This window comes from Cantharellus anzutake (genome assembly GCF_015039405.1).
Source record: "Cantharellus anzutake strain C23 chromosome Unknown EI90scaffold_69, whole genome shotgun sequence".
NCBI lineage: Eukaryota > Fungi > Basidiomycota > Agaricomycetes > Cantharellales > Hydnaceae > Cantharellus > Cantharellus anzutake.
The window spans coordinates 84,362-155,666 of NW_024067019.1; the positions used below are offsets into that span (position 1 = coordinate 84,362).

The 71,305-nt window shown below is 48.8% G+C and overlaps 4 protein-coding genes across 4 annotated transcripts; 1 reads left to right on the forward strand and 3 right to left on the reverse strand.

The window, feature by feature from the left end:
- Positions 1-18,044: 18,044 nt before the first annotated feature.
- On the reverse strand, positions 18,045-20,154 carry EI90DRAFT_3130754 (uncharacterized protein; the record flags this gene model as incomplete). Its single annotated transcript, XM_039064338.1, has 6 exons — positions 18,045-18,383; positions 18,696-19,040; positions 19,097-19,172; positions 19,227-19,340; positions 19,398-19,582; positions 19,804-20,154. The coding sequence occupies 6 exons, from the start codon at positions 20,152-20,154 to the stop codon at positions 18,045-18,047; spliced, it is 1,410 nt and encodes a 469-aa protein (XP_038910994.1).
- A 4,000-nt stretch (positions 20,155-24,154) lies between these two features.
- On the reverse strand, positions 24,155-25,828 carry EI90DRAFT_3019997 (uncharacterized protein; the record flags this gene model as incomplete). The annotated part of the gene is made up of 6 exons (XM_039057448.1): positions 24,155-24,302; positions 24,406-24,599; positions 24,689-24,847; positions 24,906-25,394; positions 25,446-25,612; positions 25,675-25,828. The coding sequence occupies 6 exons, from the start codon at positions 25,826-25,828 to the stop codon at positions 24,155-24,157; spliced, it is 1,311 nt and encodes a 436-aa protein (XP_038910995.1).
- Positions 25,829-27,774: 1,946 nt separating this feature from the next.
- On the reverse strand, positions 27,775-28,294 carry EI90DRAFT_3077474 (uncharacterized protein). The gene has a single exon (XM_039061725.1). The coding sequence runs from the start codon at positions 28,169-28,171 to the stop codon at positions 27,800-27,802; it is 372 nt and encodes a 123-aa protein (XP_038910996.1). The 5' UTR covers positions 28,172-28,294; the 3' UTR covers positions 27,775-27,799.
- A 17,746-nt stretch (positions 28,295-46,040) lies between these two features.
- On the forward strand, positions 46,041-47,499 carry EI90DRAFT_3292460 (6,7-dimethyl-8-ribityllumazine synthase; the record flags this gene model as incomplete). The annotated part of the gene is made up of 4 exons (XM_039067337.1): positions 46,041-46,093; positions 46,297-46,545; positions 46,635-47,086; positions 47,145-47,499. The coding sequence occupies 3 exons, from the start codon at positions 46,041-46,043 to the stop codon at positions 47,050-47,052; spliced, it is 720 nt and encodes a 239-aa protein (XP_038910997.1). The 3' UTR covers positions 47,053-47,086; positions 47,145-47,499.
- Positions 47,500-71,305: the final 23,806 nt, after the last annotated feature.

A 71,305-nucleotide genomic window follows, 5' to 3' on the forward strand; every position in this document is an offset into this window, starting at 1 on the left:
TGAAGAAACTTCACTGGAGAAGCTTTCTTTCCTTTCCAAGACGTGAAACCAGTTAAGGTGCATGGGTGCAGGAAAATAGAGGTGTCCTCTCGGTGATTCAGGACTTTTATACCTCATATATGACCCGGGCTGATGTTTCCGTTCATGGTCCCTATAGTCCTGCTGCTTCCCTTGCCCGTTCACTTAACGAGTCAATTACTTTCGGCAAATCCTTTCCCTCTTTTATCAATTGTTTTCTGATGGTCCATCTATCCCACACTGTGTCCCAATATAATATTTCCTTATTTAACCGTGCCTGGCTTTCCTTGTAAGGTATTTCAAATGTTATTTCCACGAAACCGTCCCCATCGGGTTCATAGATTCATCACCTTCTCCAGACTCTCTGGATTTTCATCAGATAATCCTCCCAAGTCATCATCTCCTGAGTCATCCCCATTCTCGCTCTCTTCTGACGGGGTCCCATCAGCCTCCTCTCCTAACCACTGTTTCCTTTCCAAATTATGCCATTTCTCAATTGTTTTCCATTTTCCCTCTTGTTCAGGCTTCTGTTTGTGTATGATAGGCTCGTTGTTCTTGCGAAAATAAAACATTTTTACCCGTTGCGCTGCTATGGGCTTGGACAATACTGTTCCATCCAACTCTGCTAAGACATACGCCCAGACGGTCGGTTTTCTACCATGTAATACGGCCCGAACCATCTCAGCGCTCTTTTATTTCCTTGTTGATTATCTAGGAAATTCTTATATACTAATACCATAGTACCGGGTTTGATTGGATCTTTATATTGTGGTTTTCCATATTTGTCCCAAAATGCTTGTGCATTTTTCTGCCGTGGGCTTCTAGATCCTTTGATGCCTGGTCTATATTGTCATCCCTTTCCTTCAATTGAGCCATTCTTAGCACTAGTAGATCCATTGTAGATTCTACTTTATGCCAGTCCAATGTATGCCATGTTCTTTTGGAGATGTCAAAGGGGAATAGAGGTGCTTGTCCATATAGTAAATAATATGGTGAAAATCCTGTAGCTTTACGCGTCGTTACTCTATCCACCCACATAGCATAATAAAACCATTCGGACCATTTGTTTCTGTTTCCCTTGCAATTCTTCCAAATTGCATCTAGCCAATACCTATGTCCTACTTCTAGCATTCCATTTGCCCTTGGGTTCTCTGCGGAAGTGTGAATTACTGGAACATTATATTTCTTTACTAATGTTTGAACTGCATCCTTGAATTCCGATCCGTTGTCTGTAGTTATTTGTGGAATACAGCCAAATCGGCACATTATGTCCTCGAAAATAAACCTTGCTATTCTGATTGAGCTTTTGTCATACAGCATTCGCACTTCAAGCCAACCCGACAAGTCATCTCTGGCATCCACTATATAATTATACTTCCGGCTCTTTGGCATATGGACTGTGTCCAATGCAAATTTCTTCAAAATTGTTTTTACATATGTCGGTCTTATTGGAATTTTGGGCCTGTAATTAGATCTAACCTGGCATTCATGGCATGTTTGACAATAACATTCCACAAATGTGAACATTCGTGGCCACCAGACTTTATCCGCTAAATTCTTATAGGTTGGGAGCTTTCCCTGATGTCCGGTCTCATCATGCGCTTGCTTGCATAGATCCCAATGCTTCTCTAAGTCTTCTATTACCAAAAGTGGTGGTTGTACACTGTTTCTTTGCCAGAGTCTTGAATCTCCATAGTAGAATTTCTTGGCCCGCATCAGGACTCTCCTACGCTCCGTAGCTCCTTTTGGTAATTCCATAGTTGTCAGGTATTTCTTGATTGGATCAAAAAATCCGCCTCTTTCTTTAAATCCACAGGCTGTTCCCTTAGTGATTTGGGTTGTTTTTCCAGTTTAATTTGACCTTCCATGTATCCTACCCATCCTAGCCAGTTAAGAGGTTCCACACCGGTATTAGATATAACCATAGGGTTTTTCCATTGTACTTCCACTGGTAGACATTCCTCTTCTCCTGAGTCCATCTTTGCAATATGTTGTATTATCCATTTCTGTTCATTCTCCCAATCTAATTCTTCCTCATCGCTTGAATATTCCGGTTCCGAATCTGCCTCATATTCCTCTTCTGAGTTTTCTAAATCCATGTCATAGTCTTCTTCCTCTGAAAATTCCCCATCCTCTTCTTCCGAAGCTAAATCCTGTTCTTTGTAGTAATACCATCCCACATTAATATTCCTAGCATATTGAAATGCATCATCTTGATCCATTTCCCCATCGGACTCCTCGGAATCCTCTTCTGAAGGTCTTCTTCGTGACAGTCCATCCAGACCTTTGTGCTGGGTTGCCGGAACATGTTCCATTTCAAAATTAAACAAGTGTAGATAGGATACCCATCTTGTCATGGGCACATTTGGCAGGTCCGGATTATTTACCATCTGGATTACCGACCTTGCTGTCAGAGACCAGGTTGAGATGAAGGGGTGTCTCCGTGGCGGAGGGCTTCGGCCTCAGTGACTTATGCCAGGAGCGCTGTGCCAAGTAACACGTCCATGCCCTAACTTACTAAACTGGCAACCTGTCAGGGCCCGGCCCTCGTTCCGTGACGGGCCCAAGGGGGTCCTCCGAGTCGCTGGGGTATCTAGTCCCAGTCCAAGGTCTTCAAACTCACTGAGGGGGCTAGCCCCAGCCTTCACAGGAAATGAGTTGCTGCGCATTTAGGAAGTAGCTTAGTTACACTTGCCTTCACAGGAAATGAGTTGAGAAGAAGGGTAACCTTCTCAACCTCCTGTGAAGCCGCTACAAATGGGAGCCGGGAACTATACAGTTTTCGGCTCTTTGCTGACTTTCCATAATTGGCACCCCCCCGTGGGAAGATTCTGGGCGAGCTGCTCGCCCAGAAAGTTCCCACGGTTGTGGCTGTGATGGTTTCTGGGCGAGTAACTCGCCCAGAACGTTCCCACGGTCTGCATGCATGCGGGATTGTGGAACAGTGAAGGGAAAAATAGGAGAAAATGGGGGAAGGGTACCTGAGGGTGTGTGGGGTCAGGGGCTGTGCCCTGACATCACCCCCCCTCTATGCCGCTTCGCCTCGAAGTGGCTGTGGTTCTTGGTTGGCGGGGTTCTTTTGTCCTTGCCGGTTTGGGGGCTTCCGGGTGGGTCTGGTGGAATTCCTTTATGAGGTCTGGGGAGTTCTCCAGGTTTTCCCTTGGGAGCCATTCATTTTCCGAGTTTGGCCAGCCCGAAAATTTGACAAAGTACCAGAGCCGTCCATATCGGTACCTGGAGTCCATGATTTTCTCCACCTCATACTCCTCTTCCCCATCTACGATGTCCGGGCCCGGGGGTGGGTCTGTCTGGCGTTCGGCAATCCTGTCGGGGGTGTAGGGGCGGATGTTCGTGACCGAGACCACCGGGTGGATTCCCCTCTGCCGGGCTGTGAGCTGTAACTTTACCGCTGCCGGGGATACTACCTTAACGATCTGGAAGGGGCCAATCCACTTGTGGTCAAGTTTCTTGGTTGGCCGGTCTGTTGTGTAGTTCTGGGTGTTGAGCCAGACCTTGTCCCCGACTTGGTATGCTGGTGCTGCTCTCCGGTTCCTATCGTAATACCGTGCCATTTCATCCGCTGCATGCTCCAGTGCCGCTTTTGCCTCCTCCTGCATTTTCATCATCCGAGAGGCAAAGTCATTAGCCCCTTCAACTTCGGATGTGCGGGTTGGTTCGGTTCCCATGCGTGGATGTTGCCCGGAGTCAAGCTCAAAAGGGGTGCGACGGGTGGAGGAATGGATGCGATTGTTGTAGGCGAACTCAGCAAGTGGCAGCCAGTCAGCCCAGTCATCCTGTCTGTGGTTGACGAAGACCCGGAGGTAGGCTTCTATCTCCTGGTTGACTCGCTCGGTCTGGCCATCAGTTTGCGGGTGATAGGCTGTTGAGGGGGCGAGTTTGATTCCTAGGAGGGCTGCCAGCTCCCTGGAGAAGTGGGAGACGAATGCACTGCCTCGGTCGCTGAGCACCTCTTCTGGAAGGCCATGGTGTCTCCAGACGTGCTCGAGGAAGAGCCGGGCTATGCCTGCTGAATCTGCTGTGGTAACGGTAGGGATTGCGTGGATGCGCTTGGAGAGCCGGTCCACCACCACCAGGATTGCATTGTACCCCTTGGAGTCTGGGAGCTCGCCGATCGTGTCTACTGAGATCACTTGCCACCTGCGGGATGGGACTTTGTTTGGGATGAGCTTCCCGACCTTTCGGGAGGGGAATGTCTTCACCTGGTTACAGGTGTCGCATCCTGAGACGTACTGGGCTATGTATCGGGGCATCTTGGGCCACCAGTAGTTGCGGGAGACGAGCTCTAGGGTCTTCCAGCGCCCTGGGTGTCCCGTTGTTGCCGAGTCATGGTGGAGTCGGACCAGGTCATGGCGGAGTTTCGGGTCCCTTGGGACGTACACCCGTCCTCGGTAGAGGATCAACTCTCCCTCCTTTCCCCACTCGTCTGAGCGTAGGGTCTCCTTCTCTAGCTCCCTCAGTGCCTTCACCACCCCCTCGTCATGGTCCCTCCCTCTGCGTATTCTGTCAAGGATGTCTGCTTCCTCTCCCTCCACCGTAACCCCTTCTGTAGCTCTTACCTCGAACCAGTCCGGGCGCAGGAGGGTCATGTCCATATTGTCCTCCTTTCCCTTCGGGTGGTCTGGGCGGCGGGACAGTGCATCCGGCTTCCCCATGAGCCTTCCCGGTCTATGAACCAACAAGAAGTGGAAGCGGGAGAGGTAGAGGGACCACCGGGCCTGGCGTCGGTTCAACCTCTGGGCTGAGCGGAAGTAGGAGAGGTTCCTATGGTCAGTGAATATGTCAAAGGTCTCTGGGGTGCCTTCGAGGAAGTGGCGCCACTCCTCTAGGGCCCGGACTATGGCCAGCATCTCTTTGTCGTAAATCTCATAGTTTCTCTCTGCATCTGAGAAGCCTTTGGACATGAAGGCCACTGGGTGGAATTCTCCATCCTCTTGGAGCTGAGAGAGTACTGCTCCTGTGGCGAAGTTTGAGGCGTCACATTCTAGCCTGAAGCGGCCGGAGTCGGAGGGGAAGGTGAGGACTGGCGCTGAGGTGATGGCTTCCTTCAATCCATCAAACGCCCTTTGTTCCTCCCTGCCCCAGGTCCACTGCTTGGACTTCCTGGTGAGTGCATGGAGGGGTCGGGCTTTCTCAGAGAAGTCCCGGATGAACCGGCGATAGAAGTTTACGAACCCAAGGAAGGACTGGACTTCCTTGACCTTGGTGGGCGCTGGCCAATCAGTCACTCCTCGCACCTTCACTGGGTCCATGGCGACGTGGTTCTCCGAGATGACTAGCCCCAGATAGTTGATCTTCTGCTGTTCGAACTTGCACTTTTCCGGTTTGAGGAATAGTCTCCGGTTCCTCAGGGTGGTAAGGACCTCTCGGACGACCTTCCGGTGCTCTTCCAGGGTAGATGTGAACACTAGGATGTCATCCATGTAGCAGATGACAACCCCTCGGTCTATGAAGTCTCGGAGAATATCATTCATCATTGTTTGGAAGGTGAATCCCCATCTCAGATCGAGGGCTGAGAACCACTTGGCTGTGCGGAGTCGGGTGAGGATGTCGGAGACGAGGGGGAGGGGGTAGGAGTTCTTGACCGTAATTTCATTCAGTTTCCGGTAGTCCTGGACCAGCCTCAGGGAGCCATCCTTCTTTTTCACAAAGAACACCGGAGCCCCCATGGGGGACTTAGACGGGCGGATCCGTCCATTGGCCAGATTTTCCCTAAGGAAGTCATCGAGTTCTTTCTGCTCTGTGGGCGACAACGGGAACGTCTTTCCCCGTGGTAGCTTGGCCTCAGGGATAAGGTCAATGGCATGGTCCCAGGGTTTCCGAAGGGGTAGTTCGTCAAAGGCCTCCTTTGAGAACACATCCTCGAAGTCTTGGTAGTGTTGCGGTACCATCTCTTCGAAGGGTTGTTCCCCTGAGGTGGCATCCTGAGCCTCTTGGGCTAGCCGCTGCGATGGGGTGGTAGTCGCTCTCAGGTCATGCCCCCACCCGGGGGGGATTACCGCAGCGTACACCCCATCCCCAGGTTCCAGTGTGAGGTCTGGGTCCTTTGGGGTCACCGGCTGTGGCCTGAGGCCTCGGCAGGCAGGTGGGCATCGGGACATGGTGACTCTCTGCCGGGCCCAGTCCACTTCCGGGTTGTGGTGCAGGAGCCACGAGTGACCAATGATGACTGACTGGCGGCCTAGGTTGGTTACTGCAAATCGGGCCCGCTCTGTGTGCCGACCGAAGCTAAGGAGCGCTTCTACCTCTTCCGTGATGGACCCATTCTCGTTTAGGGTGCCATCCACATTGTGGACTGGGACCGGCTGGGGGAGGGGGATGGTCTCCAGGTTGTGTTTTCGGACAAAGTCGCGACTTATGAACATCCCTGTAGCTCCTGAGTCTAGCAGGGCAGAGGTGGTGACTGAGGCCAGGGACGTGGTGGCCGTCAGCTTCACCAGGAGGTTAAGGGATCGGGGGGGGCGCTTGGACAGTACGTAGATCGCAGGTGGGGGGACGGCCACTTCGGCTACTGCGTCTGGGGAGCTGTTCCTTGTGGGGTTAGTGGGTGTGGCTTTTCTTTTCTTAGCAATCACTCGGTGTAGCTTAGGTCGCGCAGTCGTTTTGGGATTACCATGGTATCTACATGCGGATACAGTGATGCTTGGGGGCGGCCGGGGCACATCCTTCACCGGTCGCCTTCTCAAAAATCCTCAGCTGGTTCCTCCCCCGTTTCCTCCACTTTTGCCTGATCCGGTCCTTGAGGGTGGTCCCTTAGTAGGTCCGCAATCGCCCGGAGGTCTTCCAGGGCCAGGCGAGCTCGCTGGGGTCTCGGTTTCGGGCAGTGTCGGGCCACATGCCCTGGTTGGTTGCAGTTGAAGCAGAGACCCGCTCGTCTCTGCTCCTCCCGGGGAGGGCGCATGCGGTCCAGGTCCATAGGCTGGGGACCTGGCTTTGGGGTCGGGGTCGGGATGGTGGCTGGGGTGGCGGGGCGCACGGGTGCTGGAGCAGGTTGGGAGTGGAAGGGGGATGGCTTGGTGGCCGGGAGGCGAGGTTGGGTGGCTTGGAATCGCCGCCATTGGTTGTCGAGAACTGAGGCCTCGCGCTTCCACTCAGCCCAGGTTGTGGGCATGGGCCGGAGGCGGTAGATGCTCTCACGGAGCCGGGGGTGGAGGGCGTGCTCGAAGCGGTCCACCAGGGCGACATCTCCCATCCGCGAAACAGGGCCGTACAGCTCAAACTGCTGGATCAGTTTGTCCACTGGTTCATTCCCCTGTCGGAGCGAGACGAGTTTCTGGCGGGCAGTGGCTTGGCGGTTGGGGTCGGCAAACATAGAGTCCAGCTCCGCAGCGAAGTCATCGAAGGTAGTGGCTGGGGCCCCTGGGGCCAGGAGGGTATTGATTTGTTGAGTAGCCCATGGCCCTGCTGTGCCTCCTTTCATGTAGGAGAGGACGAATAGGACTTGGCTGCGTTCGTCTGGGAACTCCGTGTGCCGCATGCTCATGTAGAGCCCGCACTCGGCCTTGAAACGGTCTAGGTCATCTTGGGACCCGGAGAATGGGGTGGGGGCGGCCACTTTAGGCGGTTTTGGGACTGGGGCATGATGGAGGGGTGGAGGGGCTATGGCTGCGGGTTGCCCTTGAGTGGTCAGCTGGGCCTGGAGGTCCCGGAGCTGGCGTGTCAGCTCTGCAATCTGTTCCTCTAATGACATCGGGGTGGGGGGTGCAACTAGGTTTAACCCTTCTTCTGCTGTCAGGGCCCGGCCCTCGTTCCGTGACGGGCCCAAGGGGGTCCTCCGAGTCGCTGGGGTATCTAGTCCCAGTCCAAGGTCTTCAAACTCACTGAGGGGGCTAGCCCCAGCCTTCACAGGAAATGAGTTGCTGCGCATTTAGGAAGTAGCTTAGTTACACTTGCCTTCACAGGAAATGAGTTGAGAAGAAGGGTAACCTTCTCAACCTCCTGTGAAGCCGCTACAAATGGGAGCCGGGAACTATACAGTTTTCGGCTCTTTGCCGACTTTCCATAATTGGCACCCCCCCGTGGGAAGATTCTGGGCGAGCAGCTCGCCCAGAAAGTTCCCACGGTTGTGGCTGTGATGGTTTCTGGGCGAGTTACTCGCCCAGAACGTTCCCACGGTCTGCATGCATGCGGGATTGTGGAACAGTGAAGGGAAAAATAGGAGAAAATGGGGGAAGGGTACCTGAGGGTGTGTGGGGTCAGGGGCTGTGCCCTGACACAACCAGAACTGAAGGGGGTAAACTCTAGTCGATTTTATTACTGAGGTGTAACCTATGTACAAGTGGAGTATATATATAGTTACAACGAGGGCGGGCCCGCAAATGGTGGAGCCGAGCAGAGCGGAGCTAACGGGGTTAGACATTAGCCGATTGAATATTACCGACAAGTCGGGTTACAGGGTTAACGGAATGGTAGGCAATAACCCAGAAATGGAAAGGAGGGATAGGCCTGAAGGTGGGCTTGCAGGGCAAGCGAGTGTATTGCCCAGCGGAGGCGGGAGTGCGCTAGCGGACGTCGGAGCTGTCCAGAGGCCTTCGGGGCTCCGTACTTAGGGAGGTGTAGGTAATAAATTGAAAAGAGGGGGTGGTGACCATCGAGGGGTACCAAGGTGATTGCGGAATACAGGAGCTCCGAGGTTAGTGAAGAAGGAGTGGAGGTAGACTGGAGTAATCGGAGGGAGTGGAAGTCGATGGCCGGGGATGGATATGACACTTGCATCCACCTTGATCCGAAAATGGTATCCCCACAGGTATCACCTGCATGCTTTGACTGCCCAAAATACTCCGTACAGTTCCAATTTGGGTTGAGAATAATGGGATTCTGTCAGGGCACACCCGCCTGACCCGGGCCCACCCGGGCCCACCCAGCCACACCACACCCGCTCCCCGCTGTCTATCCCCCTCCCCCCTCCTTCCTCCCTCTCCTCCCCCCTCTTTTCCCTTTTCTTTCCCCTTTCTTTATTTCATTCTTCTCATCTTCCTCTTCCTGTTTATTTCTTTCTATCTACACGGACCACCTTCCCTTGTATCGATGTACTATTGACCCGTCCGGCCCACACACCCCGGACGGCTTCCCGCTGTGCCCAGCACGTGCGCATGTAGTGGACGCTCTCGGGATCCCCCACGGGGACACCCGGATGCCTGCGGCTGCCTCCGAGGATGACGTGGCACCTGTCATGTGACTCAAGCCGCATGTACATAAATGTACCTGAAGTGGGAACCGAAGAAGTAACCTTCTTCTCACATTCTCCACTTCAGGTAAGTAGTATAGTTTTCCCCTTTAATAATAATAACACATTCTCCACTTCAGTCTGAGTGGCCAGGGACCACTGTCCCGGATCGGGCCCGCCAGTACGCACGCCCGCTCCACACCCCGCGACGGCCTCAGTGCCGGGCACTACCCCCGGGCCCTCTCGACCCCGGACGCGTCCCTGACAGATTCCCTTTCATTGAATGTTCTAGACCCAAATTCTATCGGATATTCTATTCTGTCCTCCAACCTTTGGAATAACACTCATCCTACACCACTCTGCATGCTATCTACTGCTAATGTGACTAGACCTTCGTCTGATTCTCTGTTTTCCTTACGTTCCACTTGTCTTGCTAATTCTAAACTTAATGGCCTTAAGGCTCCCACACCCAATGCTGCTTCCTTCAATATATCCATTGAGTCTTGTGCTTCGTCCATCCATTGGAAGTCCTCATCAGCTCCCTTCCTTGTGTACATAGTCAACGGTTTAGCTATTTTAGCAAAATCTTGGATCCATCAGCACACAACTCCAATGGTTCCTAGATATCCACTGTAGGAGAAATAACGGACACACTATGGAAACCCATTATGGAAATATGCCAGATAAATCACAAAACCCCATACGACAAGTAGATATGAGAAAATAGAAGGACCTGAACTTTAATGAATTTTAACAAATTTTTTTACGAATTATTACGATTATATGCGATAAATTGAAAGAAAAGAAAATTAGCAAAAATACTTCAAGCTTAGCATCAACAAGACGGAATTCTCGGGAGAATTTATAGCAAATATTAAACAAAGAATTAGGACAATCGACCAAGATTTGACTATAAAAACAATCAGAGAACCTCCACGGAAACTACTTTCCCACATCCGCACACGTAGCCAAGGATTGAAGTACCGCAGAACAAGGATTCCTCAGGAACTAATGCAAAATTCAAAGTCGTGTTTATAATAGGAAATGTAGATGTCCCCAAAACGGACCCAATGAAAGTAATTACAGGGAAAACTACCCATAAACGACGGAGATATGTGTCATATCCATCCCTGGCCATCGACTTCTGATCCCTCCATTCCACTTCCGCCCCCCCCTCACTAACCATGGAGCTCCCATATTCCGCAATCCCCTCGGTACCCCTCGATGGTCACCACCCCCTCCTTTCAATTTATTACCTACGCCTCCCTAAGTATGGAGCCCTGAAGGCTTCTGGACAGCTCTGACGTCCGCTAGCGCACTCGCTTGCCCTGCAAAGCCCACCTTCAGCGCTATCCCTCCTTTCCGTTTCTGGGTTATCGCCTGCCTTTCTGCTAACCCCATAACCCGACTCGTCGGTAATATTCAATCAGCTAATGTCTAACCCCGTTAGCTCCGCTCCGCTCAGCTCCGCCGTTTGCGGACCCACCCCCGCTGTAACTATATAGACTTAACTTGTACATAGGTTACACTCCAGTAATAAAATCGACTAGAGTTTACCCTCTTCAGTTCTGGTTGCCAGTTAGTAAGTTAGGGCACGGACATGTTTACTAGGCACAGCACTCCTGGCATAAGTCGCTGAGGCCGAAGCCCTCTGTCACGGAGACACTCCTTCGTCTCGACCCGGTCTCTGACAATATGACTAAAACTCCTGCAAAACAAGGACAACGTTTAAAAAGAAAGCGTGAAGACTAACCAGTAACGACCGAGACGAGCTTGATAGCCCATTAGAAAGGAAGGGATCTAATCTTAATCCACCCAAATTTTCATAATAAAAGGATCACACATTAATGAGATATCCAATAACGGGAATAGTGACATCAAAAGTCCGAGCTCAGGGAAAAGACAATGTTTACAAAGGATCCATAATTAAAACATACAACCAAATTCACACGGAAATTATGGAAAATAGGGAACTATAGTTATGCAAATTTTCAGCCCAAACGGTCCAGCCGTTGTGAGGTTATACCCATGACAGGAATATAGAAATCCGCATCATGTTTAGTGACACGTGAGGGTGGCGATGCGAAGGGAACCAGCCATCGGAACCGAGATCCGCACTTCGGCAGATCGCGAAGACCAATTTCCATCCAAATAAGGAAGAGCCCGGTCAAAACAAAGCACAGAAAGTGCAAAACAACCTTAGATCATGGGGAAAAATCTGAAATAAATCACAGGAGCCCATATGAAAGATATAAACACCCATGCATACCATAAATCCCGAACCATTAAACAGAAACAGCGCCTGCATACAAACGACTATGGGAACGATGCACATGATTACCGAATGTGCGTGCGACCTTTCCTAACTCGACGAATACCAGGAAATAGAACACAACTTTAGTACCATTGGAAAGGTGGGAATAAATGAAAATTTATGATACCAAGAACGTGAGAAACCATTCAGAAATGAATGAGATACAAGGACATGAAGTTAGAAACCTGAAAACGCATGGGAAGACAGCTTCAAGAGGTCCAGAGCCCTAAATAAAATACATAAAAATATGATATCATCGAGGACGACCTACTATAACAACGAACAATACATATGAAGGATTAGGATGTGATAATACAAAGGGGAATCAGGGAAGATGAACGAAATCCACGAAAAACCACTAAACTACAACGGACCATGGCAGGAATTTTAGGGAATGATATTCTAATGAAGTGGAGAGCTATAATACATTCGTTTGAGTAATTCTGGACTACTAGCAACTTTTTCTTTCAGTTTTAAACCTGAATAATTCACTCATTTACCATTTCAAGTCTCATTTTAACTAAATGTCGCTGAATAAAAATGGAATAAATTGGCTGAAGGTCTCAGCACAGCCGTACGCATAGTAATGCGAAGTTTGAATTCAGAATCACCGAGTCATAGCAAATTTTATGGTAAATATTAGGAATTTGAAATAGGGAACTGCGACAAATGCAGCGCAGTCAAGTTCTAATTAACCATTAAAAAAGCTTAGGTGAGTGTTAGAATAGGCGGAAACGGACGACTCCGGAGTGGAATCGGAGACTTAGCGTGGAGGGACCTTGGCCTCAGCGACTCAAGCGGAGCGCTGTGCCATTGCTGTTTGTCCATTTGGTCCTTAATTTCACAGTAGGTGAGCAGGAAGTCTCTTGGGGGCATTTCAGGTCGATTTCAGACTAAAACCAAAACGAGTATGTACAAGCGCCGATATATATAATGGAAGGGGCAAAAGCACAAAGAGAACAAAGGGTGACCGAATCGGAACGAAGACGTCCGAACGGGAACAAAGGGTAGAGGGGGCGGAGCGGTACCGAAGGTCATAGGGCAAGACCTGTGATACGTCCGAAAGGAGGTAGAGAGGGCGAGGCCCAGAGGGGCAGGAGGATGAGGGGAAGTGGGGATGATGACTAACTGGCTAGAATAGAAGGAAGCAGTAGTCCAAATAGGGATGAAGGGAAAATGCGAGAAATACATTACAGGCGGCGAGAGCGCCGAAGGCGGTCCGCGAAGCTCGGGGGTTGCGGAGCTTACGGAGGTTACGGAGGCGGGGTTGGAAGTCCGAGGAATATTGGCAATGGTGTTTACGTAGTATGAGGTCACCAATGCAATGGACTAAGGCCGAGGTGGAGTCAAAGTCCGAGGTGGGGACTATGACGGAGGCTCGGAGTAAGGTACGAGCGGTGTCCGAGTGCGAAGTACGGAACAGCGGTGGAAGGTCATAACTTGGCGGAAGGGTGGCGGAGGAGTAACGGAGGGAGGAGAGAGGGGACAGGTAAGGGGAGAAGGAGTGGCGGAAAGGAGAGTAGTCAGGTCCGAAGGTGAGTATCGGAGCAGACAGGGGAAGCGTAGGAGGATAACGGGAGGGTGGAGGTGTTGTGAAGGGGGAGCGGAGTAGTAGGAGGGTGGTGAGAGGTAAGGAGGAGGTGTGTTGCCAGGACCGAAGGTGAGTATCGGAACGGCAGCGGTAGGTTATGACTCCGGAGGTGAAGAGGGTGGAGGTCCGGAAGTTGGGTCGGGGTCGGGTATGCACGGATATGACAGTGAGGAAGGACAATAAGGATTCTAGGCACAGTCTGACCGCAGTAGAGCCGCAGTTCACTGCAGCAAAGCGCAGTAGAACTATAGCGTGAAATTTTCATTTTTTATTCAGTTTGAGAAAAATACACTGTAAATAAATCCTGTAAATACGAGGTAGAGCGTGAAAAAGGAAGGCAACCCAAGGAGTATAAAAGGGAGACCCTTTCTGCGACTTTTTTCCCCCCTTAGAGAAGTAAGAAAATAGAGTATTATTTTTCTCAAGCATTTCTGGTTGTCACTCCAGTGCGAAAAAGTGATATACAGTTAAGATTGCCACTGTAGTAAAAGGCAGCAATAAAGGAGAGAAATATTAAGTAGATATTTCAACAGGAGAGCTGGTTAACACTCCAGATTTCAAAGTGTAAACACAAAACAGTTATTTTGCTACTGTTAAAACGAGCAATAAAATAAGACAAAAAATAAAACAAACTCAAGGGACACTCCAGACACAATCCAAATCCATTAACTGAGTAGAATCTTTGAAACTTCACCAAGTAGAAGATTTAATTCAAGTTAAATTCCAAATTAAACAATGCTACACAGAATTACACCTAGACAAATTAAGAAATTTCAACAAAGAAACAGCTCCACAGGGCTCGGTTTATCTGTAAGTCAATTCCCAGAAACTTTAGACTAACCCATAAAAATAGAATTAGCCAAAACACTCAGATTGGTACTATATTTACAACAAATAATACTAGTACACTTCCCCATCCTAACTGAAGAACCAGGGAACAGCTTGGTGGTGGTCTCATTTGAACCTCCCAACTGACCTTCCTTCGTTCTCTCCTTCAGCATGGATGTTTGTATCCTTCATATGGGCTTCCATGATTTATTTCAGATTTTTCCCTCATGATCTAAGGTTGTTGTGCACTTTCCATGCTTTGTTTTGACCGGGCTCTTCCTTATTTGGACAGAAATTGGTCTTCGCGATCTGCCAAAGTGCAGATCTCAGTTCCGACGGCCGGTTCCCTTCGCATTGCCACCCTCACGTGTCTTTAAACATGATGCGGACTTCTGTCAGAGACCAGATCGAGACAAAGGAAGGTCTCCATGGTGGAGGGCTTCGGCCTCAGTGACTTATGCCAGGAGCGCTGTGCCAAGTAACATGTCCATGCCCTAACTTACTAACTGGCAACCAGAACTAAAAGGGGGTAAACTCTAGTCGATTTTATTACTGAGGTGTAACCTATTTACAAGTCAAGTATATATAGTTACAGTGGGGGCGGGCCCATAAACGACGGGGCCAAGCAGAGCAGAGCTAATGGGGTTAAACATTAGCCGATCGAATATTACCGACAAGTCGGGTTATGGGGTTAGCGGAATGGTAGGCGATAACCCAGAAACGGAAAGGAGGGATAGGCCCAAAGGTGGGCTTGCAGGGCAAGCAAGTGTATTGCCCAGCGGAGGTGGGAGTGCGCTAGCGGATGTTGGAGCTGTCCGGAAGCCTTCGGGGCTCCGTACTTAGGGAGGCATAGGTAATAAATTGAAAAGAGGGGGTGGTGACCATCAAAGAGAAGCGGAGGTGGTTGCAGAATATGGGAGCTCCAAGGTCAGTGAGGAAGGAGCGGAGGTAGTCCAGAGAGTTCGGAGGTAGTGGAAGTCGATGGCCGAGTATGGATATGACAACTTCTATATTCCCATCGTTGGTATAACTTCACAACGGCTGGACCATTTGGGCTGAAAATTTGATAACTATAGTTCCCTATTTTTCATAATTTCCGTGTAAATTTCGTTGTATGTTTTAATTATGGATCCTACATAAACATTGTCTTTTCCCTGAGCCTGGACTTTTGATGTCGCTATTCCTGTTATTGGATATCTCATTAATGCGTGATCCTTTTATTATGAAAATTTGGGTGGATTAAGATTAGATCCTTTCCTTTCTAATGGGCTATCAAGCTCATCTCGGTCGTTACAGCTTGTTCTTCGCGCTTGCCTTTTAAACGTTGTCCTCGTTTTCCGGGAGTTTTAGTCATATTTCCATCGTTTATGGGTAGTTTTCCCTGTAATTACTTTCATTGGGTCCGTTTTGGGGACATCTACATTTCCTATTATAAACACGACTTTGAATTTTGCATTAGTTCCTAAGGAATCCTTGTTCCGTGGTACTTTCATCCTCAGCTACGTGTGCGGACATGGGAAAGTAGTTTCCATGGAGGTTCTCTGATTGTTTTTATAGTCAAATCTTGGTCGATGGTCCTAATTCTTTGTTTAGTATTTGCTATAAATTCCCCCGAGAATTCCGTCTTGTTGATGCTAAGCTTGAAGTATTTTTGCTAATTTTCTTTCTTTCAATTTATCGCATGTAGTCGTAATAATTTGTAAAAATTCGTCAAAATTCGTCAAAATTCATTAAAATTCAGGTCCTTCTATTTTCTCATATCTACTTGTCATATGGGGTTTTGTGATTTATCTGGCATATTTCCATAATGGGTTTCCATAGTGTGACCATTATTTCTCCTACAATGGGAGAGGGGTTTCTGTCAGAACCGTGCGAATCTTCGCCGATGGTAGCCATAGGCGACCAAACGTTGCCCGCTAGTGGTAAAGGCATCCTACGCACGACCGAGCTTTAGTGAGGGATAAACCCCGCCGATCTCGAGGCCGAGGCTACTTAGGCAGGTGAGCCGGGATTTCGGCTTCAACGACTCGAGGAGGAGTGTTGCGCCTCGTTCTCGACGCGGTCCCGATACTTCAGAAGGTCGGAGGTCTTACGGGGACAGAGGTAAGCTTTAGGGGGTAATTCTAGTTGATTTCGAACTACAGTACAAGCATTAGTTACAAGCTGTATATAAGCGCTAGGGAACTGAATAGGGAATAAGTCGCCAGATCTCACGGAGATTGCGGGCGGAGAAAAGAAGGAGGAAAACAAACAAAGAGCACGTGTTCAAGACAGCGAAGGTCAAGTGTGACCTTCGCCACGAGGTAACAAGGTGCGGAGAAACATGGGACAACAGGTCGCGGCGCTCTGCGCCGCTAGGTCGTTCAACGACAATTAGGAGAGGGGTTGTGGAGAGGTGACGGGAAGTGGTTAGATGGCGACGGGCGGCGAGCAGAGTGTGCGGGGAGTGTTCGGGCATGGGAGAAGGTCAGGGAGGAGGTCGTCTGGCCCCGGGGAACGCCGGGTTGTGACAGTTTCTAAATTAGAGAAGCTGCAAAACTCAACTGGGTTTCTTGCCAGACGACTAGGACCAGGCTGTGAGGGTTCAGGGGACAGTGAGGCAGAGTTAGGGACTAATGTGTATAGTTGCAAACAAGTGCAAGGGACTTTGGGTGCCATACAAGATGTGTACTTGTCAGGGAGTGATAAAATACCGTTAGAGACCAGATCGAGACGAAGGGGTTGTCTCTGTGGCAGAGGGCTTCAGCCTCAGCGACTCAGACCAGGAGTGCTGTGCCAAGTTACACATCCATGCCCTAATTTACTTACTGGCAGTGAGAACTAAAGAGGGATTAACTCTAGTCGATTTTATCACTAGGGTGTAACCTATCTACAAGTTAAGTATATATAGTTACAGCAAGGGTGGGCCCGTGAATGGCGGGACCGAGCAGAGCGGAGCTAACGGAGTTAAACATTAGCCAACTGAATATTACCAACAAGTTGGGTTACGGGGTTAGCGGAATGGCAGGCTATAACCCAGAAACAGAAAGGAGGGATAGGCCTGAAGGTAAACTTGCAGGGCAAGCAAGTGAATTGCCCAGCAGGGGCGGGAGTGCGCTAGTGGACGTCAGAGCTGTCCGGAGGCCTTCAGGGCTCCATACTCAGGGAGGCGTAGGTAATATATTGAATTGAGGGGGTGGTGACCATCAAGGGAGTCGGAGGTGATTGTGGAATACGGGGGCTCCGAGGTTAGTGACGAAGGAGTGGAGGTAGTCTGGAAGGATCGGAGGTAGTGGAGGACGATGGCCATAGATGGATATGACAACATGGGTACCATGCCACTGGATGCACTGTGCACCTCTACTTGTAATTCTCTTCTTTAACACTCAGGATCACCCATGGAGCCACCCACGATAGCCTGGCTCCATCCAGGGGTGACATGGCATCCTCACATGACCAATTCCCACTTGTATATAAACTGAGCCAAAGCAGAACCGAAGAAGTAACCTTCTTCTCATTTTCTGCTTCAGGCAAGTACCCTAACTTAGTTTAGCCCTTCATTTTAATAACAATACATTTTCTGCTTCTGCTAGAACAGGCAGATTCGGACAACTCCGGAGTGGAATCGGAGACTTAGCATGGAAGGACCTCGGCCTCAGCGACTCAGGTGGAGCGCTGTGCCATTGCTGGTTGTCCTAGGGGTCCCTAATTTCGGATCTAGCAGAGGGGAAGTCTCTTGGGGGAATTCAAGTCGATTTCGGACTGAGGTTACAAGTTACTAGGTACATTGTATATAAGGAGGGGTCCGGAATCAAAAGGAACAAGGGTAGGACGAAAGGAGACAAAGGGAGATGGAAAGAGGAACAACACCAAGGGTCAAGGGTTTGACTCAATGGTGTTTCTCAAAGGAGGAATGAAGGGCCAAGGCCCAAGGAGGAAGGAAGGAGGATGGGAGTGGGGAATGGCCAGCTGACTGAATAGAAAGGAAGCAGCAGCCCAAATAGGAATGAGGGAGTATAGCGGAACTGAATGGAGCAATGCAATAGTTGCAAGGTCCGACGTAAGTCCGGAAAGTCCGAACTCGGAAGTTAAACTCCGGAATATTGGCAAACATAATTAAATGGAATGAGCTAACCACTACAATGGGTATAAGCGGAGGTGGGGTCAAAGTCCAAGGTCGGAGCTAAGACCGGAGGTTCCGGAGACAGAGACGCAACCGGGATTCCGGAGCAGAGGTCCGGAGTCGGGAGCATAGGTGTTGCATGCTTGTCTGGGAGGTGTTGAGGTTGAGGTTGGACCTGGAATGTTCCAGAGTCAGACCAAAGGTGGTGTCGGAGCCGGAGGTGGGATAACCTCTTGGGAGTCGGCAAGGGGAAGGTGACGGAAGGGAAGTAGGGCTCCGGAATCAGTTTCGGAGTTCCAGGAGCCCGGAGTGGAGGTCGGGATTGTATGGATATGACAGCTTCAGCCTAAGAAGCCACAGAGGGACGTGAGCCCAAGAGAGGGCTATCCACTACTGTGGTATAACAACCATAAGTTCAGTCGCATGTTGCATGAAGGTTTTGAACTGAACTAAAAATAGTGTTGTTGCATGTTGCAATGGAAATTTGAACTAATCTGCAACTATATTATGTAGGCATATCAAGAAAATTTTTGGCCAGCCAATGCCATTGTTACCACCCATCCCACCATCTATTTCGTGCCACTAAATCTACAGGTTCCCTCATCCTCTCCCCTTGGTGCACCGGCTCCAAAGGGATTGAATCCCTACTACAAGAAACCAAGCTGCCATTGTAGTCATCATCACTTGAACCATCACCAAGCAATGAATTAGAACCCATATCATTGGCATCCTCCTCAGGAAAGTTGTTATCCAGTTCATTTGCAAGCGTAGGTTGGGGCTGAATGGATTTCATGCCCAGCTGAAGCAGATGGCCCTCAGGAATCTCCCCAGTGAGAGTGTGGGCAAGTGCAGCACTGAAGGGGACATCGGATGGCTCATTATCGTCAGACAAAAATGGAGGTTCATCTGATTGTATGCCATCTGTATGTTGAGCGGTACTTTGGGGACTGAGCGTGGTTTGGAAAACTCCGAAAAGAGTGGTGGATTGTCGATATGGAGGGTCCTCAGGGGCATAACAATATTTTGCTGATGCCTTGTGCCCTCAATAATGTCACATACACATTGAACAGTGTTAGGCTTCCTGTCATGAACGTCTTTCCTTGAAGAGGATAGGTCGATCGCTATCCAGGCGACGCTGTCAGGTGGAGCTCAGTGTTCCAGGTTGTCTGATGGTGGGTCAGGGACAGACCAGAGGTGGGGTGGAGCTCCGAGGGTGATGGGGTGTTGAAGGGACTCAGCTTCAGTGACTCGGAATGGAGCACTGTGCCCAGTACGTTCTCGTTGTCCCCATTTGTCAGGGGAGCTGGCAATGGAGGAACCGAGGCCGCCAGCAGAAGGGGGCCAGAGGCCCCCCCCTCACTACTTAATGGAGGAGGCGTTAGCGAGGGTCAATCGTTCGTCATGCGATTCGTTGGGTGTTATACCAAGGCGTCTCTGGGAGTGCCTGTTACTCGGTTCTTGGGAGTGACAGACGAGTGGGATGCGATAGACGTCCTGGAAGAGGTTATTGGAGGGCTGAAGACTGTTTATATTATAACTGGGGAACTATTTAATAGAGGGGTATGCACGTACATATAGTGGAAACAGTTGGATCCGAAGGTAAACAAAGGTTACCAAGGGGAAGGGGAAGTAAATAGAAGAAGTCCACAAGACAAATAGGAATAGGTGAAAAGTCTGAATTATGTCTGAAGTTTTGTGGAGTGAGAGAAATAAAAGCCACCTGAATGGCAAGGTCTGGAAGCGTCTATGAACAAGCAGGGAACTACAGAGAAGAGGCGTCCGGAAAGGTCCGGAGCCTGGAAGTTGTAGTCCAGAAGATTGGGGTTGTAGAAAATATCAAATGATAAAACAATAAGATTATCAAGACCGGAGGTAAGATAGGAATGAGGAGGTACCGGAGGTAGGAAGGGGGATGGAATGACAAGTTGGGATTCATCAACAATGAGCAAGCCCATCTCCTTCGAACAAGGGGTCCAAGGAGGTGGGGGTATGATGGTAGAGGTCCAGAGGTGCTGTGGACGTAGGTGGGTGGCTGTCAGGGACCGACCCGGGGTCGAGAGTGTCCAGGTATATCGCCTGGGGCTGAGGGCCCGGTAGGGTGTGGTGCAGGCATGCATAACAACAGGCCCGAAGCAGACAAGGGTCCCTGGCCACTTAGGCTAAAGTGGGAAGTGTGTTATTATTATTATCAAGGGGAATGTAACCTACTTGCCTAAAGTGGGAAGTGTGAGAAGAAGGTTGCTTCTCAGTTCCCACTTAGGCTGTGTTTATATACATGTAGTTAAGGCCACATCCGTCCAGGTGTCTCCGCGAGAGATCCCAGGAGCGCCTGGTGTGTGAGAGGCCGCCCGGCAGGTCTGGGCATGTCGTACTGCAGCCGGGCCAATGGTACACTGATAGGAGGGAAGTCGTCTGTGTAATAAGTAAGGAAAGAAAGAAAAGAGAAAGGAGGGAGAAAGAGAGGAAGGGAAAAGGGGGGAGGAAGTAGGGAAGGAGTGGGTAGCGGGGAACCGGGTCAGCTGGGTGACAGGGGACCGGGTCAGCTGGGGCCGGGTCAGGTGGGTGTGCCCTGACAGTGGCAGAGCGGGAGAGAGTCGAAAGAGGAGGTAGTCCTAGGGTCGTTGGCATCGACCAGAGGCAGCGGAGAGAGATTGGGAGGGCTGGTGGAGGTCATAGGAGTCGTGTATGGATAGAGCAGGGGGAGGTGGAAGATCCGGGATATGACACTTCCTTTCAGAGGCATCCTGATGTCTGCCCATAAGTAGTCAATGGTTTGTCTATATGAAGTACTCCTTCCCTTCAAAGAAAAAATTGAGGAAATTTGTATCCGGTGCGACTACTGGACTTATCCGGAGCTCCAAATTCTTATGACGTAAACCAGCGTGACTGGACAAATGACATAAAATGGACAAGCCTGGTATCGAACCCAGGACTTCTAGCGTGCATCCATACACTACTCGCCCGTTATGCCAGGGGGGGGTACCCCTTCCCTGATGGTTTGGGAGATCACTTGATCCCTTCCTCCAACACTCGCCCTCAATTTGGGGTGTTAGCCTCCAAATTGATGTACCGTGGCTGTCCACCATGAGGAAATTTGTATCCGGTGCGACTACTGGACTTATCCGGAGCTCCAAATTCTTATGACGTAAACCAGCGTGACTGGACAAATGACATAAAATGGACAAGCCTGGTATCGAACCCAGGACTTCTAGTGTGCATCCATACACTACTCGCCTGTTATGCCAGGGGGGGGTACCCCTTCCCTGATGGTTTGGGAGATCACTTGATCCCTTCCTCCAACAAAAATTCTGTATGTCATTCATCATTGGTGTCTCAGTATGGTGTGTGGAGAATAATATCTTTTGCAGTTTTGCAGAGTTTCTTGCTTTGTTTCTGCTTTGTACTTTCTTGCATGTTTTCTCTTCCATGTACCAATGAAAATGTTTTCAGAGCTGTGCAGGGGACACGTGCAATGCACGCACTCTAGTGCATGATTTCCTCCATTTTTACCGTCTCCCACACTCCCTGTAAATTAGCCCAGTGGTAGATTTACCTGTTCAAGTATCCGAGTATAATGCCCGATGGGAGGCTAAGTGTTCATTAAGTGATTTCATGAGGTGCAGCGTCCACAGGGAATTGGATAATCGGGATTGGTCATCATGAATGGGGCATTGGGATGATGCAAGGAAATGATGATGTCAATTCAACACGTCAAAAGGAGCAATTACATGCATGAGCCCGCTAATATGTAGTAAACTCTGAACAGGTTCACCTCCAATCGCTAAAAGTTAAAAATTAGTATTGGCAGTTGCGATCCTTGTATATGCCCAGCAAAGTTAAAACCAACGTGGTCATACCACGCAAGTGCTAAATGAAGGGGGGTATAAGTCCGTCTAAATTGATGAATGCGATCATTCCTCCCTCTCCACCAATGTTGATATGGTTACCGTGTTCCGCGATTGGACAGCTAGGCTTGAAGTAGTCGGGTAGCCAACAAATACGCAGGGAGAGGTTTTTACGCTTGATGCAAAGAGCATTGTGATGAAGAAAGAGATCGGAGGGTGAAGATTTGCGGAAGGATGTTGAACTTGGGTTGGATACGTCGCCCAACTCCGGGAAGCTGAAATGTTTCGTCTCTTTCCGACCTTGAATGCGGAGTGTTAAGGTATCGATGGAAAATAAAATATGGTAGGGACGAAAATTGAGGTGTCTCTGCCCAATGCAACTCCTGTCGGCAATGTCCCAGGCACGCACTCTGCCACCCTTGGAGGCTGAAATAAGATGGCGTCCATCAGGCGAAAATCCCACACAGGAGATGGTGTCAACATGACCTTTCGTTGCCTTTGGCCCTCGAGTGGGTGATTCCATCGTTGCATCCCATACATGTACAGTGCCATCCAAAGATGCCGAGGCCAGATAACAACCATCTGGCGAAAAATTCACAGACCGAACCCGATCAGTATGCCCTTTCAGCTCTCGAAGAGGCGCTCCTGTTGCCGCATCCCAGATGCGCACTGTGCTGTCGTCTGAGGCCGAGGCCAGATGATGGCCATCCGGCGAGAAACCCAAGGAGCCGACACCATTGGTATGTCCCTTCAGCTCTTGAAGGGGGACTCCTGTTGCCACATTCCAAACATGTATGGTATTATCCGACAAGGCTGAGGCCAAATAACATCCATCTGGCGAAAACTTCACAAAATAGACGGTGGAGGCACGTTCCTTCAGTATTTGAAGAAGTGCTCCTGTCGATGCATCCCAGATACGCACGTTGCTATCATCTGAGGCTAGATAACGCCCATCTGGTGAAAAGGAAAGAGAATGGACAAAGTTATCATGATCCATCAATTCCCAGAGGGGCTCCCCTGTTGCGGTATCCCAAACTCGCACAGTGCGATCGTACGAGGCCGAGGCCAGACGAAGGCCATCAGGGGAAAATGTCACAAATGTCACCCAGTTAGTATGCCCCTTCAGTTCTCGAAGGCATGCTCCCGTTACCGCATCCCAGAACCGCACAGTGCAATCATCCGATGCCGAGGCCAGATGAATGCCATCTGGCGAATATGCAACGGAATTGGCCCCATCAGTATGTCCCTTCATTTCCCGAAGAAGCGCCTTCGTTGCCGCATCCCAGATGCGCACAACACCATCCATGTAGGCTGAGACTAGATGACAGCCATCTGGAGAAAATGCCGCAGAGCGGGGTTCACTTGGGCTGTGGATTATCCCCGGTTGCGGTGACCATGGTTGGCTGCTGTCCATTACATGAGAAATAATCCGGCATTTAACGACCCACTTCATCGGGAATGTTGCACCCAATGCACTATCCGAAGGAACAAACGGATGGCTACATCCAAGTATTGATAAGGACGAGGTCGCTAATGCAGCCCGGGATCGCTCGACCAGATGGCGCAAGCTGCGAATTACGTGGCATATACTGCTGACGGCTTTGGCATCGAACCCCTGAAAAACACAGGTGAGCAATGAACCAATAGTCAAATTTTCAACTTACAAGCCATTGTTCTAGTTTTCTCATGCCTCGGCATGCTTGGTCAATTTCACCCATGATTCCCATTGCCGCAATCCAGTGGAGAAGCGCCGGGACAGCGCCGGAAAGGGCCTTCATTATCTCATCATCATGGGGCTCGTCCAACGTACAAAGGAGAGTGACCCAATGACGACACACAAACTTCAGCTGCGTAGTCATCAGCCTCTCAAACTCAGGTTGGAGATCAGGAATTTCTGCATCTAGTTGGAAACGCCATAGCGTTGGCAACTGATCCAGCACTGCACATTGCCCAAGCAGCTCCAACGCGAAAAGCACCGTGTCTCTCCCCGGAGAGAGCTCAAAAAATGGATCCAGGTCACTTTTGAGCGAATCATAGGAAGGGCGATGCAGTGTAAGAGCATCTTGCAGCTAGTGGATAGATTAGACAGTTCACTACTCCGACTCCAGCGTGATCCACGTACAGATGATTCCAAGAGGTGTATGATACTCGATATTGGGGTGGTGAGATTATCTTGAAGTTGTTCCCATGATGGGAGGATCTGAACTAATTTACTAGAAAACAGGAAGTTAGCGGGAGTTGCGTAAAATAGGCCGTTCAGTGGAATAACCAATTAATTTACTAACTCGGTGAAATCGTTTGGGAAGATCCGTGCGCCTTGGGTTCCATAGAGTCCATGTAGGTATTCGTGTAATGTCCGTTGCAATGCGGCAAGGAGAGCTTGAGTGGATGTGGAGATTTGGAATGCGTTGGGTGGGGAACTATGATAAGCGGACTGATAGCTCAAACCGGATCAGTGACGGTGAATGACGGTACGCAGGCTATTCTCTCACATGATGCTGTTTTACAGTATCGAGGACAGACTTCACAGCCTTCCTTAGCCTTGAATCTGCCATTAAATCAGCGAATTTTATGATTGTCTCTGGATTGGCGTTAATGTCTTTGGCAATGTGCGAATATGTCAGAACTGTGATGCGGTCTCGTCTCTCAGCACCGATTGTAGGATGGTTAAGAGACCCTCTCTCATACTTTGCCCCGAACCTCCGCAGCAACATTTCCTGAATGATGGAAGCGAAAAACCAACAATTTTCCTGCAAGTAGTTAGTGGATCTCTGATGAGGACACCTGGTCGGCCATTGATGCTTACTTTGGTTAGCTTGTAACCAGGAGATTCTGCTGCGATTGCGTACAGAACTTGCGCAGCCGCAATCAGAGGAACGGGAGTGGGGAAGATCATGATGGCCTCTATGCCCGACTTGTTGTTGGTGAAATCAAGAAGGTGGTCGAGTCTACCAGAAACAGCAGCCTATCGAGTAGTACCGCCTCTTAGCTGCGGTAAAGACATCAAAGAGTTCGTTGCATACCGTATCTATCGCGCGTGACGTTCCCAAATCCCGTACCCCAAACAACAACAAGGGAACTTGGTGGTCCCGTCTGCGATCCAACCGAAGGTAGAACTCCCTTCCATCGGCTCGAGTGACATGCATGATGAGGAATCGATGCGGCACCCCTTGAAGATCGCCATATCGTTGAACGGACACGATCCTGGCATTTGCAGCACGACGACTGTTGAATAAGCTTTCGCAGAACGTTCGGACAGAAAAAATTCGATATGGCTTCGAGTCCAAGCATTCGGCAAAGAAAGCGCCCGCAGACGCAATGCTTGCGACTTTCTTCCTTAAAGACGATGTGAACGATGCAGAAGATGTAAAAGATGGGGCGATTGTGGATGAACCATCGGATAAAGTGGGTGTTGACCAGGAAAATGGGACGCTAAGTTGGGCACGGAGCATTGTAGAAGATGTGTCATCGGGTAGGGGAGGCTCGAGTGAGGGCTCGATTCCCTCATCAAGCTTTAAACTCGGATGAGTGAGGATTTAAGGCATCATAGTATTGATTCTTACTTCGAAGAGGAAATCGTCGACCGAGGCTGGTTCTGGGAAAGCAGGAGGCTCGATCACTACCGGCACAAAGCTTGGCGAAGTCGAGCTTGAAGCGAAGGAGGGGATCGTGTCATGGAAATATCCTTCGGCGGTGCTACGCTGAGACGGTAATAACATAGAGATCGCTTCTGATAAAGAGGTCGAACGTTTGAACAGGAAGTATCTAGGACTCCGCAAATAAATCACTCACCATCGATGGGATCGATGGAATTTTCGATGGTATTCCCAGCGGCGCCAGCAACAGCATCCCCGGAGTCCTGATGGCTTGGCGTTGTTACAGTAGGTGTAATAGAGGTCTGGGCCGAACCTTCGTCCTCCGGAAGAACCAATGTAGGAACGTTCATGTTTCTAGATGGAAGAGATCGAAGGTGGAAAATGACTTGGAAATGAAACCAGGCGCTAGGCCTGTCAGCCTCGTGACAAAGCCATCACCGTTGGGAGCACCAACCTACTGCAGATTATCCTCAATAATTTGAGAGCCTAAGTTGCGTGGCGTTGAAGCCGTCCGTTGTCGAGATGTTTGATCTCGTCAAAGTTTTTGATAATGGTGGGGGAGATGAGCAATGTCTACGGAGCAGAGGCGAAGATTCGAGAAGACGCGCGGCAAAGGTGTACTAGGGAAACGGCCACGTGGATGCTGGCAGCTCTTCATTTGCTTATGAAGGTCGGACTTAATCCCACTGCGGAATATTACTGAGTGTACCGAGAAAGGTACAGCTGGACGGCGGAGCATGTGCATTAGTACTCACACCACGACTCCTCAAAGCTTCATGAGGGCGCCTGAGATATGCGCTTGCATGCAGTTTCCGGGTGAAATCAAGTAACACATGTATCGGACGGCCTTTGGCAAGAGGTTCCCAAATCGAGCATCTCCAGTTGAAGGCAATTGAAGGCCATTCCTGTCGGGCAGATGCCGCAGGTCCGTCGGCCCTTGCAGAACCTGATACGTTAACTGGAGGATTTGTTGTGCGCACTGAGCACGACATACCGTTGTTCGTGTTCTACTTGTTCGTTTCAGTATCGATCTATCCGTCCTACTACTCTGTCCGTGCGGTGTCATGAATGTAAGCCTGAAGCATGTCGTGGCTTGCTTCCTCCTGTCTATTCCGATTTCATTCTATATCATGCTTCCCCTTCTCGGGCGGAATCTGCCAAATAAGACGACGCAAGGGACCACTCTCCATGTGCTTTCTTTTTCCGACGTTCAAACATGCGTCCTTGTCATTCTCCTTAGTCATCAAGTAAGCGTGTGGCGTGGGATTCGAACCCATGTGGCTGTTTTCCCTGTATAGAAATGGATCACCTGCTCTCCTGATATCTTTTCCTAGTACTAGTACTTGAAGTGGTCCTTTGCGAACCTCGCAGGCGCTTTGGACCATGCTGATCAGCTGTCCAAAACACCCATCAACATCGGCTCAGCATCGACATTATCATTTACGCGCGTTCTGAGATGCTCGCTACTTCCGGTGCGCCAAGACACATCCCCATTGCTTCGCCGGCTCCTCTCGGCGGTTGCGGTGGCATTGAGTGGAGTAGAGTGGCGCTACAATTTGGCTACGATGGCCTTTCTGGTTATTGGATCCGACCTCGGTCAGCGTTTGTCAGGTCCCTTAAAGTTCACATCAATATACACTCTTCGCGGTTGCTCTGTTGGACTGGTGGCACGTACATATTGCTGTTCTGACCACGTCAAATCACAATTGGAACAGAACTTCTCTTATGCAGTCCTTGTGTGCTGCCAAGTCGCCCTGGTTCTGCTTCGTCGTGATTTTGAAGCGATGCTGGGAACCACGACTAAGGATCGGGAGAGTGTGGCTTAATCATTCTTGATTCGTTCACACTCCGACATCCCTCCAGTCCATGCCGCGTCTATGTGCAGTCAGGCGATTCTTCATGACATGCCACACAAGTTACAATTTGACCCTCTCTTCCTCTACACCCCCCTTTGGTGAATGTTTGTACAACATTAACCCAGACCCGGGGCCCATACCATGAATATCCATACGCCTCCGAGGGTACACTCCCTGGCACCTTTCCACTTGGATCGATTGCGATGCGTCGTGCATGTTTGACATGTCTGGTGAGATAGATAGATTCTGCGTAGTGAATGATACGATCTTTTGTGCTGTGGATGACTAGGATGAGCTGCACGGTAATAACAAGGTGAAGATGAGTCACCCTCATACGACACAACTCCACACCAATTTGTTTCGAATGTCTTTTAAGGATCAAGAGCTTTTCCACTTTCGCTTTTCCTTCAGATGTCCTTCGAAAATCTACATCGTAGCCAAGCTCAACCATAGGTCTCGCAATCATCATTTTCCTCTCATCCGTAAGTCGTCCATCAACCGGGGGTGGTTTGGCAAGATATTCAATGAACTCCGGGTCACCGCAAGGAATTTTTGTCGTTGTAACTGCGAGAAGAGCATGGTGTATCCGAAAAGGAACCGCACACGTGGTGTGGTAGAAGTGAGGATGAGGATTTGTTGGAGAATAACGCCCCTCATCGACCCACTGCATGCATCTATGCCTCTGAATCCGAGATGACCGATGAAGGTGATTGCATCTTCTGCCATGGATAACGTGGTAATTTCTTCCCGCTTGCTCGCCTTCACTACGGAAGCTCCGAAATCTCTACATGAGGCCGGTCTGCATTCGTGGGCCACCAAGTTGTTCATATAATCCATACCGGTGATCGAATACCAATACTAACGCAGTGTATGAGAGCGAGCAAAACGCCATTAGAAAAAATTAACAGAAGTTGGGCGCTGGAAGAGATCTTTTGGCTACATCGAACCCATGGAATACAGCTTGAACTTGAAGCTTAGACCTCGGGGTTTTGTTACATTCTGTTTATGATTGTTTGTGTGCAGAATGGTTCAAGCCTTTACGCACAGATATCTGGTTGGATCCTCACTCACTCTGCTATCATGGAGTGGAGGAAGGCACATCCGGAGCTCCCCGACCGACCCTACTGCATCGGCTTTCCCGTTCATTCAAATGTCATGTCTGTCCTTGACCTGGCCATTAGGCGAGGTACTCCCCATTTTTATCCGCTTAATATTCGCCATTTGCTCATACTTGCGTGATAGTCTGGCTTGGATTCACTATTTGTTTTGTTCTGAACCCGTTACCTATGTTTGCAAGATCATCAAGGTATTGGTTTTTGAAGAAATTCTTGACATTGTTCGTCTCTGGTCTCATCCCTGTCGAGGTAGGCATGCTCTTGTTGGGAATTGGCCTGCTGAATGTAATGGGGTATCCGTATTCTTAGTTTTCAAGCAAGCAGAAATGTCACTACTAATAGGAGGGCTAACGCGGAAGCTCAGTCTCCGTTGTAGGAATATAAAAGTTACAACACTAAAACAACCAGAAACCATCACAAAAAATTGGATAAAAATCATACAACCTCCACGGACCAGAAATAAAAATAGGAATAAAATCATAACTCAACAAAATGAATTGAAATAAAATATCGGAAAAATAATGAAGAACAGAGTCGATGGATTGAGTATCTACGCGAACTTTCAAGTCTAGGGATTAAAAGATGGTTCAGAAAATGAAGAAAAACAGCAAATAAACTCACATGAAAACAAAAACAAGGTTTCCTGTATCAAATAAAATATTAGAAATTCGTGGTAACGTGGGAAAATAGTTTTACGAACGTACGAAACGAATGACAAAGAGAAATCGGAAGGAAATCAAGGCATTCATATAATGAAAAATGGTCGGGTACGAGGAAAAGATGAAAGAATTGGAAATATTTATATGAGCAAAATAGGGAAAAATATGAATCTTTGTCGGTCTTAAAGAGTTGAAGTATAGGTCTGTGTTCGAAAAGATTTCATGTTAAAATCTGAAGAATTGAGGGAGAAACGGATTTAACAAGATTAAAACACACTTGCAGAGAAGACTGGCTCAAACATCCTGAGTTTGTGGTAAAAACGGATGAGCTAGAAATGCGAAACTAAAGAGTTTGAGTCCAGGAACGAGGCATAATTTATCCAGAATTAATTGTAAGAAAATGGATGAGCTAATGCCAAAGCAATCTGGAGAACCTCAAAATTAAATCTTGAAAAATTCATATCTTCATAAATAATCCTCGTAGTTTACTGTTGTTTATACCGACGGAAAGCTACACCCTTAAGCTAACAAATAACCCCATGACATGTGACTTAGAATAAAGTGAGTAAACAAGGGTAAACAAGGTCATGATGGGTGTTAGGCAATGCAATTGGCTAATTCCCACACCAAAACTTCCAGAAAGTTCTAGAAGCAGAATGGGATGCTGATCGCTTACATAAGAGGATTGCTAAGCTCAATATAAGATTACTCAGCAATGTAAATAGTAAAGTGACATGTGAAAACAGAGCCCTTAGGAAAGGTATAAAAGACCGCATTTTCTGGTCTGACCCCTCTTCCTTCTTTACTCCTCTCCCCTACGTGCTCTGGCTCATAGGTCATAAGGCGTCCTAATAAAAATTAAGTTTTATTAGTATAAGTGTGCAGTTCAGATCACATCTGAGTAAAAGTGATCAACCCTCAGTAAAAAGTTAAGAAGAAGTTAAGAAATAGTGACGTTGAGTCAAGTCGGTTGGAGTCGCTCCGAGTTAAAAGTGACAAGACAGAGGTGAAACGACTGAAAATAGTAGGTCTATAGCGTGATTTTCGTGTGGAACAATCAGGTAGACAAGTGAATTGAACCCTGAGAATTTCATACACACACAAATAATCAGTAACACATACAAATATCAATACACAAAGCAACCAAAACGCTACAGTGGTTGAGTTAAAGTACCAATACTAACATATAAGTATCAGAAGAAAGAACAGCCTTTTATAGGATTTCTGTTCTCCTCCTTCACCGTAAATGAAGAACTGAGGGGAAAAAGAAAATAGACCCAAACAATTACCTATATACAATGCAGTCACGGTATCAATACAACGGAAACGGAAAGTAAGATCATGTGAGTTTGGTTAGTGAGTCACGCGTCATTGTAACTCCAACAACTACCCCCAACATAATCAGCTCTGATCCATACTTCTGCAGACTTCTGGCTCGGTGACCAACTCTGCAGTCTTACATTCTCCCTTGCTTCCCTCTGGACTCTTGCATGTTCAGTCCACAATGACTGGGCTCCCGATGGCTATGAAAAATGCGGACTTGTGCATCATTGGCAGACGCCGTTTATTTTAAGCTGCATGCCTGTGAGGTCTCTGGGGGTAGCTCAGCACACAGAGCTGTAAGTGATACAAATGTGTGTATTTTATGGTAGTGTGTAAGCAGTTACCCGGAGGTTCCTGCTTACCCATGTGACTATATGTATCTAATTACATGTGGCTCAGGGTTCGGGGCTATTGCCCTGACATTCTCCCCCCTTGCGTTGCATTTGTGATGCATACAAGGTTGATAGTGAATAAAACAAAGTTTTAAGAATTGATTTACATTGAGTTTGAAATTATCAATGAGTGTTTTGTTGTCACCACTTCAAAGTGGGCGATTTTTGTACATGTCAGTGAAGGAGAGAGAAAGGGTTTAAGGAATAAGTGAGTGTGGGCCGTCACTTTGAAGTGAACGGCAATACATGGGTATCGCAGGGAGAAAAGTAGTGGAGTTTGTCGAAAATGAATTTCGACCCAAAGGTTGTATGTCTTTGGTGTTCCTCACTTGTTCCATGAGGGTTCATGTGTAAGTGGTGTTTACACATGAGCGGTGGTGGATGTGGGTCTTTTGATGGAGTAGAGATTTCCGCAATTGTTACTTGCAGTTCCTCGCATACAGTATTGTGTGCGGGGCCTCGAGTTGGGGGAAGGTGTTTTCACGGGTGCCTCAATGGCATATTACCATGTCACTTTCCCTTTTCTCAAGGGTGGAGTCATTGCCCCAGAGGAGGGTTTTCCTCCAGGTTGTTCATCTGGACATCCGATTGCTGCATCGGATGTGATGACATTGTCAGAAACTGTGTTCAAGGTGATCGCGGGAAGCAGAGCGGAGTATGGCGGTGTGAGTGGTCACTTAGCTAATGAGCTACTCCGTTGCAAGGTGTCATGGTGTTGGGACTTCGGCTTCAACGACTTGGCCAGAGCGTTGCACCACGCATTCTAGGCTGTCCCGTATTTCACGTTAGCGGGAAAGACCTTGCAGCGACGTTGACTTAAGCGGGGATGAAGTTGAGAGGTGAACTTAGGATGAGAGTACTTGGGGGGGAATTCTAGTCGATATTTGAACTAAAGTACATCAACAGTAAACTACAAGTATAAATACGAAAGGAGAACAGAGAAGGGGCTGGTCGGTCTGGCACGGGACGGGAACGGGATGGTAAGTATGACAGAACTAAAAGAGTGATGAGGACCAGGGAAATGGAACAGAAGAAATGAATGGAACAGAGGATGGCGAAGTTGGGAGGCACAGTAGGCCGACAATCTAGGTGCCAATATGGTGGCGGATCAGAATGTCAATATACGAATAAATCAGATGTCAATAAAGGAATAAACCAAATGTCAATAAGGAGTGGATCAGTGGCGAACATATCAACTGCTAGTTAGCTAAGCGAATGAATAGGAATAAACGGTATTGGCCGAATGGCTGAGGAACCCAAGTGGTGGTGGGAGAACAAAGGAGGCGCTGCTACAGGGCTGTAGAATGGGAACCACTATCGGCGCTGCTAAGTGATGGGCAATGGCGTGATTAATGGGCGCGAGTAACGGGGGTGCAGAAAGTGGTAGAAGGGCGGGGACTTTGCAGGGCCGTGACAGACATAGCCTGGGCTACATTGTCGGGCTGTGGGCTCGACGAAGTGGGCGCTCCCTGGGTGGGAGCGGGTTGTTGTGTTCCTGAGCTACTTGGCTCAGGTGTGGAGTATGGTAGGTCTACCATTCTTCCCGTGGGGAAGGGTGGTCATTGGGCTGGTTGTCCAGCATGAAGACTTGCATCTCTTTCCCGGTATTTGGAAGCTTTTGCTTCCCGTTCCGCAGTTCTTGTGGCACGTTCCTCAGGAGTCCTGAGTGGTTTGAACTGGGACTTTAGATAGGTGGCTTTGCCTAGACTTTCCCAGGAGATTTTTCCCTTGTTTTCTGGGGAATTATACTCCTCCACGAGTCTTGCAATACTCGGGAGTCCCAAGAAGTATTTCTCGGTTTCCTTCACTTTTCGCAAAAGGTTCTTTGTACCTTGCTGCTTTTGAAGGCGGCTTCAGCCTGTTCGTACCAGTGTACAAATTCTTTCCCACTCACGCTTGTCCACCAAGCGTATGCGGCGTCATGCGCCACTTCTGACCCTGCTATTCTCCTCATGGGGAAGTTGGGGTCGATTGTTACATCGACTGGAGCTTTGACTTTGCCGAACTTGTTGAGTTCGGCGGTCTTGTATAGCATGTGGACACTTCCCTGCAGGGTAGCTTGCCCATAGGGTGCTGAGGTACTCAGCGGCCCACCGCCTCTGGCAGTGGTCCCCATTTTAGGGTCTGCTGTTGGTTGCCTACCGCTCTCCCTCTTCCCCTCGACATGGGTTTGCCCTTCTGAGGGTGGGCCCTTATGCAACCTGGACAGGGTCGCCTGCCCATGGGGTGGCGGGATAGTCAGTGCCCCACCCCTTGATGCGCTAGTCCCCATGTGGGGTTGCGCCTCATGAGGCCCGGAACCATATCCCCTCCCCCTGACCTGGGAGGCCCCTGTCATAATGGGTTTGGCAGCGAGGTCTGCCAGTGCGCGTGCCTCTCTGAGCTCGCATTTCAGTAATTCGATCTCCCTTTTTTGGAGATCAACCTCTCTCTCTGTGTCTTTCAGAGAGTCAAAGATGCCCTCGGCATCTCTTCGTGCTCTGTTGTATTTGCGCCTCCAGTGGGCACAATGGTCGCAGGCGTCTTCTGACACCCTCGAGTTATCAGACCATGCCCATTTGGACAGTCTGGACGAGGAGCCACTGTCACTCCCTTGTCTCCCTCCTATGAGGGACTTCATCTCTTTCAGCTCCTTGTGGAGCTGACCTGTCTGAGCAGCTACCGCTGACATGATGGCTGATTCCCAGCCTGCATTTGGCTGGGGTGTTGTTGGACCTGGGCCAAATTGGCCAATCCAGGGGTTGATCTGGCCAGGGAAGTTCCCTGGGGAGTATGCCTGGGGCTGCAGCAGCAAATGCTGCCCCTGGAATGGTGCTTGTTGTGCCATCGGTGCAGTTTGCACCACGTATGGTTGGAAGCCCCTCTGAGGAGGCTGGGGGTATGCAGTGCCTGTTAGCAACGCGGATGGTTGTTGGTTCATGGCACTCATTTGTGCTGCGTGCGTCGTGTAGTCCATGGCGCTTATCTGCACCTGGTGTTGTTGTTGTTCCGGGGAGGCTTGCTCCCCGGGTTGTCGTATTTCGATGTCCGGTGGCTTGTTTGGATCGAACTGAGGGTTGCCTCCCCCAGAGAATGACATTTTGTCGTTATGTTTCTCGTGGTGGTGGGAGGGGTTTTCGTTCTTGCATGCATGGGATTTGCCGCAGTTGTGTGTTCTTTTGCACGTGAGCCTGTGGTTCACGTGGTCTAGGTGAGTTACTTGCCTGGCCCATGTGATCTCTAGTACATGGTGTGGCTGTCCAGGTGAGTTACTCACCCAGAACTTTCCCACGCTCTTGGCTGTGGGCCATCGTCCCTCGGTTTTACTTCCTCTGTGTCAGGGCACATCCACCTGACCCCGCGCTGCACCCCACACCGTACCGCACTACCCCGTTATCACTCCCCGTCTCCCCTCCCCCATTTTCCCCCTTCTCTCTATCTCTATTTCTATTTCTATTCTACACTCGATTTCCCTTTCTCCATGTACTACTACATACCTGACCCCACCCCCCTGATTGCCACATGCGCTGCGCATACTCCCACCTACTGAGCGGCCACCTCCAGGATCTCCCGCGGAGACACCCAGGGAGGTGCGGCTGTGTGCGGAGATGACGTGGCTTCCTCCACGTGACCCTGGCCACATGTATATAATAGTGCCTGGGGTGGGAACAGAAGAAGCAGCCTTCTTCTCAACTTCCCACTTCAGCTTAAGTGGTTGGGGATGCTCACCCCATGATGGGATTGCCGCTATGCGCAGCCGCTACTCGTCCCACCGAGTCCCGCGCTGAAGGAGAGAACGAAGGAAGGTCAGTTGGGAGGTTCAAACGAGACCACCACCAAGCTGTTCCCTGGTTCTTTAGTTAGGATGGGGAAGTGTACTAGTGTTATTTATTGTAAATATAGTACCAATCCGAGTGTTTTGGCTAATTCTATTTTTATGGGTTAGTTTTAAAGTTCCTGGGAATTGACTTACAGATAAACCGAGCCCTGCGGAGCTGTTTCTTTATTGGAATTTATTAATTTGTCTAGGTGTAATTCTGTGTAGCGTTGTTTAATTTGGTTTTAAATTTGAATTTAATCTTCTACTTGGTGAAGTTTCAAAGATTCTATTCAGTTAATGAATTTGGATTGTGTCTGGAGTGTCCCTTGGGTTTATTTTATTTTTGTCTTATTTTATTGCTTGTTTTAACAGTAGCAAGATAACTGTTTTGTGTTTACACTTTGAAATCTGGAGTGTTAACCAGCTCTCCTGTTGAAATATCTACTTAATATTTCTCTCCTTTATTGCTGCCTTTTACTACAGTGGCAATCTTAACTGTATATCACTTTTTCGCACTGGAGTGACAACCAGAAATGCTTGAGAAAAATAATACTCTATTTTCTTACTTCTCTAAGGGGGGCAAAAAGTCGCAGAAAGGGTCTCCCTTTTATACTCCTTGGGTCGCCTTCCTTTTTCACGCTCTACCTTCTATTTACAGGATTTATTTACGGTGTATTTTTCTCAGACTGAATAAAAATGAAAATTTCATGCTATAGTTCTACTGCGCTTTTGCTGTGCTGAACTGCGGTCAGACTGCGCCTAGAATTCTTATTGTCCTCCCTCGCCTAAGCTATTTTAATGGTTAATTGGAACTTGGCTGCGCTGCATTTGCCGCAGTTACCTATTTCAAATTCCCTATATATACCATTAAATTTGCTATGACTCGATGATTCTGAATTCAAACTTCGCATTACTATGCGTACGGCTGTGCTGAGACCTTCAGCTGATTTATTCCATTTTTATTTAGTGACATTTAGTTAAAATGAGACTGAAATGGTAAATGAGTGAATTATTCAGGTTTAGAACTGAAAGAAAAAGTTGCTAGTAGTCAAGAATTACTCAAACAAATGTGTTATAGCTCTCCACTTCATTAGAATATCGTTCCCTAAAATTCCTGCCATGGTCCATCGTAGTTTAGTGGTTTTCATGAATTTCGTTCATATTCCCTGATTCCCCTTTGTATTAATCCTCCATATGTATTGTTCGTTGTTATAGTAGGTTGTCCTTGAAGATTTCATATTTTTATGTATTTTATTTAGGACTCTGGACCTCTTGAAGCTGTTTTCCCGCGCGTTTTCAGGTTTCTAACTTCATGTCCCTATATCTCATTCATTTCTGGATGTTTTCTCACGTTCTTGGTATCATAAATTTTCATTTATTCCCACCTTTCCAATGGTACTAAGGTTGTGTCCTATTTCCTGGTATTTGTTGAGTTAGCGAAAGTTCGCGCGCACATTCGGTAATCACGTGCGTCATTCCCATAGTCATTCGTATGCGGGCGCCGTTTCCGTTTAATTGTTCGGGATTTATGATATGCGTGGGCGTTTATTTCTTTCATATGGGCTTCTGTGATTTATTTCAGATTTTTCCCTCATGATCTAAGGTTGTTTTGCACTTTCCGTGCTTTGTTTTGACCGGGCTCTCCCTTATTTGGATGGAAATTGGTCTTCGCAATCTACCGAAGTGCGGATCTCGGTTCCAACGGCCGGTTCCCTGCGCATCGCCACCCTCACGTGTCATTACACATGATGCGGATTTCTATATTCCCGTCATGGGTATAACTTCACAACGGCTGGACTGTTTGGGCTGAAAATTTGCATAACTATAGTTCCCCATTTTTAATAATTTCCGTGTAAATTTCGTTGTATGTTTTAATTATGGATCCTACGCAAACATCGTCTTTTCCCTAAGCTCGGACTTTTGATGTCACTAATCCCGTTATTGGATATCTCATTAACGCATGATCCTTTTATTATGAAAATTTGGGAGGAGTAAGATTGGATCCCTTCCTTTCTAATGGGCTATCAAGCTTGTCTCGGTCGTTACTGGTTAATCTTCGCGCTTGCCTTTTAGGCATTGTCCTCGTTTTTGCAGGAGTTTTAGTCATATCTCCGTTGTTTATGAGTAGTTTCCCCTGTAATTACTCTCATTGGGTCCGTTTGGTGGACATCTATATTTCCTATTATAAACACGACTTTGAATTTTGCATTAGTTCCTGAGGAATCCTTGTTCCGTGGTATTTCCATCCTTGGCTACGTGTGTGGACGTGGGAAAGTAGTTTCCGTGGAGGTTCTCTGATTGTTTTTATAGTCAAATCTTGGTCGATTGTCCTAATTCTTGGTTTAATATTTGCTATAAATTCCCCCGAGAATTCCGTCTCGTTGATGGTAAGCTTGAAGTATTTTTGCTATTTTTCTTTCTTTCGATTTATCGTGTGTAGTCATAATAATTCATACAAATTCGTAAAATTCGTTAAAATTCAAGTCCTTCTATTTTCTCATATCTACTTGTCATATGAGGTTGTGTGATTTATCTGGCATATTTCCATAATGGGTTTCCATAGTGTGGCCATTATTTCTCCTACAGCGTGCAGGGACCTCGCTGCTTTCGGAGCTGTCCCTGACACTCTGCCTCTGTTTTTGGGGGTGTAGTGATGCTGAGAGTTCCCTGTCTTCTTTGATAGGGAGTTTTTCTGGTTCCCTTACATTTTGTAAAGTGAGGTACTCGTCCAGGTGGATGAGGTCGTTGCAATTTCCTAGGGGTTCCCATGTGGTGTCCCCTAGTTCCCATTTGACCTTAAACCAGAGTTCGTTGTGAACCCACATGTGGTTTAAGATTTTGCGAACTACTGCTTCGTGATCGGGGTCTTCCCCAAAATCGTAGAATATGTTTACTTCCCTATTTGGGAAGATTTCTTGGTCATTCAGCTTGTGAGGTACGAGCCGGGATACATGGAATCTTGGGTGGATTCCGCGTTGTTCAAGTTGTGGTGGCAACTTGAGGACATAGTTTGATGTCTCTGGAAATGTTTCCAGAATTTCGTAAGGCCCTATGTATAAGGGCTTTAGTTTTCCTGCCCTTCCTTTGGGTAGGTTCAGCTTATCCGTGGATAAGTATGCAAGCTCACCTTTTCTCAAAGGCGGGTCCGGGTGTCTTTTCTCATTCGCCTGGATTGTTTGAGCAGCGCAATTGTGTATTATGCGTTGTGTGCTGCCATGAGGTTTTCCTTCGCTTTTTGGGCGAAGTCATTTACTCCTGGGTAGTCCGAGAGTGGTGCTGTTAGGCACATCTTTGGCATATGGCCGTAGATTAATTTGAACGGGGCAAATCCTGTCGATGTGTTCGAGCTTGCATTGATCACGAATTCCGCCATCGACAGTTTCGCTGCCCAGTCGCGTTGATCTGGTCTAACCATCACATGTAGTATTTGTACTACTTTTTGTATCATTCTTTCCACTTGGCCGTCGCCTTGTGGGTGGAATGCAGTTGTGAATTTCAACTGCACACCGAGTATTCAGTGTAGTTTGCGCCAAAATTTTGACGTGAATTTTGAGTCTCAATCTGATATGATTGAGTGTGGTAGACTGTGGAGTCTTACAACTTCACAAAGAAATACAAATGCTAGTTCTAGTGTGTTCGTTGTTGTCTTTATTGGAATTAGGTGGACGTTGGATGTCAACCTACAAATGATTACCCAGAGGTAATCATATCCCAAGCTTGTTGGGAATGGACCTGTGAAGTCCATAGCTATTGACGACCATGGTGTCTCTGGGGTCAGGAGTGGGTGAAGCAGTCCAGGATTTCTCCTGGTGCTTTTCTTTGTTGTTTGACAAGTTCCGCAAGACCTGCAGAACTTGTGGGTATCCTTCCTCATTGAGTTCCACCAGAAGTGTCAATGGAGGGTTTCCACTGTTTTCTTGGATCCTAAGTGTCCAAGTGTTTCGTGGATGTTTTTGAGGATTATTCCTCGAATGGACTTCCTTTCATAGTTCCCTTTCAGGACTACTATTTGGGTCGTTCCTCCTTCTCCAAGTCGGGTTATCAGCCCATCTTTTATGGAGAAGTTTTTGAAATTCCCTGGGCTCTCTAGGATTTCCCAGTGGATCTGGCTTGGCAAGTATCCAGATTTTATTGCCTCAATGAGGTCTTTCTCTTCGAATTGTTTTCGAAGGTTCTCTTCTGGAATTATGATTTCTTCCAGATTTTGGGTGCTCCCCCCTAGAGCTTCCTCTAGGGTATTTCTCGCGCGTATCGCTGCGAGTCTCTTTCTCTCTGAGTTTTTACTCAGGGTACTGCTTAGCAGCAGTTCTTCGTATTCCTCGATTCTGTCGGGGATAGTATCTTCTGCATTTTTATCCAGATGGATGTCTGCTGACATGTAGTCGTCGAAATGCAGATCCTCGTCTGTTGACGAGTCGTAGTACCGCGAGAGTGCATCTGCGACTTTGTTCTTGTGGCCTTCCACATATTTTATTTCGCAATTGAAGCTTGCGAAGAAGGCTTGCCATCTCAGGTGTCTACCTGAGTTGTGGTTTTTCGCTTTGAAATATTCCAAAGCTTTGTGGTCCGTGATTACTGTGAATTCACGGCCTCCCATGAGATCGTCTTGCCATCTCATGAGTGCTTTGAGGACACCCAGTGCCTCAAGCTCGTAGGCAAAGTACCTACATTGTGTGTTGGTGAACTTTTTGGACATGAATGCGGCTGGGCGGCAAGTCTGCCACTTTTTGCCTTGTCCAATTAGTGCACCCATGCCTGCTGGGCATGCGTCTGTTATGACCCAGACATGGAGTTTGGTCCTCTCTTCTTCTGAGGGGCTTTCCAGTGGATTCCACTGGACGGGCTTCAGGATCGGAGCCCTGCATGCTAGACATTTGATTTTGTCAAAGCATTTCTGGTGGAGTGGTGTCCACTGTCATATCCATTCCCGGCCATCGACTTCCGGTCCCTCCGATTCCTCCGTTCCAACTCCGCTCCTCCCTCACTAACCTCGGAGCCCCCGTTATTCCGCAATCCTCTCAGTACCCCTCGATGGTCACCACCCCCCCATTCCAATTTATTACCTACGCCTCCCTAAGTATGGAGCCCCGAAGACTTCCGGACAGCTCCGACGTCCGCTAGCGCACCCCCGCCTCCGCTGAGCAATACACTCGCCTGCCCTGCAGAGTCCACCTTCGGGCTTATCCCTCCTTTCCGTTTCTGGGTTATCGCCTGCCTTTCCGCTAACCCGTGAACCAACTCGTCGGTAATATTCAGTCGGCTAATGGTTAAACCCCGTTAGCTCCGCTCCGTTCGGCTCCGCCAATTGCGGAACCGTCTCCGCTGTAACCATATATATATCCCACTTGTACATAGGTTACGCCCCAGTAGAAAAATCAACTAGAGTTCCCCCCTAGGTTCTAATTGCCAGTCAGTAAGTTAGGGCACGGACGTGTCACTAGGCACAGCGCTCCTGGCAGAAGTCGCTGAGGCCGAAGCCCTCCGTTACAGAGACATTCTTTCGTCTCAAGTCTGGTCTCTGACATCCACCTGAATGTCTGCTTGTTTGAGCAGATTGTTTGCAGTGGTCCTGTGTAGCCACTGACGTTTGGCATGAATATCAATAGATATTCTACCATTCCCAGGAATCTTAGGACTCCTGTGTGGTCTACTGGCTCTCGCCAGTTGCAGATTTTTTCCATTTTATCCGCTTGAGCATGGATGCCTTGTTCATCCACATGGCTTCCTAGAACGTCTAGGATTGGGGCAAATGGCTGGAATTTTTTCTGGCTTATGTAGAATTTCGCCCCCTTTAGGCGAGTGAACAACCACAATAATGCTTTATTGCGGTTCTCCACTGAGCTTGTGCTGGTGAATATATTGTCGAACCAGACGTGTAGGCGTCTGCCTACTTCTCCTTGTAGTTCCCAGGTCAGCGTGCGCTGGAAGGTGCAGGGAGCGTTGCAGTCTCCTTGCTGCATTGTGTTCAAGTTGTACCTCCTGTGGGGTGTAGAGAATGTCGTCCTATGGACATTGTCTGGATCCACGTGTATTTGTTCATACACGTCTGACATATCGATCTTAGATCGGTATGTTGCTCTGGCAACTGATTCTTGGATCAGTCGCATGTCTGGCATTGGTGTGACATCGAGGATTGTGTTTGAGTTACGATTCCTCACGTCTATTACCATGCGCAAAGATCCATCTGCTTTGCGGATACACAGTAGCAGGCATGCTCGCTCGCTGTTCGTGGGATACCACCATCCTGCTTTTACATAGCGATCTATTTTGGTCGCTAATGCTTCCTGCAGTGCTACAGGACATCTTGGGGTGTTTTCCCAAAATTTCTTGTTCGGATCCTTCAACGGGATTCGATGGTTCCCCTCTCTCAAGGGAGGCATTTCTAATGGCACTGGCGCCATTACGGTTTCGAATTTCTCTCTCCACCACTCCCTGAGTATTTCAAACTCGGGGTTGTTCATGGAGAGACCTTCCAGATGTGGTACGTCTGGAAGTTCTAGTCCTTCCGGACTAGGGTTGGGCCAACCTTCAGGGTACTTTCTTTCGATTACCCTGAGGTGTGTTTCAATCCCACCTCCCTGTCAGGGGGGCTTCTTTTTTGGTTGTTCTCGAGCTCTTGCTCGAGTTTTCCATCCATGTGATCTCGTCACATGGTCTTCGCTTACTCCAAGGGTATCTATGTTGCCCTTGTTCACTGTTCTCACTTTGTGGGACCAGAAGTCTAAGCTTACCTGGTTTTTGTTTAACCAGGGGGCACCGAATATGGCATCGTATCTATCGATGTTAATTACATCGAAGTAGTGTTTTTCTACGTGGCCGTTGATCTCAACATCCACGTTTGTTCCGAACAGGATCTGTGATCTTGTTCCTTTCATCCCCATTTGAAGGATGACTGGGTTCTCCAATCGGAGAATTGGGATGTGGACCGCGCAGACAAAGTCCGGCGATATAGCATCCGTTTCGGCTCCACTGTCGAATAGTGCATAGGCTTTTATGCCTGCTATTTTTATGTGAGCTGTCAGCGTTCTCTTTGTTGAGAGCGGTCTGTTTGCAGGGTATTTTCCTGCATCTTTTGAGATGCGGAATTTCACATCAAACAAGGGGGACTGGGTTTCAATGGACTTTTGGTCCTTCTTCCCTTTGTCCTTGTTTTCTTTGGGTACTTTGGTGTATTTTTGGTGCTTCCACCAAGGCTTCAGCGACTTTTTCATCTGCCGTGTTTTCTAACTGGCGTGCTACAGCCAGTTTGATTTTGTAATTTATGTCGTCGTGATCGACGACTGACATTGGGCCCATGTCAGGGCACACCCGCCTGACCCGGCCCCACCCGGCCCCACTTCACCCGGTACCCCACCACCCAGTCCTCCCCTACCTCCTTCCCCCTTCTTCTTTCTTTCTTCCTCCATTCCACTCTCTCTTTACTTGTCTCACCTTCTCTTTATTTTCTCTTTATTCTACACGGACGACCTTTCCTTGTATCAATGTACCATTGACCCACCTGCAGCGCGCTCACGACACGCCCAGCCCGGGCGCCTCGGGCGACCCCCGCTATGTCCAGCTCGCGCGCCCACAGCGGACGCCCTTGGGATCCCCCACGGGGACACCTGGGTGACTACGGCTGTATGCGAGGATGACGTGGCACCCGTCATGTGACCTAAGCCGCATGTATATAAACATACCTGAAGTGGGAACCGAAGAAGTAGCCTTCTTCTCACCCTTTTCCACTTCAGGTAAGTAACATAGTATCCCCTTTTAATAATAATAACACCCTTTTCCACTTCAGTCTAAGTGGCCAGGGACTGCCTCCTGAGCCGGGCCCGCCAGTACGCACGCCCGCTCCACACCCCGCGAGGCTTCTAGTGTTGGGCGTCTCACCCGGGCCTCCTCTACCCCGGACGCGTCCCTGACAGCCCATCCTTATGGTCCCAATGTTGACTTCCTCACCCTCTGAGTCGGGTGAGTATTGAGGTCCTTCGTATGGGTCCTCTACTTCAAAGCTTGATGCTCCGGAGTTACCAGAGTTGTTCTCTGGTTTTTCGTTTGATGAGTCTTCCGACTCTTCTTCTGTTGTGGTCACAATCTCCATGGTGGCTATGCGCCTTGGTTTTTCTTCACTCATTGCATTGTGTCTTGGGCAATCTTTCGTTTGCCCTATTTTGCCGCATTTGCCGCAAATTGGAACTGACTTTTGGTCGGTTTTCCTCGAGTTTTTCGAGGATGTATCCTCTTTCCATCTGGGTTTCGGCTCTTCAGCCTTCTTTCCTGATGGGAGGGCTCTGCCGCGGCTCATGGTTGCCATGGTAGTTGTTCAGGTATAGTATCCTGATTTGTAGGCTGAAGACATCTTCAGCCCATTGATTATCTCGTCTACACAAGATATTGCTTTTAAAATCTCCTCGTTTGAGAAGTCTGCTCTGATTCTATCATGAGCAATCATTTCCCTCTTCCATTTGAGGGGAATGTAGTTTAGGAACCTGGTGTTGAAGGATGCCTGGTCTGGCGGCGTCACCATCTGGGACGCTGCTTTGGACAGTTCTAGGTAGAACTGTTTTAGGCCTTTTTCCACTTCGTATTTGACGTTGTGGTACTTCTTTGTCGCGTTCAACACGGCAGAGGCTTTAATGAAAGTTCTCATCAATATGTTGAGAACTTCAAGGAACATGCCCTTGTCTCCTCTGAGGAGAGTTTCGTCTTGGAGTCTTATTCCGAGGTCGAATGCGGGTCCCCCTAATCCGCGAATCAAGCAGTCCAGATGGACTTTGTCGAATTGGGGACCTTTGCATCCTCGCAAAGTGAGGAATCCCAGTAGTTCTGTGAACCACTGCCAGAACAATTCCTTGTCATTCTCCCCTGACCATTTCTTGTCAGGGAATGCTGGCCCATTTTTTAGGGCTTCAGGCTTCACTCCTTCTGGGTAGGGAGTGAGTATTCTCACTTTGGCCATTCTTATGGCCTTTTCGTACCATTTCTCCAGGTACTCCTCTTGCTCCCCTGCCTTTGCGGGGTCACTATCCAATGGAGATCTCTCCTTTGGGGGGGTTTTCGCTGGGGGAAATCTTTCTCGCAGCATTTCTTTGGTTTCAGGCGAATTCGCCTGAAGTTGTATTTGGATTCTCTCATTGCTTTGAGAGAGTGTGGTTGAGTTACCTCTCTGTTCGAGAGGTCCATCGTAAGTGGACGTTTGGCTGAACCTTTGGTACATGCCAATTCTCCTCCTAATTTCTGAACGATGCCTTCTTTCGGCATTGTCTTCTCCTATCCTTGGGAGAAGGATCTCCTTAGCGTCTCTGTCGAGTCGCTGATGATACTCCAGTGTGCTTTCACTGGTGGTTCTTCTTGTGAATTTTTCACGAGTTCTATTTATGTCCTGGACCGTGGTCCAAGGGTGTTTATTTTTTTCCTCACTTTTTTGTGAGAAGTTTATTTCCTTCAGCAAGTCCGTCTGTTCGCTGATTTTTTCAGTCAATGCATCGATTGCATTGGCCATTCTTTCTAGAGTTATCTTTAGACGAGCCATACTATTGTGGTTCGTTTCCTCAATCTTTTTTTGGATCAAGTTTATCGCGTTTATTATGTGCGATTCCTGGTTTTCCAGGAGGAAGTTTGGTTGGGTGAGCAGAGACTCTCCCAGTTGACATTGCCGCTTCTGGGGGTTCCAGAAGGGGTTCTTGGAGTGAACACTCCATGCTCGCTTTGTTTAGGCGAGGCCGTTGCAGAGTGTGCTTCCCTTTCATAGAGGGGTCTGTTCGCTGGTTTTTCCTTACTTTTCCGTAAGGCTTCCTCAGCAAACTCCCTCATTTCAGTTCGCCTCCTCTTCATTATCTCGGAGACCTCCTCCAAGGTTGGTGACCTTGCCTTGTCTGGCATGGTGTGGGGGAGTGTAAACAGCGGAAGTTCTTTTGGAGCTTCCACGCTCTGGGAGATCCTGCTCTCAGGGCATATCTTCATGCCTTCTCAGGCTTTCAGCCTGAGGAGAAGTTGGTCTTCACTTTCCATCCTCCATTCGGACAGAACCTGGAACAAGTCCAGTAGTTTTTTGGATAGCCGATGTGGGGGCTCTTCCCTTTGTTTTCCTTTGTCTGCCTTTGGGGCTTGACTTGGGGACATGAGGGAGGACTCCAGGGGATAGTTGGGCCCTGGAGTTTCCTGCGACTCTATCCGATCAGCTTTTTGGGCTGATTGTTTGGTGCTTACGCATTTATCGCGCAAGTCATTCACCTCATGAGGAGGTGAAGGATCTTCCCCAGCTTGGGTTAGATCAGTATGTTGTGGAGTTCTAGGGGTATTAGGCCCTGCACTTACTCCATGTAAGTTTCTAAAACCTTCAGGGGCCAGCCCTGAGGTGGTTGCTAATGCCGGATCGTGTTGATCCTCATTGTCATCTGATGATGGCTGTTGGTTTGAATCTCCCATGATGGGAGATTGCGGTTTCTTAATAAACTGCTCGTTTCTTTTTAGCATCGCTGCAGATGCGACCTTGCCCTTGCAGGCGGGTTTAGGCGCCATAGGTGCTACCGAGTCAGATGTTAAGATTGGATAGTTTTTGTGGGTTGTGTTGTAAAACACACCTCACACACTTAAAAAAGTGTGAGGTCTCAGGGTAGCTCAGCACACAGAGCCGTAAGTGATACAAGTGTGTGTATTTTACGGTAGTGTGTAAGCAGTTACCCGGAGGTTCCCGCTTACCCACATGACTATATGTATCTAATTACATGTGGCTCGGGGTTCGGGGCTATTGCCCTGACATATACCAACCTCAGTCTCACAGTTGTGAACGCAATGAGAACTGAGGGCGTCAGCAAAGGAAACATTGAGCTTTTAAGCATCAATTAATCAAATGTAACAGGAGTGAGGATTATTACAAATAAAGGAAGGTGAAGTGACCAACAGGTCGGAAAAAGGAAGATAAATGCTAAATAAACATGGAATGATCAGACAGTAGAGACCGACTAGAAATAAACCTAACATCAATCATCAGGCATCTCACCGAGATCATGTAGGTTGGGTATCCTTGCGCTAAAGCGTCGAACCAACTGTTGCTGTCTTACAACAAGCACTGTGAGTTGAATTGAGGATTGTCTGAAACAATAAAAGGGGTTGACAGAGGGGGGACACACCGTCTCTTACTCCTGCCTTCGGCACTTAACCAGAGAGAAAGTGGTCTGGAGAAGTGTTGTTTGGAAGGCAAGCCACCCTCTTCATGGTTATTAACAAGGGGAGCTGGGTCTCTAAGCACTATGATCTCCTCCACACATGCAGAGTTCCTCTTCTCAGTGCCTATCAAGTGACATGCTGGTGACATCAAACCTAAACACCGATCTGAACATCGCAAATGGAACTTGAGGAGAAGCGGTGGGGGCCGAGGGTTTCGCTTTGTTGCCCACCATCCTGCCCTCTTGGAAGTCGCTCAAGTGCTCTATGGCGCCCGACAAAGATGGAGAACTTGCAGTCACAAAGTTCTCATTTGCAAGGTACATGACCTGTGTGCGAAGCCTTGAAGCAGGCAGACTCAAGTACATATGCTTCGAATATGCCGGCAAATACTACTTGGGAAGCAGCAAGGTATCGGGCACTGGTTAATACAATTCGTTGGATAGTCACATGCTATTGGGAATCACATGAGAAGTAAAAGTAATATAAACACATTTTTCCCACGCACTTGTGGGTTTGGAAGTGACCTTGCAAGCAAGGTAACCGGAATCATGAGCGAAGACCATACCGTTAAAGGACTATCACCCTTTGGTACGCAGTACGACGGCTCCAATCTGCGCATTGCGATCGTCCACACCAGATGGAACAAGGTGGTCATCGACGCGTTGCTAGTGGCGACGCTGAGGAAGCTCAGGGAAGCTGGTGTTAAAGAGGGTAACATTGTCATTCAGAGCGTCCCTGGAAGTTTTGAGCTCCCATTGGCATGCGCAAGGTATGTACTTGTCGTGTTAGGCGCGACGATGGTCGTAAAAGTCTGCGCGAAAGCTTCCGCTCCACCTAAAATGCTTGTGTGTTCGTTAGGGTCATATCTGCATCTCAAATCCAGGCATATTCAACCGCAACGGATCTACTCAGTGGCGCGAACTCGTTATTGTCCCTTGACTCTCGTCCCAACACACCTGCCATCGCTTCGTCAAAGCCGGCCAACATACCATCTCGACCATTTGATGCCGTTATCGCGATTGGGGTTCTTCTCAAAGGCTCAACGATGCACATCTCTGAAGCGGTTTCTACAGGACTCATGCGGGTCCAATTGGATAGTGGGGTTCCGATAATATTCGGGGTATTGACTGCGCTGGCGGATGTGCAGGCTCTAATCAGAGGGGGAATAGGTGGCCCGGATGGCAAGCAGGGTCATAACCATGGGGAAGACTGGGGTGCTGCTGCGGTTGAAATGGGAAGTCAAGCTCGAGGGTGGGCGCAGGGGAAATTCGCATAGGTCTAGCCCTCATTGCATGGGTCCGGTGTTATGGGTGAGCGTTCTGGATCGCGCGTCCATGATCTATTGAGGAGTCTAATGGAACTGTACAGCTCTTTGTATCCCGTATTGTTGTAGGTTAGAGATGTGCTTTGGACTCGAACGTGGCGCGCGAGTGAGTGAGTGAGTGAGTGGATATTCAGCCTGCAAGCTTAGGCTGCTCCTGAGAACGCCGAGGCAGAGGGAAATAACAAAAATTAGTCTGATCTGTGTACCCGCTCCTTTGTCCGGGTAGATCGAGAATTACCGCCACAGCTCAAAAACTGATGCAATAACTTGACTCCGAATTATCGAGGGAATGTAGGAATAAAACAGACTGTGGTGCAATTTGAGGCGGCCAATTTGTTGAAAAAAACTGTACTCCGGAGTGGAATTGAGACAAAAAATGGTCCCAAAGCAATGAGTCACGAAGATTTAGATCCTCCTTAATATGGCGGCTGTATTTTCGAACCGCTTATTTGGCTTTGATTCTTGTTAAATATGACCATATTCTGTACTGTGAGAGAACTAGCGTTACAAACTAGGGCTAGACAAAGTCATTGAGTAAAGGTCTAATGAGACCAAGAAATGAGACCTCACCTCAGTTCACGATAGTGTAACTGAGGAGAGAGAGAAGACAGTCATGACGAGTGGCTTTTAAGCCTACAATGACAATCATCTGCAGCTGGTGAGTCCGTGCACCATAATGGTGGGATGTGAACCTTGTCTCTAATACATACCAGACTCCTTAAATAAGAAGTTGGGTTAGTGGGTTGGACATTGGGTTAGTGGGTTGGGCATTGGGTCAGGGGTTGGGGTTCGTGGCTGTGTATTGGGTATGTGTATATTTTTTAAAAATAGGTTGGGGAGATGGCGATGTAATGCTCCTGTGGTTCAGATTTGATTCAGAGTCGAAGCAATTCAGATTGGACTATCCCCACATGATCATTTATTTATGATATTCACGAAATACATATCTCCAGTTATTTGTTCCTAATTTTCGTGGCTGTGCACGTGACTTTTTCCGTTCCACTATGGGGCGTTATTAGGTTTAGTCAGCCAACGCTATGACTTCCCCTGGCTCGATCACCCCGATGCACCTGTCTCAGCACCGCACTTGCCCCTTTGCCGCTTTCACAAGTTGCTGCGCAACCTGACCATTTGATGGACCCAGGGACTGTGCCTCAGTTGTATGCTGGGTTTTCTGGTGCAGATGCGCGAAGTGGACCACACCAGCGGAGGTACGTACTGAACTTCACTTATCACGAGAGTGCTCATGACAATTCAGGCCATGCTTATAAAAAGGGCTTTCACAGCGCCCTTTTCCTTCCTTATCGCCTGAATCTCTCGCGACTCTTGTGGTGCATACAAGGCTCCTTGACCAGCTTGATAGCCTTGACTCAGAATACTCAAATCGATCTATCGGATTGCATGGGGCTTATCGACAGCTCTGGGATCTCCTCAACCATGCCACCAATCTCAACAGCCAGCAACGAAGCGAACTTGCAGACTGGTACATCGCCCGTTTCAACCAATCTGCACAACTCAGAGAAGAATCAATCATTCGTGGAAGTCAGCACCAAACAACCTCCGAACATGTTCGATCAGGAGGTATCAACCGTTCCGATGACTGTACCACCAGAGTGCCCGAGCAAGTCAGACGAACCCTCCCAACTGTTGGATCTCGCTGACAACGGGACAATGATGGGGAAGATGAGCGTGGGGGAACTACCAAGCGCCTGAGAGAGGTTGATGACGACCATGATGCTCGATATGCCTGGAACTGGGATTACCCAGGAGGTAACTGGCCCTGGGACATTAACGACTTACTTAGTAACCAACAGAAAACCCGATGCTTGCGGAACATCTACAACCTTGACCCTAAGGCGGCGGTCCGAAGCCTTGCTGCATGCGGACGATGTAACGGGTCTATCAATCTAGACTCGCGACTCAGGTCTAGGGGGGGTAGGTATCTCTCTATCTCTCAGGTAGATGTGGGTCCTGCGAGTACGGTGCTGATACTCTGTCTAACCTCTAACTAACTGTCTGTACAGTTGTCACAGAAGAGTCCGATACAAATATAAAAGGAAAGTCACATGCATGAATGAATGAAGATAATAAAGAAAATAAAGAAAAGGTCATATCTCCTCAACCACCCAACCAGATCCGACGATCCTGGGCTCGTCAGAACCACCTCCACAGTATCTACAACTCCTACTATTACCACGACTCACCAATCCTAGTCCCTGATGCAGTAGGGGGTGAAATGCGTGATAAGGGTTGGTTTGACCTGCACGGACTTGTCCCCACAACAACGACCACCAGCCTTTCCCCATACACTCTGGCGCGACCTCATCTGTGACAAACACATCGACCTTGCTACCATCATCGAAGACCACAATGCTGTCGCGCCCCAATACCATGACTCCATTGACCTTGGTGGTGGGGCTGAAATCACTCTTGGCAAGTCCAGCTCCAAGGGGAAAGCAAAGATCAGAACACAAGGGGAATGGATCACCAGCTTCGAGAAATATAAGCGTGTGCTTCTCTACACCTACCCGCACTGTCGAGAAGAGCTCGACACCTACTATGAACACATCCGGGACAAGTTCAGTGCCTGTGCCGACGAACTTTCTGTCATCAGTTATGACTCTGCAGTCCGGAAATTTGTCCAGGAACGCTACCATCTCTCCTTCACTGACTTCCACCTCTTTAGCGATATTGCCTTCAAACTCCTTAGACACAGCAGCGGCATCGCAGCCCACAGTGCACAACTCCAATCTCGTGGAAGGGGTAAGCAAGGAAAAGGGACGGGAACCTCCCCCATCTGTGGCAAATTTAACACAAAGAAAGGATGCTCATACGATCCATGCAGATTTAGACATGTCTGCCAGGACTGCGGTGGAGACCACCCCCGATTCAAGTGCACAAAGGAGCCGGGCCAAAAGACAGCCACCTGAGGAACTCTCTATGGGACTTGTGTGTGCTGGGCAGCAGCCACGACATATGCGCTTTATATTTGGCCGCAATGACTATGGATGTACTCCTTCCGCTACATACACAGAAAGTGCACAGCCAATCCCATCAGTCCCTCCTGGTGATTACAGATATAAGAACATTTCCCAAACGATTGCTAAGCACCCTTTCCTGTTCAAAATCATTACACCCATCAATGTTGACCGCTTTGAGAGTTTGTTAGTGGGTCACCCAAATCATGTGCTTGTGGAGTCGATGTGTCATGGATTGCGTCATGGTTTATGGCCTTTCGCAGGCACTGATGATCCTAAGCTGCAACCCGAGGGTATAGTCACGCAGCCCTCAGGCCTACCTAACCTCGATGATGAGTCAGTCGAGTTTCTTTGGCGACAGCATGATGCTGAGATCGCTCTGGGTCGATACTCTGAATCCTTTGGGGTATCTCTACTGCCAGGAATGACAGTGCAGCCAGTGTTCACGTTGCCAAAGAAAGGTTCATCCAAATTGTGAATGATCACAGCGCAGGAATGAATTCCCTCAATTCCCTCATCCCAACTGAGGGAGGCTTTGTCAAACTCGATAACCTCTCGGACCTCATGACCAACATTTGCACACGGAAGAAGGCTAATGGTGGTAAAAAACCTTATTACGTGTGGAAGTCTGATGCTTCCCAGGCATACTGACGCTTACCTATGCACCCCCATTGGCAAGCACAACAAGCTACACTGATTGATGGCCAGTATCATGTTGACAGATGTGCAGTGTTCAGGAACTGCGCATCTGGACGCCTATGGTGCTTGTTTTTTGGGCTGGTCTGCTGGATTGGCATACATGTCAAGGGAATCACTGACCTGCTGCATTATGTTGATGATGCCTTTTTGGCCAGCTTCTCACCGAGCCTCAGCTTTTATGTACCATACAGCCGAAGCATGCCAGTTGGACAGGCCGAGTTCTTGCGTCTCTTGGACTGGATCGGGGTTCCACATGAAGATTCGAAACAGCAACATGGAAGGACCCTCGAGATAATCGGATTTGAAGTGGATCTGCCGTCGATGTCAATCTGAATCTCAAGGGAGGCAAAGACCAAACTCGTCTTGGCAATTCATGAATTTATTGATAACCCACCTAACCCTCGACAACAGACTTTAAGGGCCTGGCTTTGAATCCTCGGCTACGCAAACTGGGCGCTCAATGTCTTCCCGCTCCTGAAACCAGCTCTCAATTCATCATACAACAAAGTCGCTGGGAGAAAGTTTATGAATGCCTTCATTTTCATCAACAAGCGGGTGAGAAACGATCTACTCTGGTTTGCAGAACAGGTCGAATCGTTGGAGGGCATCCAGGTGATGGATACCGAAGAATGGTGTGCCGAGGATGCGGATTTCCAGATATGGGGCGACGCTTCATCTATCGGTTTGGCTGTTTTCTCGCCAAAGCACAAGACAGCTTACATTGCAGATCCGGTGGTTGACCAAGAACAGAACTTCAACATTTTCTTCAATGAGGCAGTTACCGTCCTGGCCACCCTGGAATGGGCCGCTTCCATGACACCTCCTCCCAGACGTCTCGCAATCCACACTGATTCCACTACTGCTTTTTCAATATTCAACACCTTGCGTGCACTGGACATTTATAATCCGATTATCATGGCTTCGGTGAAAATTTGTTTGAAATCAAAAATCGACTTGCGTATGGTCCACATTGAAGGAAAAAAGAACATTATCGCCGATGCCCTATCAAGGCAGGCTTTCACCGCTGCACGCTCTTACATGCCTGAACTCTCAATTAGGCACTTCACGCCCCCACTGAACATGTTGGGGGTGATGAAGGTATGATCTCTCAACAAAGCTCCTCAACCAAGCAGCCCACCCGTGAAAAATGGTCGATGGAGCATCTAATGGTGGAGCGGGCGCGGGCTTTGGGAGCATCCCTGGAACGAAGCATGCACAAAAGTTACATTTCTGCCTTTATGTCCTATGCCACTTTCTGCAAGACTCACGGTTTCCCATTGAAACCATCTGAAAACACTCTTAGCTTCTACATCGTTTACATGTGCCATTACATCCAACCATCTTCCGTCAAAAGCTACTTGTCAGGGATCTGCATGGAGCTCGAAGGTGCCTGGCCCGACATTCACTCAATCAGGAACTCCCCCTTCGTATCACGCTGCCTTAGTGGCTGCATGAAGCTGCACAACACCCCAACCATCCGCAAGAGACCTCTAATGGAGGATGATCTTATTATGATCCAAAACAGCCTGCCACAATCCCCTGCCCATGATGACAAGCTTTTCATTGCGATGGTTTTGACTGGCTGGCATTGCTTGATGAGACTGGGTGAACTTGTGGACCCGGACTCTACTGCACTGCGCAATTTCCGAAAGACCATATGCCGTCGCTCAGTTCGTTTTAACAAAACACCTCGCCCACACATTTCGTTTATCCTGCCAATGCACAAAGCTGACCGTTTGTTCGAAGGTTCTACAATTGTACTTGAAGGTTGGGATAATCGACTGGATCCTCTATCCACATTTGCGCAGTACTTGATATCACGCGACCATGACTTTCCCCACCTTCCTGAACTCTGGCTCACGGCGAAAGGGACAGTTCCAACACGCTCCTGGTTCTTGAAACGACTTTATGCGGTTTTTCCAAACGACAACATCAGCGGACATTCCCTACATTCAGGCGGCACCACTGCACTTGCGCTGGCAGGAACGCCACTGCCCAGGATCCAATCTATCGGACGATGGTCATCAGAAACCTTTCTCATCTATATTCGCCACAACCCTATCCTCATCCAGGGAACACTCTCGGGGAGATCGGCATTTGATGCCGGCTCTAATTAAGAAATCTCAATGAGTGCATGCGTCTACATCAGTCTCTTCACCACCACCATCCACCCTCTCCTGCCACCTGAATAGGACTAGATTGATACGGTTCACACATGTCTCATGCTGCTTGCTTGCTCCCAATACATTCTGGGCCTCCTGGGCCATCTCCCGCTATGACCTCAGTCAACCCTGATTAGATGTTGGAAAACAGCGCGCTAGCGGGGCTGTGCGAGTTTTTGTACAGCCACATTCCCACGGCCGAGCGAGGAACTTGCCTGGCCAGCCACATCTATTTATTCATTCTTTTGTATTCATTTCGGACTATCCCGCTCCCAAACTACATGGGAATTACCGCTCTTTGAATCACTTTTTCCCTCAGTTCTCTTTCGCATTATTTGCTTGAGACTGAGTTGCCCTGCTTCGCTAGCAATCTCATATTACTTTAGCCAACAGCAAACTCACAACTTGGAACAGACCAGGAACAAAAAGAAGCTGAGGAACAAACAAAACACAGCTCTGCCAATCCCTGAACCAACAGACCCTGTTGTTTGAGCAAGACATGACAACGCACCGGTATGCATATCATGCCCATATCAGCTATCCGATATGATACCCTTTCACCATGTGTTTCATGTTTCACTGTTGATTGCCTTCCACATGTAGTGCTGTCGCATATCTCATCCTTTTATCACCTTTGTCTGATATCTGTGTTATTACCTTAACTACTTATACCACTGTGCAGTTACAATATCAATGTGGTTGTTCCCTGTTATGTCCCCACTGAGAGCTACATAACAACAGATCCCCTAGCACACATAGTGTTGATGCACCCCACTGAGATGTCTGAGATGTTGGATACCATCTATTAGTTGGGTATCCGCATGTGCAGCTTCGCCCTTAAATACATGGGTGAGTGGCAACAGTGATACGTGAAAGACAAAGGAAATGAGATGGAGGATGCATTTTTCCTCTTTTTCTTTGCGATAACTCGGTGGAACTTTGGCATTGGTGTTGGCTTACATGCACTGTGGTATTTACACGAGTTGTCCACTACAGGCGGCTGGGATGCATCCCTCACCAGTCACCTTGCTGAAAATCCTCCTGGGGATCCTCCTCTGGCCCTCTCTCCTCCATCTCTGGCTCTCCAGTCAACTGGCTCTTCAGTCCTTCCATCAGCGCCCGAAGGTCTTCAGGGTGGAAGTGTCATACTCGATGGACCTGTCATATCCATGCAATCCCGACCTCCGCTCTGGGCTCCCGGAACTCCAAACCTGACTTCCGGAGTCCTACTACCCTTCAGTCAGTCCGACTCCGGAACATTCCGGGTCCGACCCCAACCTTGACACCTTCCAGACGAGTACGCAACACCTATGCTCCCGACTCCGGACCTCCGCTCCGGAATCCCGTTCGCGTCTCTGTTTCCGGAACCTCCGGTCTTAGCTCCGACCTCGGACTTTGACCCCACCTCCGCTTATACCCATTGTATTGGTTAGCTCATTCCATTTAATTATGTTTGCCAATATTCCGGAGTTTAACTTCCAAGTTCGGACTTTCCGGACTTACGTCGGACCTTGCAACTATTGCATTGCTCCATTCAATTCTGCTATACTCCCTCATTCCTATTTGGGCTGCTGCTTCCTTTCTATTCAGTCAGCTGGCCATTCCCCACTCCCATCCTCCTTCCTTCCTCCTTGGGCCTTGGCCCTTCACTCCTCCTTTGGGAAACACCATTGAGTCAAACCCTTGACCCTCGGTGTTGTTCCTCCTTTCAGCTCCCTTTGTCTCCTTTTGGAGTACCCTTGCTCCTTTTGATTCCGGACCCCTCCTTATATACAATGTACATAGTAACTTGTAACCTCAGTCCGAAATCAACCTGAAATGCCCCCAAGAGACTTTCCCTCTGCTAGATCCGAAATTAGGGACCCCCAGGACAACCAGCAATGGCACAGCGCTCCGCCTGAGTTGCTGAGGCCAAGGTCCTTCCACACTAAGTCTCCGATTCCACTCCGGAGTCGTCCGAATCCGCCCGTTCTAACAGGACCTTGGGGTGCTGGCACTCCTGGGCGATGTGCCCTGGGGTGTCACAGTTGTAACACAGCCCGTTCTGCCTCTGGTCGATCCTTGAGCGATCAAGGTCCATTGGCTGTGGGCCCGCTCCACTTGCAGGGTGGACTGTAGGAGTTGGGGGTAAAGGCATGGGTATGGGTTGCGGGCGTGTGGGCATGGGATGTGTGTGAGAGGGGGTGGTAGTTGGTAGGGGTCGTCCCAGCGGGAATGGGGGTCTGGATGGGGGCGTGTGGGGCTGCATTGCCTGGAAACGTCGCCATTGGTTATTGAGAAGGGTGGCCTCGCATTTCCATTCAGCCCAGGTGGTGGGCATGGGATGGAGGCAGTAAATGCTCTTGCAGAGCTGGGTGTTGATTGCTTGCTCGAAGCGGTCAACTAGCCCAACATCACCCAGCTGTGAGGTGGGTCCCAATATTTCAAACTCCTGGATGACCTTATCCATGGAGTCACTCCCTTGTTGGATGTTTGCCAGTTTCTGCCGGGCTGTGGCTTCCCGGTTTGGATCCTGGAACATGGCATTGAGTTCTGTGTTGAACTTGTCCATGGTGAGTGTGGGCAAGCCGGCCATCAGCAATGTGATGGTGCATTGCATGGCCCATGCTCCTGCAGTCCCTCCCTTCATATAGGAGAGTATGAAGAGGATCTGCGAGAGGGCGCTGGGGAACTCGGCTGCGCAGACATGGAAGTAGATACCACATTCAGCTTTGAAGCGGTCGAGATCCTCGCTGGCTCCCGAGAAGGGGGTAGGGGGGGCAACCAGTTCCTACCCTAGGGTCAACTGGACAACAGTCTACTTAACTTGCAACCCCTCATGTGGCACTGCACACCAAGGGCACACAACCCAATTGATATATACACTGAATTTAGGGTTATAAATAGGTTAGGGGAAAATGGGGGGAAATGGGGGGGGGAGGGGAGAATGAGGGGGAAAGGGGGGGAAATGAGGGGAAAATGGAGGGGGGAATGGGGTGACATTTGGAGGGGGCAATGAGGGGGAAATGAGGGGAAAATTGAAGGGGGGGATGGGGGGGAATTGAGGGGGGAATTGGGGGGAATGAGGGGGGGGAATGGGGTGAAATTTGGAGGGGGGAATGAGGGGGAAATGAGGAGAAAATTAAGGAGGAATTGGGGGGGGGGAATGAGGGGACAATTGAGGAGGGGGATGGGGGGAATTGAGGAGGGAATTGAGGGGGGAAATGAGGGGGGAATGGGTGAAATTTGGAGGGGAGAATGAGGGGGAAATTAAGGAGGAATTAGGGGGGGGAATGAGGGGAAAATTGAAGGGGGATGGGGGGAGAATTGCAGAGGGAATTGGGGGGGGGGAATTGAGGGGGGGGATGAAGGGGGAAATGGGAGGAAAATGAGGGGGAACTGGGGGGTTTCTAAAAACTTGAAAAAAGTCAGGGAAAATTAAGGAAAATTCAGAAAATTCAGGGAGAAATGGGGGACTTTCAAAAAAAATTGAGAAAAGGAAATTTTCTAAAAAATCAGGGAAAATTAGGGAAAATTCAGGACATTTAGAAATAATTAAAAAAAATTGAAATCACCTTTCTATCATAAATTTTTGCTATCTGAAAATTTCAAGGCAAACTCCAAAATCCAAAAATTTACACTATATATTTCATCTCCTTTCTCACCCAAAACTCACCCAATTTTGACAATTCAAAAGGCTTGGTATGGATGTATGGATGATATCTGAAGGATACATCAGCTTTCTGTTTGCTTTATTGGGCTGTATTTTAAATTTACTCTTTTTGGGACACTTTTCAAAACTGATTTATACCCTACATAACATGCATGGTTACATTGCCACACTTAGGTGCTTTCCAATGCACATAGATAGAATCATCAAAATTGGATGAGTTTTGAGCAAGAAATGAGATGAAAGATAAAGTGCAAAGTTTTGAATTTTGGAGTTTTCCTCAAATTTTTCAAATAGCAATAAACAAGGTGCTGTATCTCAGCATATTCCATGGATACATCAGTAAACACAAAAGGTCTATGAGGTTTATGAGCCTGCTGAGATCATAGAGCTCATAGAGCCTTTGGAGCCTTTGGAGTGATGAGGATGGCTATTTTCCACACATTTACAGAAACATATATCCATATTACCATTGCACTACTGGTGCCAAGATAACTTGGCAGATTCCATGGAGACATGAAGACCATTCATTAGTAAAAAAAAACACAAAGCCCTATGAGCTCTATGAGCCCACTGAGCTCACTCGAAGAAGCCGGTTATATGAAGGTTAACATGGAGACTACTCTTTTGTGGTTCCAAGCTGCTTCTATGTCGTGGACTATGGACATCAGTGCATCTTGCGCTGATCTGCCCAGTAGGCCCCCATATTGTGTGGTGGGGAAGAGGCGATACTTAGCTGAAATGTATGCTAGTCTGCAGGCTTGCAGTCTCTCAAGTGCTTTCCCTAATACATACTTCCAGTAGCTGGATTAGTTGGTAAGAGCGTGGGAGAGAGTAGTCTCGATTCAGTTTCTGTAGGGCTACCGCTATTGATGTGCACCACATCAGAGGGTGATGACCGGAGTCTGCACAGAGCCTTATGAGGTGGAAGGTTTGTTTGTCCATCATGTCCCAGGCCCATCTCCATGCTCTGCTCATGAGACCGGATAACCCTGGTGCGTTAAGTTGAGCTGCTGTGAGGATGGCATTCTTTACTTTGTTCTTCATGGCACTGACATATTCCATGTCTGTGTTCTGGGGTTCTAGTGATATGGGTGGGGGGTTTGAGAGTGTCGGGGGGGGGGGGTGGGAAGAGGTGGGAATGTAGGATATTGCATTTTTCTTCATGTGTGATGGCTGGTGGGAGGCCATTCGATTGGTGGATGGGTGGCAAGATGTAGGTGCGTTGGCACTTCATCCATTTCCTGAAGTTCCATACGTTCCATGCATCTGCCTCCTCAGTAAGTTTATGGTAGTAGTCCTGTTTGACTTTTCTTATTTTCCATCGGATCTCTTTACTGATCTCTTTAACACAATCTGCTAGGAAGATGGATGGCCGTTGGAAGTCGCATGTCCAGTCTTTCAAGGTTTCATGGGTTGAGTGTAGATCACGGTAAGCCTTGGAGAGGTCCTCGTTCCACCATGGTTTGGAGGCCTTACTTGGCTTACGTGCAGGGACCAATTTGGTGGCCGCTCTTTCCAGGAGGCCTTGTATGAAGTCGGTTGCCTGGTCTAGTTCACCAGGCATTGCTGTTAGGGCCATGCTATTCAGTGTGTCATGGGTTAGGGAAGTTAGTTCTGTATGTGAGGTTTGTATTTCGGCCCTTAAGGCCTTCTTAAAATTATCTGCATCTGCGTGTTTCCAGTTGAGTTTGGTGTCACACGGGTTTTCAACTGTTTCATGAGGGGGTCCTAGTAGGAAGGTTTGGGCATGGTGGTCTGATAGACAACCTATGTTTGTGTCAATGAAGTGATTTGTTACTATGCTTGCGCCTTCAGCTGCTGCGTTGGTGAAGGTTAGGTCTATGACTGATGTGTGGCCCACATGGTCTTCCCTTGTGGGAACAAAGGGTTCGTTGACTAGGGAGAAGGTGTTCCCTTCTAGCCATTCTAAGGTTTCTGCTGTGCGGGTGCATGGGGAGGTGACATGATCATCCCAATTCAGATGGCATATGTTCCAGTCACCGGTTAAGACTGTTGGGGTGTCAGCATCTAGGTGGGTGTTCACAAGTCTGTCGACAGTGAACTCCCTGTTTTGCAGCTTGCCTAGTGCTTTCTGGTTGTAAATATTAATCAGTTTGGTTGGTGGTTGGCTGGAGCCTGTCCATCGGACATCCATTATCATGTAATCTAGATCCTTTGCCAGATCGTTTCTGAGGGTGAGTTCTATCTGGGCATTGAGGCGGTAGTATGCCATCACCCTGGGTCTACTGCCTTCAGGGACGGGGAGCATGGGGAGTATGGCTTGCCACCCCTTTAGGGTGACTGAGATGAAGGAGTTGTTTGGTTTCTCCCACCATGGTTCCTGGATTAGTAATATGTCGAATGCTGGGTTCTTCCTGCTGGCCACCACCTGCATTGCTGCTTGTGTGGTGGAATTGGATCTGTTCACATTGATGCTGCAGATCGATAGGGTTGATGTTCATTTTTGTTGTCTAGGCATTGGGAGTAGAGTATTGTTGGCTCATCTCTATGTCCATCTGAGATGCTGAAGTAGACGGTGTGTGAGGCACTTGTTTCTGAATCGGCCGTGTGGGGGTGTAGTGTGGTGGTTTCATCCTGGTTTTCTCCTGGATGAGTCTTGCTGTCGTGGTTCTCTGATCCCCTGGATTCTCCTTGTCGAGGATGTTTGATATGTCACTTGCCAAGAGGCCTGTGTGTTCTAGGGGGTCAGTTGGTTCGGGGGTTGGCAGTGCTGTTTCCTGTTTGTTCCTTGGCTTCTTTTTGTTCCTGGTCTGTTCTGGGTTGTCGGGGGCCGAGTTTGCTGCATTGGGGTGCTGGGGCACTGACGTTGCAGGTAGGCCCATGCGGCTGTGTCTGGCCTTGCATTCCTTGAATGAGCTTGCATGTTGCTCTTTGCAGTTCATGCATTTCAGCTTTGTGTTCACTGGGTGGTCATTCCTGGTGTGATCTTTCGCACTGCATTTGAGGCATCTGGGTTGGTGGCAGGTTTCTGTGTGGTGAGACAGCATACCACATTTGCTGCATGCATAGATTTGGGGCCAGTCCTCATATGGTGTGATCGTGCATCTATAGTTAAATAGGTAGACTGACTTCAGGTTAAGCATGGCGTCTCTATCTGCCTTATTAGCTAGGTCAATGACTATAGATGCAAAGTTCTTAGAGCATATAGTTTCTTCTGATCCCAGCCATTTTGGTGAGCACCATACTCTCATGTCATTGTATGGGGGAATGTATGTGCATAATTCACTCTGGATCATGCTTAGCATCATTGGTTTGTTATTCCTGCAGTGGGTGGGGACTTTGTTAATTTTGATGTGATAGTGTTCCATGTCAGGGAGTATGGACAGGACTTCATTTGGCTTGATCAGAGCCGCTATTTCTTGGCCATATTCCATCAAGTCAGTGGCTTTACAGGTTGGTGCTGTGGTGATTTTGATGTTGCTGGCCATGGAATACCCTATTGCCATCACCCTGAGGTAGTGTGGAAGGTTCTTCCATTCTAGCATGTCATTGATCTTCTTTCAGGTTTCGATGCCGTTTGGTCATTGGTCAAGCGGGACTGGGGGGTTGATGCAGATGATCAGGCTGTGGGGGTCTGCTGTGGGGTTGTGGTCTGTTTCACCAGATGTGACCATGTGTTGGGTCTTGGTTCCTTTTTCCAGTTGACTAGTTGCCCAACTCTGTGTTGGTCTTGGGGGGGTTTTTGCCATGTTGGCCCATGTCTTCTGTGGGGACACCATGGGTGCTGCCACGGTCTCTGGGTCCCTTCTGGTCATGTTTAACACTTTGTAGGAGAATAGTTCCTCTTCCAAAGTCTTATTATATCAGTTAGATATGCATTCGACGAGGATAGATTGGTGACATTAGCTTCAGCCTCCACTAGGCATTCCTCTGTTCCTTTTCCTATCGTGGTCACGTTCCCTGAGGGTGCGAATTCAGTTCTGGGTAGGCCAAGGTACCAGTGTGTGTATGATGGGAGAAAGTCCTGCCATTGTTACAAAAATGGGGCCGGGGGTGCCCATTTTCGTCCATTCTTGGCACAGGAAAGTGGAAAGTGGAGGTGGGGTGATTCATTAGGCTTTACAGGTAGTTTCACAGATGTTGTAACATGAGGTTTAACAGATGTTAGCACAGCGGGTTTTTTGGTAATTGTTGATTCCTTCAACTATATTACTATATAAATCACATGATACAGAACCCATAAGAGTCTAAAATGGGAAATTCCCATTTCCGTAACAGCCATAGTCCTTTGTTCGCTATGCCGGTCATTATGTTCATGAATTGGGCCATGTACCAAACCGCTTCTTCTAAGCCATTCCAGTTTTCGCTGTTTGCAGGTTTGTCTTTCTGTGGTTCTTCTTCTTCCATTTCCTCTACCTCAGACTGTTGGCCCTCCTGGTGTGGGTGCAGGGGTGTTGGAATTGTCGTGACCTTGGTGGTTGTGAGGTCTTTGGGTAGCTCAGCACACAAGGCCGTAAGTGATACAGTATGTGTATTTTACAGTGGTGTGTAAGCAGTTACCCGGAGGTTCCCACTTACCCACGTGACTATATGTATCTAATTACATGTGGCTCGGGGTTTGGGGCTATTGCCCTGACATTCTCCCCCCTTGCATTGCATTTGCAATGCATACAAGGTTGATAGTGAATAAAACAAAGTTTTAATAATTGATTTACATTGAGTTTGAAATTATCAATGAGTGTTTTGTTGTCGCCACTTTAAAGTGGGCGATTTTGTACATGTCGGTGAAGGAGAGAGAAAGGGTTTAAGGAATAAGTGAGTGTGGGCCATCACTTTGAAGTGAACGGCAATACATGGGTATCGCAGGGAGAAAAGTAGTGGAGTTTGTTGAAAATGAATTTCGACCCAAAGGTTGTATGTCTTTGGTGTTCCTCACTTGTTCCATGAGGGTTCATGTGTAAGTGGTGTTTACACACGAGCGGTGGTGGATGTGGGTCTTTTGATGGAGTAGAGATTTCCGCAATTGTTACTTGCAGTTCCTCACATACAGTATTGTGTGCAGGGCCTCCATCAGCAAACCTGGATGTGGAGGCTTGAGAGCTCATAGAGCTCTCAGAGCTCTCAGAGCTTCAGTACTTTGAAATTGCAGGTCCCCTTCTCTGAGAGCTCCGAAAAGTAGTCAAAGCTCTGAGAGCTCATAGAGCTATATTTGCACACAGGGGACTATTATCTATATGAGCTCCCTGAGTGTTTAATTTACCCGATATTAAAATTTTAAAAGCATTGACTATGGCATCATGTGACTAGCCATAGCCAAGTCCCTACCATACAAGGGACTGAACAAACTCAGCTTCACTTTCAGCACCAATGCGGCACCAGACACCAAGGGTATGTAGCCCAATCAATATATAAGTCAAATTTAGGGATATAAATGCAGTTAATCTGAAATTACTTAGGGAAAATGGGGGAAAATGAGTGGGGGGGAAATGGGGGGGAAATTGAGGGGGGAATGGGGGGGAATTGGGGGGGGAATGAGGGGAAATTTGAAGGGGGAAATTTGGAGGGCAGAATGGGGGGAATGGGGGGAAAATTGAGGAGGGAATTGAGGGGGGAATGAGGGGAAATTTGAAGGGGGAAATTGGGAGGGAATGGAGGGGGGGAAATGAGGGGAAATTTGGAGGGGGGAATGGGGGAGAAATGGGGGGGAAATTGAGGTGGGAATTGGGGGGGGAATGAGGGGGAATTTGAAGGGGGAAATTGGGAGGGGGGATGAAGGGGAAAATGGGAGGAAAATGAGGGGGAACTGGGGGGTTTCTAAAAACTTGAAAAAAAGTCAGGGAAAATTAAGGAAAATTCAGAAAATGGGGGACTTTCTAAAAAAGGAGAATGTCCAAAAAATCAGGGGGAAAATCTGAAATTTTGGGATAAGTTAGGGAGAGATATTTCAGGAAATTAGGAATAATTGGAAAAAAAATTAATTCACTTTTTTGATAATTCAATGTGCATTGGAAAGTGCCAAAGTGGGGCAATGTAGCCATGTATGTTTCAGTGTTAGAAAAGTCTCCCACCATGTTTTGGTGAGTGTCAGGGCACAGCCCCTCACTATTCCACAATCCCGCATGCATGCAGACCCATGGGAAAGTTCTGGGCAAGTTACTCACCCAGGAACCATCACAGCCACAACTGTGGGAACTTTCTGGGTGAGCAGCTCGTTCCCACAGGGGGGGTGCCATTTATGGAAAGTCAACAAAGAGCTGAAAACTGTATAGTTCCTGGCTCCCATTTGTAGAGGAGGTTGAGAAGGTTTAGCCCCCTCAGTGAGTTTGAGGATCTCGGACTGGGACTAGATACCCCAGTGACTAGGAGGATCCCCCTGGGCCTGTCACAGAACAAGGGCTGGGCCCTGACAGTGAGCCAAATAACCATGGCTTTTTGACCATGGGAAATTTGGTGTCAAAGGCTTGGATGATATCTGAAGACATCAGCTTTTTGTTTGCTTTATTGGGTGGTATTTTCAATTTACTTCATTTGGAACACTTTGTTAAAACTGATTTATACCCTACATAACATGCATGGTTACATTGCCACATCCAATTCACATAGAATCATCAAAATTGGTTGAGTTTTGAGCAAGAAATGAGATGAAAGATAAAGTGCAAATTTTTGGATTTCAGAGTTTTCCTCAAATGTTGTAAATAGCAATAAAAAATAAGGTGCTGATTTTAGTAAACACAAAAGGTATATGAGCTCTATGAGCCCACTGAGTTCATAGAGTTCATAGAGCTCATAGAGCTTTCAGAGCAATGACAATGGCCATTTTACACACATATATATCCATATTATGTATCTTTGCACTACTGGTGCCAAAATAACTAAGCAGATTTCATGGAGATATGAAGACCATCCATGATTTAAAAACAAAAAGCTCTATGAGCTCTATGAGCTCAGTAAGCTCATAGAGCTCATAGAGTGTTTCAAGTAATGATGCTGGCCATTTAATATGCATTTCCAAAAATGTATATACATATTATCTTTGCACTTCTGCATCCTTAGGAGAATAAAATCATTCAAACATTTAATTTTCTCCACCCAATGTGTAGAGGGTGCACAGCAAAAAGACTCAATTTGCTCACAGAGCTCTGAGAGCTCTGAGAGCTCCAAGAGCTCCCTACCAAGTTTGCTGATGTGGTTCAGGGCGTGACTTTCAACAATGGCCTGTAGTTCTTCAAACCGGGCCAACAGGTCATCATATTGTTCTTCTGACACCATGGCAGGGGAGGAGGTAGAGGGAGTGCAGTTGAAACCTTCTTCTGCTGTCAGGGACACATCTGGGGTCGAGGCGGTCTGGGCATAGCGTCTGGTGCTGAGGACCTCATGGGGGGTAGATCAGGTGTGCATACTGGCAGGCCTGATGCGGGACAGCGATCCCTGGCCACTTAGATTGAAGTGGGAATGTTGAGAAGAAGGTTACTTCTTCGGTTCCCACCCCAGGTGTGTTTATATACATGTGGCTTGGGTCACATGAGGTCCGCCACGTCACCCCACATACAGCTGCAGTCACCCGGGTGTCCCTGCGGGGGATCCCAAGGGTGTATGCTGCACATGCATGCACTAGGTTGCGCCCTAGAGCCGTCCAGGGTGTCCAGGGCTAGGCATGTCATGTGCGTGTTGTGGGTGGGTCGATAATACATAGATATAAGGGAAAGGTCGTCCATGTAAGATAGAAATAGAAATAGAAATAGAGACAGAAGTAGAAGAGAGATAGAGAGGAGAGAGAACAGGAAAGAAGGGTGCAGGATGGGAGAAGAGGTACTGGGTGAGGTGGGCCTGGGTGGAGGTGGGTCGGGCGGGTGTGCCCTGACAGATTCGTGGATTAGGGGGACCCACGTTCAACCTTGGAATAAGACTCCAAGATGAAACTCTCCCCAGAGGAGACAGGGGCATGTTCCTTGAAGTTCTCAACATACTGATGAGAATTTTCATCAAAGCCGGGGCTACCTAGATGGAAGCCTGATTGAACTGTCTGATAAGACAATACCTGAATACGCAGAATGGGTTGAAGGAGAAAGGAATACTTGCTGAAGATTATGGCTATCTCTCAGCGATTCAGTCCAAGACAACATTTTTTGCCACTCCGAAAGTCCTCCCGCAACACTATTCAGAGGCGACACAATGCACCATAGCGCTGCTGGCAGCAGGCTCCCCTACACCCACCATGGACAAGTTCAATGCAGAACTTGATGCCATGTTCCAGGACCCAAACCGGGAAGCTACATCCTGGCAGAAGCTGGCAACCACCCGACAGGGGAGTGGTTCTGTGGACAGGGTTATACAGGAGTTCGAGATACTGGGATCCGTCTCATGGCTAGGGGATGTAGGGCTGATCGACCGCTTTGAGCAGGCAATCAACTCCTGGCTCCACAAGAGCATCTACCGGCTCCACCCTATGCCCACCACCTGGGCCAAATGGAAGCATGAGGCCATGCTCCTTGACAGCCAGTGGCAGTGCTTCCAGAGGACACAGCTGCGCTTGCCCTCACCACCCCCTCCCCCACCAATACCACCCATAACCCCTACAACCTGCCCCAAGAGAGGGACGAGCCCGCACCTCAAGGTCTGCCAGACCCAACACTTGCACCCAGAAGACCTTCGAACTCTGGTGAAGGGGCTGAAGGGCCAAAGGATGAAAGGATCAGGAGCAAAGGAGAAGGGACTGGGGCCAGACTCGAGAGGACACTCAGGGGGCCAGCCCATGAGGGATGCACACTGGCCACCCACAGACAGTGGCTCGTGCAGACGCCATGACACACATGGGTCACCACCAGCGCTGACACTCCATCGAGTCATTGCAAAGAAAAGGAGGAAAGATGCACTGTCATATCCCGGAATCCCGACCCCGCGCACTCCCACCGCATCACACCTTCCTAACAACTTCACCATCCCCTACACCATGCCTCCCCACTCTCCAAGTCACCTTCCCTCCTGACTGTCTCAGCTCCGGCCTGGTTGCAGCACACCGAACCTTGGCTACTCCCATCCCGGAACCTCGGTCCCGAGTCGGAACATTCGGAGACCCCGGATTTGCTCCGATATCCTGACGGACCTCCGACATCCCGTGACATGCCCTTAAACCATTCCCTCACCCACTTCATTTATTGGAGTCACCCAACATCCTTCGGACACGCAACTCCGCTTTCGGAGCTAACCGCATCCTTCGGTGATCTCCTTCACGCTATCACTTATTAGTCATCTTCCATTCTTAGCACGACTACCTTCTTACTACCATTCAGTCAGCTAACCCCCCTTACCCATTTGTCTTCCCCATTCATTTTCCGGCCTCCAACTCCGCCCTCCTTGGCCCGACACCTCGGTTCCCCGTTTTAGATATCGTCCGGAACCTTTCGGTACCTCTCGGTATCATTCGGTACCTTTCAGTGTTTTCCCCATTTTGTCATTTCGGGCTTTGACTAAAGTCCTCCCCATCCACTTTTATAAATACATGTAGATTAGAACCTGTAGTTCCTCAGTTCTAATCTCGACTAAAATGCCACCCAAAAGTCCCTCTGAGTGATTCCTGTCCCTGTTCTACAAGACACCTCAGACATAAGAAATACAAGGACTAACTGAGACGTAACGGAGGCACAGCGCTCCCTCCGAGTCACTGAGGCCGCGTCCTTCTTAGAGCCTCTTGTACCATCTAGCAGAACCGGGCTCCCTGAGAAGCTTCGGTTCATTACCGGAGCCCTCGGACCCCCCTCTAGTTGAGCCCCGCCTGCATTCGGACTCACGCATTTACCCCCTCTTCCATAACCAACGGGTTTTTGACATGCACCCTCAGCCCACAGAGATGAGGAAACCACAGAGGTGGCCCCAGAAGTAGCAGTGTCTCCACCCGCTATCTATGTCCTCTCCAAACACTCCTCAACCTCGCTTTAAAGCTGACCACCCTAACCTCCCTTGCCTCTGTATCCATATCGGCACTCCTAGACTTGGGAGCCACTGGGAACTTCGTGAGCCCTGAGTTCATCCAGAAGCACAAGCTTGAGACCACCCCACTCCCTCAGCCCATCCCTGTCCATAACATCGATGGAACCCCAAACAAGAATGGGGCCATAATGGAAGAACTAGAGGCCCTCCTGATGTTTGGACGCCATACAGAGCGAGCCTGCTTCACAGTCGTGAACCTCGGGCAACAGTCCCTCATCATAGGGCACTCATGGCTACTGCACCATAACCCAGAAGTGGATTGGGTGCAGCAAAAGATTGTCATGTCCCGCTGCCCATCCTCCTGCCAGGCACCATGGGTGCGAGACAACCAAGACCCCATACTAGAACCTGGGGATGGAATTTATGCTGCAATCATCCCCCAAGAGTGGGGACATGAGCTGAGGGCAACTACTACACCCTCCCAGCGGATGGTCCAGGAGGCCCACAACTTGGAGGAGTAGCCCACATCATTTGAAGCACTGGTGCCAGCACAGTACCAGGACTTCCACGATGTGTTTTCGAAAGAGGCCTTTGACCAGCTGCCCCCTGGAAACCCTGGGCCATGCCATCAACCTGATACCAGATGCTAAGCTCCCCAGAGGGAAGACCTTCCCACTCTCACAGCCGGAGCAGAAGGAGCTGGACAAGTTTCTGTGTGAGAACCTGCAGAACAGGTGCATACAACCATCCAAATCCCCAATGGGAGCCCTGGTCTTCTTTGTCAAGAAGAAGGATGGGTCACTACACCTGGTCCAAGACTACTGGAAGCTGAATGAGATCATGGTAAAGAACTTGTACCTGCTCCTGCTCATCTCAGACATTGTTGTGGGGACAAGTCCGTGCACCGCAAAAAGTCGGATTCTGCAGAATTTGCCCACCAACACACACTACATGCCTGCTGATACTTCCAATAATCATTCTCTCACTATCCAACACACCATACACCCATTCCTTATTTTTCCTTATTTTTCCCATCATTCCCAACAATCCCAAGCCAAATTCCCATGCCCAACCATGCCACCAATTCCACCCCTTATTGTCAGGGCACACCCACATGACCTGGCTCCACCCACCCTCACCCGGTATCCTGCTCACCTCTACTCCTCACCCTTCATCATGGTTCCTCATCTCTTGTTCTTCTTTCTGTCCTTTTGTTCTTTTGTTCCTTTGTTCTTTGTTCTATCTTTATCTACATGGATGACCTTTCCTCATATCTATGTATTATTGACCCGCCCGCAACGTGTGCATGACACACCCAGCCCCAGACGACCCGGACAGCCTCACGGTGCAACCCAGCATGCGTGCATGCAGCACATGCCCTTGGGATCCCCCACGGGGACACCCGGATGACTGCAGCTGTATACATGGTGACATGGCAAACCTCATGAGACCCAAGCCACATGTACATAAAGGTACCTGGGGTGGGAACCGAAGAAGTAACCTTCTTCTCACAGTTCCCACTTCAGTCTGAGTGGCCAGGGACCATCATCCCGGACTGGGCCTGTCAGCACACGCCCGCTCCACACCCCGCTCCAGCCTTAGTGCCGGGCATTACACCCAGGCCCCCTCAACCCCGGATGCATCCCTGACACCTATCCAGACCTCCATATCCAGACATTAAACCCAGCCATTTTTCTACCTGTTGGTGATGCTCTACCTTCCTTCTTCACCCACGGAGCATTTCCCAGAATGGCAACCCCATACTCGGATGGTTCAGCATGGTGTAGAGCCTCATGTGGTCTTGACAACACCTGTCAATGGCCACATCTCAAGAACTACTGCACCAGTTGGGATGAATGAGGGTTCATTGGAAAGCTGGAGACGAGGAAGTTGCTGACGGGAGGATAGGTGGGCGCTGTGGCGAAGTGTTGCAGAGTTAATCTTTACAATTCCCATTTCGGATCTGTTGTCATATATTCCCCATTCATCCATATTTCTTTTATTGTTTCTTTGTTCCTAATTGGACATTCCTTATTTACAGTTGCCTAAAGGCTCGTTTACATTTCCCCATTCCATTTCCAATCCATATAAAATAGCTTAACAAGTTAGTACTGAATAGACCCATGAAGGAGTAAGAAGAAGTTACATCCAAGTGGAAAAGATGCCATCCACGACCCTAACGTCTCCCCTGAGCTAGTTGCTAACATCTAAGACCCTTTTACTCATAACCCTCAGCCTTGACATCCAAGAGAGATGTAGGTGAGTGTTCAGCTGAGGCTCTAACAGACCCAGTAGCACCCCAGGACCCAAAACCTGAACCTCCCATCACATACACCACCCTCCCCCTTCTCTCTGTCTCGAGTCTAGGCAATAGACCTGTTACAACATCCTTGCTCACCTCTGCAATGCCAGGTACTTCTCAGCGCTAGACCTGCACTGGGGGTTCAATAAAGTCCAGATCAAGGATGGTGACAAGTGGAAGGCTGCATTCACAACCAACCAAGGGCTGTTCGAGCCCATGGTGGTGTTCTTCAGGCTGTGCAACTCGCCTGCAACCAAACCATGATGAACGACATCCTCATCTTCACTGCCACCCTAGAGGAGCACTGGAGGGTCGTCCAAGAGGTCCTAGAGACACTGCAGAGGAGGAAGCTTTTCCTGAAGCCAGAGAAGTGCAAGTTCGAGTGGATGCAGATCAAGTACCTTGACTCGTCATCTCTGAGGGAAGCGTCGCAATGGACCCTGTGAAGATCTGGGGAGTTTTGGACTGGCTGGCTCTGACCAAGGTGAAGGAAGTGCAGTCCTTCCTGGGGTTCGTGAGTTTCTACCACCGGTTCATCAAGGATTTCTCTGAGAAAGCGCATCCACTTCATGCACTGACCTGGAAGACCAAGGTCTGGAACTGGGGCCTGGACAAGGACCATGCCTTCCATGCCCTTAAGGAAGCTGTCACCACTGCTCCTGTCCTCCCTTTCCCCACTGACTTCGGCCACTTCAGGCTCGAGTGCGATGCCTCCAACTTCGCAACCAGTACAGTCCTCTTCCAGCTCCAGTCAGATGGGGAGTTCCACCTGGTGGTGTTCATGTCTAAAAGCTTCATGGATGTGGAATGCAACTACGAAGTATATGACAAGGAGATGCTTGTGATCATCCGAGCCCTTGAAGAATGGCGGCACTTCCTGGAGGATGCCAGAGAGAGAGTTGGGATTCACATGGACCACCACAACCTGGGGTATTTCCACACAGCTTAGAGGTTGAACTGGTGCCAAGCATGGTGGTCCCTCTTCCTCTCCCACTTCTACTTCACCCTTGTCCACTGCCCAGGGAAACTCATGGGGAAACTGGACGCCCTCTTGTGACATGCTGACCACCCGAAAAGGAGAGATGACAAGGAGGGGCTGACACTCCTCCAACCAACTTGGTTTGAAGCCTGGGCGATGGAGGCAATCTCAGTAGAGGGTGAGGAGACAGGCATCCTAGAAAGAATATGTGAGGCAAAGGACCTTGATGAGAGGGTAGTGAAAGCCATACAGGAACTGGGAGAAGGGACGCTGAGGTTGGACGAATGGGAGGAGCAAGGAGAGTTAATCCTGTACCAAGGGAGGGTGTATGTACTGAAAGACCCACAGCTTTGCCATGACCTGGTATGGCTACACCACGATGCACCGGCGATGGGACACCCAGGGCAGTGGAAAACCCTAGAACTCATCTCCCATGACTACTGGTGGCCCCAGATGGTGGAGTGTCGAGGACTTTCTCAACTTCATACTCTTCCCCCCCATCTATGATTTCGGGGCCTGGGCGAGGGTCGGCAGGTCGTTCGGCGATCTTGTCTGGGCGGTGGGGTCGGACATTCATTACTGACACCACTGGGTGGACTCCCTTTTGCCATGCTGTAAGTTGGAGCTTGACGGCAGCAGGGGATACAACCTTGAGAATTTTAAAGGGGCCTGTCCATTTGTCGTCTAGCTTCTTGGTTGGGCGGTCCATGGTGTAGTTTTGGGTGCTGAGCCAGACTTGGTCACCCTCTTTGTACTCAGGTGCCGCTTCCCGATTCCGGTCATAGTAGTGGGCCATCTCCTCTGCTGCATGCTCGAGCGCCGCTTTCGCCTCCTCTTGCATTTTCATCATCCTTGAGGTGAATGCATTTGCGGCTTCGACTTCCGACATGTGCATAGGTTCTGTCCCCATTCTGGGGTGCTGGCTGGTGTCGAGCTCGAAGGGGGTGTGGCGGGTAGATGCGTGGATGCGGTTGTTATGGGAGAACTCCGCTAGCGGGAGCCAATCTGCCCAGTCATCTTGGCAGTGGTTGACAAACACTCGGAGGTATGCTTCTATCTCTTGGTTTACCCACTCTGTCTGTCCGTCCGTCTGTGGGTGGTAGGGCATCGAGGGGGTCAGTTTGACCGCTAGCAGGGCTGCCAGTTCTTTGGAGAACTGGGAGACGAAGGTGCTCCCTCTGTCGCTGAGAATTTCCTCAGGGAGGCCGTGATGCTTCCAGACATGTTCAAGGAAGAGTCGGGTGATTCCTGCCGAGTCCACCATCGTGACTGTGGGGATTGCATGGATGCGCTTGGAGAGGCGATCTACTACAACCAGGATGGCGTTGTAACCTTGACTCGGGGAGCTCTCCGATCATATCTACAGAGATTACCTGCCAGTGGCGGGTGGGGATCTTGTTTGGCATCAGTTTCCCCACCTTCCGCGAAGGGAACGATTTGACCCGGTTGCAGGCGTCGCACCCCGCTACGTAGTGGCCCATGTACTCCGCCATCCGGGGCCACCAGTAGTCATGGGAGACGAGTTCCAGGGTTTTCCATTGCCCT

Excerpts from the sequence above, each read along its gene's own strand:
- EI90DRAFT_3077474 (XM_039061725.1), bottom strand. The coding sequence starts at position 28,171 with ATGGATTATATGAACAACTTGGTGGCCCACGAATGCAGACCGGCCTCA.